Source organism: Oreochromis niloticus, linkage group LG10, assembly GCF_001858045.2.
Source record: "Oreochromis niloticus isolate F11D_XX linkage group LG10, O_niloticus_UMD_NMBU, whole genome shotgun sequence".
Lineage (NCBI taxonomy): Eukaryota > Metazoa > Chordata > Actinopteri > Cichliformes > Cichlidae > Oreochromis > Oreochromis niloticus.
The window spans coordinates 15,669,201-15,739,142 of record NC_031975.2 but is presented as its reverse complement, the minus strand read 5'-3'; the positions used below and the strand labels follow the sequence as shown (position 1 = coordinate 15,739,142).

General features: G+C 39.2%; 7 protein-coding genes across 14 annotated transcripts; 6 read left to right on the top strand and 1 right to left on the bottom strand.

The window, feature by feature from the left end:
• Positions 1-40: 40 nt before the first annotated feature.
• Positions 41-7,397, top strand: LOC109203871 (uncharacterized). The gene is made up of 7 exons (XM_019363773.2): positions 41-72; positions 296-399; positions 475-527; positions 631-709; positions 5,986-6,458; positions 6,660-6,853; positions 6,962-7,397. The coding sequence occupies exons 4-7, from the start codon at positions 664-666 to the stop codon at positions 7,104-7,106; spliced, it is 858 nt and encodes a 285-aa protein (XP_019219318.2). The 5' UTR covers positions 41-72; positions 296-399; positions 475-527; positions 631-663; the 3' UTR covers positions 7,107-7,397.
• Positions 7,398-19,268: 11,871 nt separating this feature from the next.
• LOC109203870 (UDP-glucuronosyltransferase 2C1) lies at positions 19,269-22,770 on the top strand. The gene is made up of 4 exons (XM_019363770.1): positions 19,269-19,489; positions 19,687-19,985; positions 20,081-20,794; positions 21,571-22,770. Exons 2-4 carry the CDS (start codon positions 19,692-19,694, stop codon positions 22,153-22,155), a joined length of 1,593 nt encoding a protein of 530 aa, XP_019219315.1. The 5' UTR covers positions 19,269-19,489; positions 19,687-19,691; the 3' UTR covers positions 22,156-22,770.
• Positions 22,771-23,144: 374 nt separating this feature from the next.
• LOC109203873 (uncharacterized) lies at positions 23,145-33,047 on the top strand. 4 transcript variants are annotated; one of them, XM_019363778.2, is made up of 14 exons: positions 23,145-24,413; positions 25,170-25,466; positions 25,557-26,255; positions 28,802-28,827; positions 29,137-29,222; positions 29,389-29,421; positions 29,516-29,605; positions 30,018-30,286; positions 30,399-30,501; positions 30,762-30,864; positions 30,944-30,996; positions 31,094-31,172; positions 32,065-32,258; positions 32,367-33,047. In XM_019363778.2, exons 3-13 carry the CDS (start codon positions 26,188-26,190, stop codon positions 32,070-32,072), a joined length of 918 nt encoding a protein of 305 aa, XP_019219323.1. In that variant the 5' UTR covers positions 23,145-24,413; positions 25,170-25,466; positions 25,557-26,187; the 3' UTR covers positions 32,073-32,258; positions 32,367-33,047. The 4 variants fall into 4 exon arrangements, with proteins under 4 accessions (XP_019219323.1, XP_019219326.1, XP_019219322.1 ...); XM_019363781.2 differs by lacking the exons at positions 32,065-32,258; positions 32,367-33,047 and having other exon boundaries at positions 30,018-30,089; positions 30,198-30,286; positions 31,094-32,000; XM_019363777.2 differs by lacking the exons at positions 32,065-32,258; positions 32,367-33,047 and having other exon boundaries at positions 31,094-32,001.
• A 4,839-nt stretch (positions 33,048-37,886) lies between these two features.
• On the bottom strand, positions 37,887-40,733 carry LOC112848076 (uncharacterized). Its single transcript, XM_025911071.1, has 6 exons — positions 40,308-40,733; positions 39,943-40,039; positions 39,456-39,566; positions 38,841-39,007; positions 38,055-38,504; positions 37,887-37,914 (listed from the first exon to the last, which is right to left on the bottom strand). The coding sequence occupies exons 1-6, from the start codon at positions 40,661-40,663 to the stop codon at positions 37,887-37,889; spliced, it is 1,209 nt and encodes a 402-aa protein (XP_025766856.1). The 5' UTR covers positions 40,664-40,733.
• Positions 40,734-44,968: 4,235 nt separating this feature from the next.
• On the top strand, positions 44,969-48,424 carry LOC100694509 (UDP-glucuronosyltransferase 2C1). The gene is given in 5 exon segments (XM_019363766.2): positions 44,969-45,604; positions 45,802-46,100; positions 46,196-46,258; positions 46,260-46,910; positions 47,694-48,424. Coding segments are annotated over 4 exon segments (1,593 nt in total). The 5' UTR covers positions 44,969-45,604; positions 45,802-45,806; the 3' UTR covers positions 48,279-48,424.
• Positions 48,425-50,703: 2,279 nt separating this feature from the next.
• Positions 50,704-60,182, top strand: LOC100694776 (UDP-glucuronosyltransferase 2C1). 4 transcript variants are annotated; one of them, XM_019363762.2, is made up of 5 exons: positions 50,704-50,798; positions 51,112-51,163; positions 57,105-57,403; positions 57,490-58,200; positions 58,363-60,182. In XM_019363762.2, the coding sequence occupies exons 3-5, from the start codon at positions 57,110-57,112 to the stop codon at positions 58,945-58,947; spliced, it is 1,590 nt and encodes a 529-aa protein (XP_019219307.1). In that variant the 5' UTR covers positions 50,704-50,798; positions 51,112-51,163; positions 57,105-57,109; the 3' UTR covers positions 58,948-60,182. The 4 variants fall into 4 exon arrangements, with proteins under 4 accessions (XP_019219307.1, XP_019219308.1, XP_019219305.1 ...); XM_019363763.2 differs by lacking the exon at positions 50,704-50,798 and adding an exon at positions 50,805-51,002 and having other exon boundaries at positions 51,115-51,163; XM_019363760.2 differs by lacking the exon at positions 50,704-50,798 and adding an exon at positions 50,805-51,002.
• Positions 60,183-63,767: 3,585 nt separating this feature from the next.
• Positions 63,768-68,850, top strand: ugt5d1 (UDP glucuronosyltransferase 5 family, polypeptide D1). Of its 2 annotated transcripts, none has more exons than XM_019363764.2 (4): positions 63,768-63,921; positions 65,129-65,427; positions 66,025-66,738; positions 67,349-68,850. In XM_019363764.2, exons 1-4 carry the CDS (start codon positions 63,876-63,878, stop codon positions 67,931-67,933), a joined length of 1,644 nt encoding a protein of 547 aa, XP_019219309.1. In that variant the 5' UTR covers positions 63,768-63,875; the 3' UTR covers positions 67,934-68,850. The 2 variants fall into 2 exon arrangements, with proteins under 2 accessions (XP_019219309.1, XP_019219310.1); XM_019363765.2 differs by lacking the exon at positions 63,768-63,921 and adding an exon at positions 64,826-64,951.
• The last annotated feature ends 1,092 nt before the right edge of the window (positions 68,851-69,942 follow it).

Genomic DNA, 69,942 nt, shown 5'->3' with positions numbered 1-69,942 from the left:
TTGGAGCATCGTTATCTCGCTGTCTAGCTGGTGAAACTAAGAGACTCAGGGCGAGGACAGCATACTATATAAGTAATGTTTACATTTTTGCCTATTCAGTTTTTAAAGCTTTAGAGGCAGGATGGTAAAATCTCAATTTTTTTTGTAGATTGAACCATTTCAGCAGCAATGCTTTGCTTTGGTTGCTCTGTTTTTTTTTTTTTTCTCGGGGGGGGGGGGGTTAAAAAACCCCCCATTAATTTGTTAATCGAATTCTTTTTCTTCTTTTTTTTTTTTCTTCTTCGTCAATTATTAGTTTGCCCAATCTCTCATTGAGAGAGAGTGGGCATGTGGAGGAGTACAACACTGAAATCCCAAAGCTCAGGTCCCGACTTTGCCACTACTTATTTTCCTCAATAGGTAAATATAAAATTAGCCGCCTTCTTTTTCTCTAACATTGGAAAATGTAACTTGTACTTAAATTATATTTTGCAGATCGAACTAGGAAGTGCAGTCAGTGCTGGTGTGTGATTGCAGCCAAAGACCGGGTACGCTATGACATGTCCTTAGCCATATAGATTGTTTATATAATGGACTTTGTTCATTTGTTTTTTGTTTGTTTGTTTCTTTTTCTTTTTTTTTAATTCACAGGTGCAGTGCCAGAAATGTGGTGCATACAAGCACATGCGTTGTTCAAAGTCTGTTTGTGGCATCTGTATCTTCTGTGAGAGTAACGGTGTGTTCACACCGAACGCGATAGAGGCGGCCAGAGCGTCAGGTTTACATGTAAAGTCAATGGAAAGAGCGCGATGACACGCGATTGCGCGTCCAGCGAAAATTCGGAGGCAGATTTGCGTCGCGAAAACGCCAAAACGCCTGAAACGCGCGTCAGTGTAGCGCGTGGGGCGCGTTTGACTCGCGAAAAAAACCACGCGCGTGAATTTTTGTGTTGCATTTTGTGCATACGCGTGTTTCGCCTCTACCGCTCGAGTTGGAAAATCTGAACTCCAGCGTCAAATCGCGCCGCGACAACCAATCAGGAGCCTGGTGACGTGGCTGTGACCTAGGTCAAAGGGGCAGATCCAGCCAAAGCCCTTCATTCTTTAATGGAGGGAAGGCTAATCAACACCGTAGCAAACAACCCGGAGCTCTACGACACCAGCTGCTTTGTGTACCGAGACAGGAATATAAAGGACCGAGCTTGGAGGAAGAAATGTGAAGAGATCGGGCAACCTGGTAAGTTCATTCATTTCTCTTTTTACATTTTTCACTGACCCGGGGAAGCCGCACAAAAGCTAGCAAGCCACCGCTATTTTCCCACTGATGTACAAATACCGTTCTGCTTTTATGCATGTTGTCATATAGGAATATATTTTGTTTATTAATAAACAGCACACAGTGGTCCCGCTCATCCGTCACTGCCTCGCTTTTTCGCTGATTTCTCTTTTTTTTTTTTTTTTTTTTGCACAGTGTACAGCATTGCATTCTGCAGCTTGATTGACAAATCTCCTCCGTGCTGTGTCTCCTGCGCTTGTCAAATTTATCATGTTTTGTTTTGATAACCATCACATCCAATAGATAAAACAGCACAAAAACACCCATAACTATGACCCTCATTCGGAAATAGACACCTGCACCGTGAGGGGAAAAAGGCGCACGAAAGTGGCAGGCAGATGAAGACAAAACACGGCATAATAATACTTTTACGTTTTGCAATCTACAAAGGTTTGCACTTTGAGAAACAACTTGTGAGAACTGTGACTAATGTTCATGTGTGTGGGGGGGAAAAGTGTATAAAGTGCATGGCGAGGGGCTAGTTATTCTGACAACCCCTGCTGCAATAAATGAGGGACCACTGTATATACTTTCTCTATGATTATTGTATTCAACCTGTTAACATTTAATATTGTCTTGATAGAACCAACTGATTCTGCAGCAGAGCATCCCCTGTTGCTTCTCCTTGCTCCCCAGTCCCTGAGCTCCTGCTGCTGCACCCACAGGTATCCAATTGTACCATCAGATGTACAGCAGCACTGATAGCTTTTTACTCGGTGGGATTCCCTTGTGATCACCTTTACTAAATATCTACAACCAATCTGATTATATCCTGTTTTTTTTTTCAATGTTGAAATTAAAATCTAGTAGCAGCCTTCTCATTTCTTTGTGTTTTGTGCCGTTTTACAGGCCCAGAGAGGAGGACAGCTCCGAGGCAGATGAGGGATGGGTCCCAGGACGGTCCATCGGTGGTGGAGCTGGCCATCCTGGTGTCCCTGAAGAGGCCACGCCAGTCTCCAATGGCGCATTTCCTCCTCAGCCTTGTTCCTGCTCTGGAGAGCAGCTGGGTCCTTTTTATTCCTGTCTCTCTGTAAATACTTATATTTTATATATTTATGTTTAATGTTTTTCTGTTTGAGAATTTTAATATTATTTCAAATAAATTTTTATAATGACTAATGTCTCAGTTCTACTACACAGCAAATGTTGGCACACGACTTGACACATGTAGAATTTATTTCATATTATACTAATGACAGAATATACTAATACAGTGGGATGCAAAAGTTTGGGCAACCTTGTTAATAGCCATTATTTTCCTGTATAAATCGTTGGTTGTTACAATAAAAAATGTCAGTTAAATATATCATACAGGAGACACACACAGTGAGATTTGTGTTAAATGTGATAAATCAAGCAGGTGCATAAATTTGGGCACCACAAAAAAAGAAATGGAATAAATATTTAGGAGACACACACACATTGATATACACTATGTGATATATGGGGTGCCTTTGTCTGGACGTGCTTCCCATCCAGAGCTCCACAGCAGAGAGGGAAGTTCCAGCGCTCCTGGAATCCCTCTGTGATGGACCGCCAGTCTCCAGGTGAAGGCACAGCCATGAAGTCGTCCACTAGACAGTCCCAGATGGCCGTCGCTACCTGGGGGTGATCTGGCACACCGTGGACACACCGACTCTGAAACTGAACGCAATGGTCCTGAAGGAGTCCCCGGTGGCAAGGGACCTGGACAAAATTGTTCAAAATTAGTATTATGTGTACTGCAGTTACAAAATACATTATTCAAATTCCAAAATACTTTTGTGATGTCAGATTTAAATTACAAAACATAAATCTTACATAAAACATTTTGTAATTATAAGGATAATTACATAACATATATTAGATATAATATAAAACAGTCAGTTGTGTTTTGTTTTAACTTTAACATATCATAATTTGATTGGTAGCAACTTTTACCACTACAGTGTGCCAATCACTCATAATTCCTAGACATGTCAATCAGGTAGGAATAAAGTAAGACATTAATAGAAATAAAGAGTTGTATGTTGACATGTAGCCCTTTCCTTGCTTAAATCATTGTTAATATTTTTGAAAAATTAACCTGTGATAAGACGGCTTATCAAGATAGAATATGCTAGATAGAACCATATAACTAAAGATGAACCAAACTGTTCACAATTTTATCTAGCTCTCAGTTTTAAGAAAGGCTGCTGACCCCTGTTATAGAGTCTGACAGCTGCGGGGATTATATACTAATATTCAACTATACCAGAATTAAACCAGGTCTAAATAAAAAAAAAAAGGAGTGAGTATCACTACAAAGATTAACCCACAGTGGTCCTCATACCACAGTTTGATATCAGTAAACACCGACGGCATTCACTGTTAGCATACCACAGCCATGTTAGCAGTGTATAAACGATAGTTTAGCATATATTAGCACAGGTATCAATAAAGGACTACCGTATTAAACACTTTTACTAACCTCAGGCAGATGGACAGGCGCTCTGCAGGTGGGATTGAGCGCCTGTAGTTGGTGTCTAGGCGGGCGATTCTGGGACCTACACGGGACAGCAGGTCCTCAAACTGGGCGAGTGAAAGACGGTGATATCGCTGAAATCGGCCGTCATCCAGGCGCTGCTCCTCGAGCAAGTGGTGGAACTCACCAAACTGCTCACGCCTCTGGAGGACCTGATGGACCCAGGTACGGCGAGGACGTCTTTTACGCCGCTGCTCTGCTCTCCACAGTAAATAGAGAAGGGAGACTCTTCAAACGCTAGCTCGACAGCTGCCATTTAGCAAAGATACTGTCTGGCACAACTTCCTCCCACATCCTTCCCACATTTCCGGTTCACGCGCGTCAAAATATGCATTTTTGACGCGCGATGGATTTTTCTTGGACACGCGTTGAGGTGCGAATGTGCACGCGTCAAATTAGGGGCGTTTGGGGCATTTTCGCTCACGTCTATCGCGTTCGGTGTGAACACACTGTTAGTCACAATATAACTAAACAATGTCCAAAAATGTTTAAAGTGAAAGAATTTTTGTAATTTTGCCTTTGCACACCAGGACTGTGTAATTAAAGTGGACGTTTCAAGATCCAGTTTTTAAACAAAACTATTTTAGAAATAAGTGTGTCGTATTGTGGGGATTTCCCTTCACAATTAAATTGATATAGTGCTGTTTAACTGACAGACCTGGGCATCAGTTCCCTCATCTGCAAATGGTTACTGGACTTCTTGACCAACCGCCCCCAGCATGTCCGGCTGGATAACCGCTGCTCATCAACAATCACAATGAACACCGGTGTACCACAAGGCTGTGTGATGAGCCCTTTCCTCTACTCCCTCTTCACCCATGACTGCAGACCTGCTGATGGTTCCAACACCATCATTAAGTTTGCAGATGACACCACGGTGATTGGCCTCATCAGCGACAACGATGAGGCCGCCTACAGGGAGGAGGTGGATCGTCTGGCTGAGTGGTGCAACAGAAACAACCTGCTGCTTAACACTGAGAAGACCAAGGAGCTCATCGTGGACTACAGGAGGAATGCTGACCCACATCCACCCATCTACATTAAAGGGACGGCTGTGGAGCGTGTGAGCAGCTTCAAGTTCCTGGGTGTCCACATCTCCGAGGATCTCATCTGGACAACCAACTGCTCCAAGCTGGTCAAGAAGGCTCACCAGCGCCTCTTCTTCTTGAGGACTCTGAGGAAGAAACACCTGTCCTCAGACATCCTGGTGAACTTCTACCGCTGCACCATCGAGAGCATCCTGACCAACTGTATAACAGTCTGGTACGGGAACTGCTCCGCCTCGGACCGGAAGGCGTTGCAAAGGGTCGTGAAAACTGCCCAGCGCATCGCCGGAGCACCACTTCCTGCCATAAAGGACATCTACAGGAAGCGGTGTCTGAAAAGGGCTGGGAAAATCATCAGAGATCCCAGTCACCCATCACATGGACTCTTCATCCTCCTGCCCTCTGGGAGGCGCTACAGGAGCCTCCGGACTAAGACCACCAGGTACCGGAACAGCTTCTTCCCCACAGCTGTCAGACTCCTGAACTCTGCCTCCTGACATCTGACCCACATTAAACTCATGGACTGAACATACACACACCCACAACCACCTACACACACACACAATGGACAACCGTACCCTCAAACACACAATAATAACATGGACTGAACCACCACTCACAACCACTAGCACTTTATATAGCCTCTGTAGAAATTATCCACATATCTCACTTATCTTAACTGCACTACTGTATAGTTCTGTGTAAATAATCATTCTGTACATACAATAATTTTTAATCCTACAACTGTTTATAACTTGCATAGTTCACATTTCTGTATAACTGTATATCTGATATTTCTGTATAGTTTTTATTTCATATTTATATCCTGTTCATAGCCTGTACATAGCTTGTACTCACTACAGCCTGTACATACTTATAGTTATAGAATATTCATAACATACTTCATACCGTGTACATTATAACATACCATAATAGACCCATTTCTGTAATATACTTACATATCTATATTATTGCTAATATATATTGTAATATATCTATATCATGGCTAAAGCACTTCTGGATGGATGCAAACTGCATTTCGTTGCCCTGTACCTGCGACATGTGCAATGACAATAAAGTTGAATTCTATTCTATTCTATATCATTCTTCTTTATGTAACAGCACAGTGCAGCACAGCAGAGGGAAAGGAGTTGTGCAGCATAGTAGGTGGCTATACAGGAGGAGCAATAGAAGTAGCCAGCGAAGAATGTCATCAGGGAAAGCATCAGGCAGCGAATGAGAAAGGAAAAGTTCCTAAGGGAGAGGACATCTGCAGCAAACCGACAAGTAACAGTGAGATAGGAGGACTGACAGTCAGAGATGAAGGTACACAGACTGAAGACAAAGAAAAAGAAACAGAAGTATACAGCACAAGTCTGAGTACAGATAATGCTGCTGCTGATGATGTTGACAGGATCGATGCAGATACAGAATTTCAAACTGATTCAGAAGGAACTAGTACAGTTTACAGAGTGCATGGTCGCTTATCTGTACTAAGCTCAAAAAAGAAAACCTACACAATAACAGAAGACGAGATGAAGCGCAGAATCCAAGCAGAGAACATGTCAGTTCATGTTTTCAGAGGTTTGATTGGGGTAGGTATACATTTCATGATTTTGATGTCACCTGAAATAAATCCGGGTTACTCGTATCAATGAAGTGACAATGTGGCTGGAAATTGTGCATTTGCTGCAACATATACACAATTACACCATGTAAACAAAAGCATTTAACTTTGTTTGTGTGTGTGTGTGTCTCTCTCTGCTCTTTTGGTGTTTGCACTTTTTCTTTTTTAGGGCCGTAAAGCCAAACTGCCCGCAATGATTCTTGACAGGCCTAAGAAGGCCAAAACTAAAGTAACGGTGTTTAGTGTTCTGAGTGAAGAGGAGGCTGGGGAGCTAGCCCTCGGGTTTGCCGGAAGATTGGCCTGCGATGTCACAAGAGGCATGGTCTGTAAAGGCATTGACCATTCAAGTGCTGATTTGACAAAGTAAGTTAGTAGAATAATATGAAAGTTGTATCTTTTTTGGTATTATTTGTCATTTCCCCGTATTTGGGTTATTGGTGTAATATTGTTAATCTTACTTTCTAATAACAGACAGACTCTTTGCAAAATCCAACACAACCTAAAACAGGAACTGACTGATTCCTCAACTTTTAGTTTGCTGACACACACCTTTGGCCCTGCTGCACTGGATCCTGTCATTTCTTTCCTGTGTGAAAAACTGGATCTTGTCTCTTAAATAATGAAACCTTTTGTGACTTTTGTTTGTTCTGTAAATCAGAATCTTGAAAATTGTTCACTGTTGTTTTAAGTTTATATTAAGTTAACTATTTGGCAAAAATGTTTGGTTCCTAATCCAAACAGCATAATGACTGTTCTAACACATATCTTAAAAATGCTACAAAGAAAGAAAATTATCACATATGTTTCAATATGAATGTAATTGTGTCACACTCGGTTTGTAGTAGCTTTCCTGTTTTATTTTGTGAGTTTTGGTATGTTTACACTGTTTGTCATTTTTATTTCCCTTGTGTTCGCCTTCCCTTATTAGTTTTACTGTATTTAATTAGTCTGATTTAATAACTTATAATTATTTACTTTCCAGTGTGTATATATGCTCCTCGTTTGGATTATTGTTTGTTTGAGTTCTGCCTGTCTTTTCTATTAAAGATTTGGACTTTTGGACCTCGTAGGTTTTTATTCTGTGGAATTGGTAATTGACTGGGTTTAATTTAGTGGCCTGGAAAACAGGCCCCAGGGATCTGGTCATTTTAACCCCCTAAGACCCGAAATCTTCCATGGCATGCATTTTTAATTTCTCTTTGATATTTGGGCCGATTGGGACCCGATGAATGTAAAAACAAAGAATTACCAGATTTTATTTTATTTTTTTTTACCTAATTTTTGTTTCTGAGAAAAATGAGAGCCAAATATCAGGACATTCATTTGAAATTTCGATAGAACAGTTGCAGTATAATGTCCTCGTAACTGTATATCAGGCACTTGTTGATCAAGATTTAGTATTTTGGTCTAAATAACCCAAAATGTGATGTCCAGATATGTGGACGCCAGGTCCTAGGAGGTTAAAGGCTGGAGTAAAGTGTTAGAGCTATTTATACCTATGTAAACTTTTATACACTGGTTTTTACCTGTCTTGTTTCAGAAAGGTTTAAAAGGGTAATGTCCACAGTTTATAATTTTTGAATTCAACATATTTTATTAAAGTAATTGAGCTTGAACACAGAAAAAACTGAATCAAATAATCATAAAATCAAATCGCTTGCACTATACTGAAGTCTAACCTACTCTGAGCTAATGCCGGTTTCCAACACTAATGATTGGGTGAAGGAGAGAGATGAGGGTGTGCACGGCCACTGGTGCTCTTATCCCCGTTCTGTGTGATACAATCCAACAGGAAAAGCAGTCAAACCCTTGGACATTAGCCAAGTTAACGTTCACAAATATATACACACAGAGGAACTCTGAGCCCCAATGTCAGCATTAGCACAAACATGCCACTTCATACCAAATCTCAGTGTGAGGTCAGGTATTAGTCTCATTCCATTACTCTGGCTATATTTTCTTACTCATCATTACTATTAAACTTATACTTAGTCATACTCTAAATTACAATTAAGGATGATTAACTATTAACAAAATCACACCCCGATAACTCTGTTATTACACTTTGTATTTAATCATAAAAAGGCTGGATGTTGAAACCTTTTACTTCTATTTTGTATGAGCCAGGGGTCCTCAACAGCTGATACTCTATGTCCAAAAAGTGACAGGTACCGTTTTATGGAGCAAAAAACTTAAGAGCGCATATTTTATAAATAATACCAACTATTACAAATGCAGACTTTTACTAGTAATAAGTAATCCTTTATTTATAATACATAGCAATATAAAAATAGTATTACAATGGGCACAGATGAATTTGTATCAAAAACAGCAACCAAGCCAAAGTAATGAATAACACACATAAATAACAACTGCTTGAGAGAGACCAAACAATTTCTTTTCATCTGTTCCTTGGCAGAAAGTTAAGACAGCTATTCAGCTTTAGGTTTCAATAAACAGAAGTAATGGATGCAGTCCCTTTGAAATGTCTACACAAAAGTCTACTTGTGCATATACTTAGCTTTAACTCTTCTCTTTTTTGTTTTGTATTCCAAAAGGTTTTCATTTTCTCCAGAGGATGTCTCCCTTTCAGTGGTTATCGATTGTTCACATTCATTTTCACAGACTGTTGGAATGTCGATGCTGGCCGAACGTTTCTTGCTAGAATGCAATGGCCTAATTTTGCGTGCATTATCTGTCGTCTTTATTTCGTACTGACATATACCTTTGCCTACTTCTTGTTTTATTTTTAAGACATTTGTATGCAGTTCATCTATCATTGCAGTAATGCCCTCTGGAATGAATGCCCACTGTTTAACTGTGTCTAAAACAGCATTTAGTTTTCCAACCGCATCTTCTGTGTATTTTTTGTCTGTGCTTTCAACTACAGGAGTGTCATTCAAAGTTGATAAAGGACTTTTCTGAGAGTTTTTCATTTGTTTAAAATGGCTACAAGCCACCTTCAGGCAAGCACATGTGTTATAGTGAGAGAACGTACAACAAGTGCACTGAAGTGTTTCAGCCGATGCAAAAAAACAGATTTCCAAACAAACTTGGCATTTTTATCACTTTCAAGTCCTCACAGTGTACAAAGTAATGCCTTTCTTTCACTGCAATTCTTGCCAAGATAGAAATGTCTGTTTCCATGTTTGGATAGATGTCATTGTCAACCTCTGCTAATTTTGCAAGTAACACTAGATGCTTGCAAAGAAGTCCTCGTAAGCCATATGTACAATTGCAGTAGGACTCAACAGGGCAGACATCATACACTATGTCTTCTCTTGACTCAGATGGGACTTGATATGCATTAACTCCATGGATGTTCTTGACTGTAATTTTAAGAGCCCAACCACTTTTCATCAGTCTTGAAGCAGAGTCTGAAACTTGAGACAAGGTGTCAGCAAACCTGTTTTTCATGCGGCCCACATCTTGCAGGGTTTTTATGACTGAGAAGTAGTCGTCGGCCTTCCCTAGGAGCACTTCAATTAGATCATCCAGACGCCTATTCCTGTAGCCAGATAAAAACTGGTATTTCAGGCGGTGGAAAAATCTGAAAAAAAGTTATTTGAAATGATTAGTAACTGTAATTGAAGGAATTTAAAGTTTAAATCAAGAGTGTATTATTTAAAAAAAAATTGGAATACCTATTGCACACGTCTTTTATAAAGGGATGCTCTGTGCCGGTTTAGCTGGTTTAGGCAAATCCACCTACTCTGTTTTTTCTTGTGATAACATAAAAAACACTGCTAGAATTTAAAGGATTCGCCTAAAAGCTGTTCTGGCAATGACATGAAGAACCTACCTACTTAGTTTAGCCTCTTGGATTAATGCATAACATCTTTTTTTCAGCAATAAAATTGAATGAGGTCAAAATAATAAAGCATACCTTTCAATCACATTGTTTGTTTCAGAACGAGCGTGACTGAAGCGACGGCCGTAGTCGCACCACATGTGGCCAATGCCTTCCCAGTGCTTCTGAAAATACTGGCACACCAAAGGGTATTGCTTAAATGTCTGGCAAAACTCTGCTGATATGGCTTTAAAGTCTTCCTCCTAAGAGAATTGGATGCAACAGAATATATTTCAATCCATTTAACAGACCTATTGAAATCTTTAATTTTATGTATTGAAGCCCTTTTCCTTTTATTGAATAACATTAAGAATTTTAAGTTATTAATAATATTTCGTGTTTTTGTATTAAGAAGCAATTATTTCTTCCCTTACAATGGCTAAGAAGGAATACTAAACCTATAAGCATATTTGGTTTCAGCATCTGTCTGTGAAAGAATCCCACTCACAAGTTCTACTGCACTGTGGGCGACACAATGATGGTCTGCACAGCTTAAGTACTTGTTTTGATAAGCAAGATAAGAAGCCAGTTTTAGAAATCATTTCAAAAATCTATTTTGTATCTCTCTGTAACTTTTTTTAGCAACTGAAAGTTATTATGCTCTTAGTGTAATCAAGAAATCAAAATGTGAAATAGACAAATTACACTTACAGATGTGCAAGCTTTCAGCTTACCAAAGAAAGAAATCAAAGGAGTTTGCAAAGAAAAGCGTCTGGACTTCTTTAAGTTGCTTGAAGACGTTTCACCTCACATCCGAGAAGCTTCTTCAGTTCTAAGGTCAAATGGCCGAGAGTCCCCGATTTAAACCCAGTGGGAGTATCCCCCCAAGGAGGGACAAAGGACCCCCTGGTGATCCTCTAATCACATGCGCCCAGGTGTGAAAGCGGGTGTGGGACCTAACCAGTCTTACTTGTTATCATCTATCGTCCACCTGGGCCTTACACAGAGTTTCTCTCTGATTTCTCAGACTTTTTATCTGATTTAGTGCTCAGCTCAGATAAAATAATTATTGTGGGTGATTTTAACATCCATGTAGATGCTAAAAATGACAGCCTCAACATCGCATTTAATCTGTTGTTAGACTCAATTGGCTTCTCTCAAAATGTAAAAGAACCCACCCACCACTTTAATCACACTCTAGATCTTGTTTTAACATATGGCATAGAAACTGAACATTTAACTGTGTTTCCTGAAAACCCTCTGCTGTCTGATCATTTCCTGATAACATTTACATTTACAATAATTGATTACACAGCAGTGGAGAGTAGACTTTATCAAAGTAGATGTCTTTCTGAAAGTGCTGTAACTAAGTTTAAGAATATAATCCACCCACTGTTATCATCTTCAATGCCCTGTACCAACATAGAGCAGAGCAGCTATCTGAACGCTACTCCAACAGAGGTCGATTATCTTGTTAATAATTTTACCTCCTCACTACGTACGACTCTGGATACTGTAGCTCCTGTGAAAACTAAGGCCTCAAATCCAAAGTCCCTGACTCCGTGGTATAATTCTCAAACACGTAGCCTAAAGCAGATAACTCGTAAGCTGGAGAGGAAATGGCGTGTCACAAATTTAGAGGATCATCATTTAGCCTGGAGAAATAGTTTGCTGCTTTATAAGAAAGCCCTCCGCAAAGCCAGAACATCTTACTATTCGTCACTGATTGAAGAAAATAAGAACAACCCCAGGTTTCTCTTCAGCACTGTAGCCAGGCTGACAAAAAGTCAGAGCTCTACTGAGCCAACCATCCCTTTAACGTTAACTAGTAATGACTTCATGAACTTCTTCACAAATAAAATTTTTATCATTAGAGAAAAAATTACCAATAATCATCCCACAGATGTAATATTATCTACAGCTACTCTTAGTGCCATCAATGTTAAGTTAGACTCTTTTTCTCCAATTGATCTTTCTGAGTTAACTTCAATAATTACTTCCTCCAAACCATCAACGTGTCTTTTAGACCCCATTCCTACAAAACTGCTCAAAGAAGTCCTGCCATTAATTAATTCTTCGATCTTAAATATGATCAACCTATCTCTAATAATCGGCTATGTACCACAGGCCTTCAAGGTGGCTGTAGTTAAACCTTTACTTAAAAAGCCATCTCTAGACCCAGCTGTCTTAGCTAATTATAGGCCAATCTCCAACCTTCCTTTCATATCAAAAATCCTTGAAAGAGTAGTTGTCAAACAGCTAACTGATCATCTGCAGAGGAATGGCTTATTTGAAGCGTTTCAGTCAGGTTTCAGAGCTCAGCACAGCACAGAAACAGCTTTAGTGAAGGTTACAAATGATCTTCTTATGGCTTCTGACAGTGGACTCATCTCTGTGCTTGTCCTGCTAGACCTCAGTGCTGCATTCGATACTGTTGACCATAATATCCTATTAGAGCGATTAGAACATGCTGTAGGTATTACAGGTACTGCACTGCAGTGGTTTGTATCATATCTATCTAATAGACTCCAATTTGTACATGTAAATGGAGAGTCCTCTTCAGACACTAAGGTCAATTATGGTGTTCCACAGGGTTCAGTGCTAGGACCAATTCTATTTACATTATACATGCTTCCCCTAGGCAACATCATTAGAAGACATAGCATAAATTTTCACTGCTATGCAGATGACACGCAGCTCTATCTATCCATGAAGCCAGGTAACACACACCAATTAGTTAAACTGCAGGAATGTCTTAAAGACATAAAGACCTGGATGGCCGCTAACTTTCTGCTTCTTAATTCAGATAAAACTGAGGTTATTGTACTCGGCCCTGAAAATCTTAGAAATATGGTATCTAAGCAGATTCTTACTCTGGATGGCATTACCTTGGCCTCCAGTAACACTGTGAGAAACCTTGGAGTCATTTTTGACCAGGACATGTCCTTCAACGCACATATTAAACAAATATGTAAGACTGCTTTCTTCCATTTGCATTCCATTTCTTCCATTTTCTCTAAAATTAGAAATATCCTGTCTCAGAGTGATGCTGAAAAACTAGTTCATGCATTTATTACTTCCAGGCTGGACTACTGTAATTCACTATTATCAGGAAGTCCTAAAAACTCGCTGAAAAGCCTTCAGCTAATCCAAAATGCTGCAGCAAGAGTACTGACAGGGACTAGAAAGAGAGAGCATATTTCTCCTGTTTTGGCTTCCCTTCATTGGCTTCCTGTTAAATCCAGAATTGAATTCAAAATCCTGCTCCTCACATACAAGGTCTTAAATAATCAGGCCCCATCTTATCTTAATGACCTTGTAGTACCATATCACCCTATTAGAGCACTTTGCTCTTGCACTGCAGGCCTACTTGTTGTTCCTAGAGTATTTAAAAGTAGAATGGGAGGCAGAGCCTTCAGTTTTCAGGCCCCTCTTCTGTGGAACCAACTTCCAGTTTGGATTCGGGAGACAGACACTATCTCTACTTTCAAGATTAGGCTTAAAACTTTCCTTTTTGCTAAAGCATATAGTTAGGGCTGGACCAGGTGACCCTGAATCCTCCCTTAGTTATGCTGCAATAGACGTAGGCTGCCGGGGATTCCCATGATGCATTGAGTTTTTCCCTTCCAGTCACCTTTCTCACTCACTATGTGCTAATAGACCTCTCTGCATCGAATCATATCTGTTATTAATCTCTGTCTCTCTTCCACAGCATGTCTTTCATCCTGTTTTCCTTCTTTCACCCCAACCGGTCGCAGCAGATGGCCGCCCCTCCCTGAGCCTGGTTCTGCCGGAGGTTTCTTCCTGTTAAAAGGGAGTTTTTCCTTCCCACTGTCGCCAAAGTGCTTGCTCATCGGGGGTCATATGATTGTTGGGTTTTTCTCTGTATTTATTATTGTGCTATCTACTGTACAATATAAAGCGCCTTGAGGCGACTTTTGTTGTGATTTGGCGCTATATAAATAAAATTGAATTGAATTGAATTAATCAGCCAGGGTTTCGGGTGAGCCCATTGTGAAACCTGGCCCCACCTTGTCATGTGAATTCCTGAGGTCAGATGGCCCAGGATGTGAGTGGGCGTTAAGGCATCTGGGGAGGGAACTCAAAACTGGATTATAGATGGCAGACAGTTGGTGTCGTAAACCACCGCCTCTGTTCAAAGATGGTCGCTCACAGTGGACATAGATGGCCTCTTTCACTCCTCTTTCAAACCATCTGTCCTCTCTGTCCAAAATGTGAACATTGGCATCCTCGAAAGAGTGTCCTTTATCCTTAAGATGCAGATGGACTGCTGAGTCTTGTCCTGTGGAGGTGGCTCTTCTATGTTGTGCCATGCGCTTGTGAAGTGGCTGTTTGGTCTCGCCAATGTAGAGGTCTGGGCATTCCTCGCTGCACTGTACAGCATACACCACGTTGTTAAGTCTGTGTTTTGGAGTTTTGTCTTTCGGGTGTCTTTTCGGGTTTTGTCCCTCCTTGGGGGGATACTCCCACTGGGTTTAAATCTGGGACTCTCGGCCATTTGACCTTAGAACTGAAGAAGCTTCTCGGATGAGAGGTGAAACGTCTTCAAGCAACTTAAAGAAGTCCAGACGCTTTTCTTTGCAAACTCCTTTGACAACGATGACCTGGATGACTGAGAACCTTCACAGACACAAAGAAAGAAATGATTTCATTTCTTTTTTGGGTGTTAGAAAGCCCATGGACCCCGGACTCTGATTTTGAAAGCCATCGATTAACAGCCTGTTAATGTAAGAGAAAAAAAGTTAATCTGGAGAGAGAGACAGAGGAGCAGCTGTACAAAAAGCATAAAAGAAAGCTGACGTCCAAAAATAACTTTGTCACTCACTGGACAAGAGGACCTGTGCATTACAGAAATCAACCAGGCAAACATATTTTTAAATGTCAAAAAGAGCTTTGGGAAGCAGCCACCAGAAGATGAGTGCACTGTGGTCTTAAATGGATGGACATAGTCACTCAACATTTTATCCCTTTATATTCATTAACCTGAGTAGGTGAATATCACAATGAGGCAAATCATAACAACAGGACCCTGTTGTAAAAATGTGTTTCAGGTGCATCTTAGACAACGTGAAAAGAAAACAATGTGGTTTACCTGCAAGACATGGTACCAGCATAGAAGGATAGCTGACTCTGGAAAAACCTTCTGCAAAGCATTTATTTCCGCAAAGTCTTTGTCAACCATAAATGCTCTACAGAAAACAAGAAAACACTAAATGAGATTAAACAGTATGAAAATGTTTTTGCTATCTCAAAGCACCACTTCAATGCCAAATTAAACATTTCAACTCACAAGTAGATATATAAAATACTGCATACAGCCTATAGGAATAACTTTAACAACTGGAAAGGAAAGTTTTTTGCAGCCCATGCTGCAGCTATAGCATTAGATTCTGGCATGTTATAACTTTTTTGAAAAGGAATTATTTCAAAATTAATAGCTGTCAATGTATTATTTACCTCGGGGAAGTTGGGAAATGCTCACAAACTATTCCAAGAACAGTTTCCAGGGTTTTCTGACTTTCGTTGCTGACAATAGCATAGGCCACAAGGACTCCACGCCCATGATCATCTCTTACAACAAGTGTGAATAAGGGAAATGAATACTGGTTAACACAGTGCGTGGTGTCAACAAATACTAACTGTTTTGCATAGTTCTCCATGTTTGATTTCATTACAGGTGTCTGCACAACAATCATTAGTTCTTGGTCAGATGTGTATGGTTGATAGAAGAGAACATGTTCTTGATGTTTTCCATTAAGTAAGGTATGTACACTTTGACTGTCTCCACAGTTAAAGTGCTTCTTCCTCATCATGCAGGTTCTAACACTGTCAATGTCACGTGGTGTGACAAAATGCTCTCTGTTGTGAAGATCTCTGTGTCCATGTTCTTTGGCCCATTTATGACATTCGGTTAGTATGATGGCTGGCTTAGTTCCAAGGGAAAGCAGTTCCTCAATCTTCCTCATCAAACCACTGGAAATATTGTTGAAATGTGCGTCTTTTGGGTCCGAAGGATCATGCCCATCATGCTTATCATATGTACGCTGCACGATAACTGTGTGGTCTTTCCAACATTTGAGTACTTTAAATGAAACAAAGGCCTTACAGCCCACTGCTCTGTAGCTGTTTCGACCTTTTTTTCCAGCTCTGATGCAGTTGAATTTGTAATAGTCTCTTTTCCTGTCTTTACCTGAGGCCACATTTAAACATTTATAATGTCCATGAAGGGTTAATGACTTCAATTTTTCTAACACAACACTGAATGGGTCCTCCTGGCATTGTGACACATGCACACAAAGTTGTGTATCTTTTCCAGTTCTTTTTTTTTTCGTCATTCAGGACACTTCTTCTAATTATATCATCCATTTCTGGTGGAAAAATAACAAAGGTTTAATTAGTCAATATTCATTAATTCATTTTAACTTGTTTTGGGGTTTTTTGCAATACAATGTAAATATTAAATATAATATTAAAACAATATATATATAATATAAAACAAACAGGGGCTAAAAGAGGCTAAACTTTCATATGGTATGTCTCTGGCAACTTTAACACGATGTCCCAGGGACAACTTTAACACGATGTCCCAGGGACAACTTTAACACGATGTCCCAGGGACAACATTAACACGATGTCCCAGGGACAACATTTACACGATGTCCCAGGGACAACATTAACACGCACCTGAGCGGCACCCGCAATCACGCCTCGCCGCCTTAAAGTCTGTGCTCTCTCTGCTGTTGTTGGTGGTGGTGTGTGTGTGGTGTTTTTCTTTTCTTTTCTTTTCTTTTAAATAAACACCAAAAATGTTTCACTCTGTCATTGTCATGGCTAAAATAAATGTGCCACATGTATAAATTTAAGTTCTTTCTTTTGCAAACCCAATAAAGAAATTGCTATAGGGGAGGTTCTGAAACACTGACCTCCATCAAGAAAGAAGGAATTCATTTTTGGAAGGAGTTTTTCTCATTGTTTCAGCCTTTAACAGATGACTTACAAGCAAGTTCTTCATTTTAGTAAGCTGTGCTGAAACTGATTTTCTATGGGGACTTGAAAAAGCCTCTAAGTCTCTAGAATAAAAAGGCACGGGGGAAAGAATGATATCAAATTTCACATCTGTGCCAGTTGTCTCTGTAAGTGCCCTATCAAACTTTGCACGCTATTGGTGACGAGCTTTTGGCCTGGTTATCTTAGCTGTGTTTATAATTGTGTGTGTTATGCAAGCGGAAAAGTCACATCAGACATGTTCCCATTAATGCTTGACAGCTAACTCAAGTGCTGATGTTCAGAAAAAAAAACACCTCCCAGCCAGCCAGTGAAACAAAATATCATTCAGTACCAACATAATAAGAAGTGCTTTTGAGTTACTGGACATACCAACCTGCCTTCTGGACATCTATTGCATTTTATTTGAAGATATTTAAAAAATATATTTTCCAACAGTCCGACTTCAACAGACTAAACAGTCATCTAAGGGCTTAATTTTTCCATCTGGATACAGATAAGTTTTTAGTAATAGTAATAGTCTGGGTCCTCTATATCTGAGATGTCAGATTCTGAGTCAATGCCTCTGACGGGCTCTTCATCCCATCCGTCCTGGATCATTTGTAGGGCAAGGTCCACAGGGATCCTAGCTGGCCTCATAGCAGCCATGTTACTTTAAATATTTTTTTAAAAAAAAAAACATCAGAAAGGACAATGTTTGAAATGCACAGGAAACTATAAACAGGGCTGCACATAAATGGTCCACAGGTGCGCATTCGCTGTCAAAATAAAAGACGCGTACCAGATAAGAAGTTGGAATGCTCGTTTGCGTACATTAGATGTTCTGGAGGAGGACAGACATTTGTTCAGAACTCTTGAAGATGTCAAAGAAGCAAGCTCCATAAGCAATTACTTTGGTGTTCCTCCACCGCAAAAGAAGCGCGTATTCTCTGAATTTCCGGGAATACTTTTATTTTGACAGCGAATGCACACCTACGGACCACTTATGTGCAGCCCTGACTATAAATCACGTATGTTACTGTGTAAAAATTAATTCCTGATCCATTAGAAGTGTAAGTGGGACAGTCAGAGTTGCTAAGAATGAAAGTTTCATAGAAGATTCCATAGGAACTGATTGGGGTCATTTTTGACCCCACTTGTGGAAGAGTGGGGTAGTGATACAAAAATTGCATTTTTTAAAAATTAATGAAAAAATAAATAAAAATGCAAATGGCCTCATGTTACAAACATATTTTATGAGGAATACCTGGAATATGAATATATTACAACTTTGCAATTTAAAGATTTTGAAGAAAAACCACCCGTGGGGTCATTTTTGACCCCACGTGTGCATCTAAGGGTTAAAATGGAATACAATCTGCAAAATTTCATGCTGAAATTTGTTCACAGGTTGAAATTCAGTTATTAAATGCTGGCAACATTTTGTAAGGTACAGTGTGTGAAAGAGAATGAATTCACTGGAAAATAACTTAAATCAGTCGCAGTGGATCTGAAGGTGTTATAGAATCCACAATAGATCAGCAAACCGTGTCCACTTGAACGGCAAGACCAAAAATAAATAAGGATCACAGATTTAGCCCCTCCTTTCATAATGGCTTATTAAGTGGGCAGGAGGTCAATAATATTTACAACTACCAACACTGAAGCCGCCTGTTTACACATGAACCAAAATCAAGGCTTATAAAACATGTATGGTACATGGAGCTGAGAGATACACTTTATTATTAACTTAACTGATCTCTGTAAAATGGTAAATGGTAAATGGTAAATGGCCTGTATTTGTATAGCGCTTTTACCAACTTTTACTAACGCTTTTACTAAAATAACTATAATAACTAATTGGATGATTGAAAAACCCCCCCCAAAAGGAAGTCAATTAGGGAGAAGATGATTATAAAATAAAACAGGAAAAGAATGAATTTAAATAGGAAACAAATAAAAACATAACAAATAACATAAAGTCATAAAATTATGAAAAAATGAGAAAAATTTAATGAACATCCATAGCACCTCTATTATGTTATGTAAAATTATTCGTGATGGATGTAACTCATTTACAAGTGAAAGAATCTCTGAATCTGGAGTTTGAACTCCAGATTCAGAGAGTTAGGCAAACTAGACTAGATTTGAAGAACAGTCTTTCTGTGGGCAGGATAGACAGCAGTTGGATCTCTCAACCCAAGGTAAGGAATTTCCTAAAACACTGTCCTTTAATTTTGGTGTCTATTTGGGTAAAAGAATCATGTAAATATTCCAGTGCTTGCAAGTAATGTATAGCTCTAAATATTTGGCTGAAGAGCAAATATTTTTTCTTTATATTGTGGATACTTGATATCATTTATGAGATCACTGAGGTGATTATTTCTGTCTGATATTATAGGAGCCATGGCATCCCATCATGTCTGTGGGATGCTTGCTTTCCTCAGTTTATTCCTCATTTCATTTACACCACATTGCGATGGAGGAAACATTCTGGTGTTTCCTTTAGATGGCAGCCACTGGATCAATATGAAAATCTTGCTTGAAGAACTTCATGCTAGGGGACACAATCTGACTGTGATCAGGCCCTCCATGAGCTGGTACATCCCTGAAAAGTCTGATCTATACACATCCATTACAGTTGAAATGGCTGTAAATTTTGAGCACTTTTTTGGTGGGCATCTAGAGGAGCAGGTGAAGGTATGTGATTAGTGTATGTGATGACTCAGAATATAAATACTCTGTTATTTATGAGACATGTTTCTCTTTTTCACTTTTTCTCATCCATTTTTTAGGTGCAAAGAGAGGGCGCATCAGTGATGACTTCCATCAAACTCACCAAGAATTTTTTTTCTTTAATTTCTTATGTACATTCACTGTGGTATGATGCTTTGAAATATATTTTTGATGATCAAAATATGATCAAAAGATTAAGAGATTCCCAGTATGATCTGGTTCTAACTGATCCAGCTTTGGCCCCAGGGCTTATTCTAGCCAAATATCTCAAGCTTCCCTTAGTGCTTTATGTACGCTGGATCACCAGTGGAGAAGGCCACTTTGTGTTAGCTCCCTCACCACTCTCTTACATCCCGGTGCCAGGATACGGCTTAACAGAGAAAATGAATTTCATCCAGAGGATCAAGAACATTTTTTTCTATGGCATCATACTGTTCCAGCAGAAATTTCTGGTGGACCTAGTATATAATGACATATGTGATAAGTATATTGAGGGTGGATGTGACGTCATCTCACTACTTCAGGAAGCAGACATTTGGCTGTTCAGGTCAGATTTTGTGTTTGAATTCCCTCGCCCCACTATGCCAAATGTTGTCTATATAGGAGGATTTCAGTGCAAACCAGCTCAGCCTCTGCCAGCAGAGCTGGAGGAGTTTGTTCAGAGCGCCGGGCAACATGGAGTGATCATCATGACTCTGGGAACTTATGTCAATGCTTTGCCCAAAGATGTTACAGAGGAAATCGCCGGTGTCTTTGCCAAGATGCCCCAGAAGGTAACAAAAAGTTAAAGATTCATATTTCCACTGCTGCGTTTTGGATTGTTAACCTGTCGTATTTTAATTTGTCCATATCAGCCAATAGATACACTGTGAAAGATGCCATTGTTTGTGCATTGCCATTCAGAAACCACAGTTTAGCATTTGCGGTGCATTTTGGAGCCAGAAGTGTCTGTAAATTTATGAGAGGATAGAGTGGTATGTTATTAGTCAGGAAGGCTAAATTTATAGTCTTTAAGAGTCTAGACAAAAAAGACAGTATATTTAATGCTGGCATAGGTTACCAATAAAATAAAATTACAGTTACACTTAAAAAAAAATAACGCAAGGAAAATTTAGGACAGATACCTTGGTTAGACTGTAAATACAAATAACGAAACAGAGAGTCACACTTAGCATAAAATGCTCCAAAAGGCAAAAATAGAATAAACACTATAAAGAAGTTCTTTTCTGTAACTTGAATTAGGTAAGGTGTCCCTCCCATAGAGTTCCTTTGATGTATATTGTTTTTGCATTAGGTTGTAAACATGCTTGCTTTTGATGGCTTGACATTTTAACCACTGTAAACAGCCTCAACATTGAAAGGAACAGCAAATTATGACACTTCAGTGATCCCTTAAATCATATAACCCCCGGAAAAGTTACTTAAAACTCATTAACATTTAAGATTTTAGTCTGAATTTGCATCTAGGTTAATTCTGTGTAGGTCTGTTAAGTGTTTTTTAAAATCTCAGGGCTAATGGGGAAATCTTTTTTTTGTTTTTCCTTATCAGGTTATCTGGAGGCATAAAGGAGACCGTCCCTCTACACTGGGAAACAACACTCTAATAGTCGACTGGATGCCACAGAAAGATCTTCTGGGTCATCCACAGACCAAAGTCTTTGTAGCTCATGGAGGAACTAATGGTGTCCAGGAGACCATTTACTATGGGGTCCCTGTGCTCGGCATACCCTTGTTCTTTGACCAGTATGACAACCTTCTACGACTGCAGGAGAGAGGAGCTGCAAAGATCATTCAGCTAGTTGATGTTAATGGCCACAGTTTTGAGCAAGGCCTTAAGGAAGTGATCCATCAAGAGAGCTACAGGCAGAACATTCAACGAATGTCACGTTTGCACAGAGATCAGCCAATAACACCCATGGAGCAGGCCGTCTTCTGGGTAGAGTATGTGATGCACCACAAAGGGGCTCGTCACCTGCGTACAGAGGCTTATAAGATGCCCTGGTACTCTTACTACTCTTTAGATGTAGTGCTCATATTGCTGTCTGCAGTCACTGTGCTGCTCCTCTCTGTTGTAGCTGTTTTCAGATTTCTGTGCTGCCGAAGACAAAGAAAGATAAAAACTAAACAAAGTTAAAATAATTTCCATTTGTAAGATGACATACTATGTCTATTACTTACTGTGGTTTAGTTTTAATGTAAAGAGTTACTTGTAGCACAGTTGTAAATGATTAACCCTCTTCTACATAGCCAACAAGTTTGCTGGACCAACATTACAACAATACAAACTGTTCAATGAAACTGTTCCACGTAATAACTTTTTAGTTATATTCAAAGGCAATAAAGTTAAAATAACAAACACTTAAACCTTTAGAAAGTCTATTTGTTGATTCTGTTATTGCTTGGTTTCCTTAAAGCACAGCTGGGATTGTTTTTCTGGCTTTTCGCTTGGTGCATCACATGTTAAAAAATCAGATCATAATTTTTACAGTATTGGCAAAAATGTTGTTGCTATTGGAGGGTTTATGTACACCTAACCATCACATTTAATTGACAAAACCCACTGTATAATGATATGTTATGTACAACCTGAAGAAATCTTACATTGTATTTGTACAACTTTGGTCGTGTATATGAAACGTGTATAAATGGTTTCCTATAGACTTCCTGTCTGTGGTGTGTACAATGTCATTATTTATTGTGAGCACAAAATCACTACATACTTAAAAGAATATTAAAATATGCAATGAAACCCTTTTATTTATCTTGAGTTGCTATACTATATTAAATCAAATGAAGCTTTACTGTCAGTTTGCTCTGCATACAACCATAGTGCAGGCAAAACGAAAGGGTGTTTCTCCAACACATACACACAAAAGAACATCATACAAAAACGCTGCCCCCTACATATAAACACACATACATCCCAAGACACAAAGCTGTACAACAGTCTCTCACTTCAGTCTCCATATACAGCAACCAGTGGTTAAAGTGCAAGTGACAGTAATAATAAATAATTAAAACTAAGACACTGCCAGACAGTCTTAGGTGCAGTTCTGTACATATCCTAATCAGCAATTCAGCATTCTAACAGTTTGTGAGTAGAATGTGTTACTATTTTAATATTAATATATTTCATTATTCATAGGCTTTTTATGTGTAATACTTTAATGAAAGAGAAAAGCTCAAAATGTTGCAATACATGCTCTCAAGCCTTGTCACAGTACGTCCCATCGCTATTTTTTTTACTACTCCACTACATTTTAAGTCCTCTACATGTTGAAACAGTATATTATGTACTATTACTGAATTAAAGTGCCAGAGGTAGTTCATTTGTTGGGGATTACCTGTATAACAGCTGCCAAACACCTTGCAGCTGAGGCTCTGTATACATGTGTCAGCAGTACATGTGTTGAACATGTTCCAATTGGACTCAGTTTCCTCGGAATCCTTTCAAAGTTTTCAAAAAGATCTCCCAGGAGATCTTCATTATACATTTGAGCATGCCCAGCCCATCCAGGGCTCAGGGCTAGGTAGTGGTGAGTTGGACCAGGTGAAAAATTTAATGGGGACCACTGATCTGTGATCTAACATGTCCTGGGCCGCATGCATGTATCACCATGCTTATCGTAAATGGACTGGTTCTTGTGTAGTGGTTTTCTACCCTACCTGAGTATTCAAACTGGTTTATAGAGCACTTACCCATTTATACAAGTGCTGATTGGAGCTTTGTTCAAACTGTATTTCTGAAAGAGATCAGAAATTTCTGGAAACTTCAAATTCAAACAAATTTTCTTCTTTTATATAAATGTCCATTTCTTTTGGCATAAAAAACAATTATGAAATGGTTGATTAGATTCTGTCATGGTGTAGTGTATTTGACCATGGTTTCTGAGTTTGTTTGGACTTTTTCTTCCTTTGAAATTATGAGATGTTGATGTTTAGTTGTTGAGCCTCTGAGTTTTAGTTACTCATGTTTCTAGGTTGTGGTTGTTGTTTGCTTTTGTGTCTGTTCCTTTTGTGTGTCCAGTCAGTGTTCCGTCTTCAGCATCTCCTGTTGTCTCTCTAAAATATGTTTTAGAGAGATGTTTTGTCTCCCCAGTCTGTCAGGTGTCTCCACGTCTGTTTATCACCTGTTCTAGTGTCATGCTAATGTGTCTTTGTCTGAGTCTCAGTGTGCACATTACTTCTTGTTTTATGTTGACAGTCCTTCGTCTCGTGTTTTGTGTTCAGTTTTACTTCCCCTCTTGCTCGTTAATTGACTCAGTTCACCTGCACCTTTATTTCCCAGCTGTGTCTTATTCCCTGATTACCTCATATGTATTTAAGCCCTACGTTTTCCTTAGTTCTTTGTTGTCTTCAGCTACCTGGATTTGCTCCCTGATCAGAATAAAGGTTTGTTTGTGTTTATTCAAACCTATTTTGGGTCCAAATTCCCCTAAACCCTGACAAGCTAGTACCTTGAACATGCAAAGTTAAATATAACAGCTGTGCTGAAACTGAGAAACTGACTAAATGTATTTTATTTTTGCTCTTACTCATTAATGTGCATGTCAGTGAATGTAAAGCTCCTCTCTTCCTCTCACTGAACTGGCAGCTACAAACACTGAAACTGCCCGTTTACTCATGAACCAAAATTAAGGGTTATAAATAATGATACTTGTATTATGTTGAACTGAAAGACTAATTGGGTAGGAAAAAACCCCCCAAATCCCCCAAAAGGAGTCTATTTGGAATAAGGTAAGTGATTACAAACTAAAACATGAAATTAATTCAATTATGAAACAAAAGGCTGAAAAATGGCATATAAAGCAATAAAAATATGAAAAAGAATAAATAAATATTCATACCACCATGTCACCATTATGTTATATGTGATGGATGTAACTGCTTTACGCGTAAAAGAACAGTCTATGGGCAAGCGAGACAGCTGTTGTCTCTTTCGACCATTTAAGGAATTTCCTAAAACATTGTCCTTTAATTTTGGTGACTATTTGGTTAACAGGCTAATGTAAATCTTCCAGTGCTTGCAAGTATATAATGTGCAGTTCTACATGTTTGGTTAAAGAGCAAAATCTGCTTCTTTATATTGTGATTACTTGATATCATTTGAGGTCACTGGGGTGATTATTTCTTTCTCTGATATTATAGGAGCCATGACATCCCATCATGCCTCTGGGATGCTCATTTTGCTCAGTGTATTCCTGATTTTATATACACCACAATGCAATGGAGGAAGTATTCTTGTGGTTCTTTTAGATGGCAGTCACTGGATCAATATGAAAATCTTGCTCAAAGAACTTCATGCTAGGGGACACAATCTGACTGTGATCAGGCCCTCCACGAGCTGGTACATCCCTGAAAAGTCTGATCTATACACATCCATTACAGTTGAAATGGCTGTAAATTTTGAGCAGTTATTATGTGTTCCTACAGGAGCAGATAAAGGTATATAATTATTATATATATTTTAATCCCTACTGATTCATGAGATAAGATAAGTTCTTTACAACTTTTTGTCATGCATTTGTTTTTTAGGTGCAAAGAGAGGGAGGACCACTGACCACCTTCAAACTCACCAAGGGTTTAATATCTTTGCTTTGCACATTCACTGTGGTATGATGCTATCAAACATATTTTTGATGATCAAAATATGATCAAGAGATTCCGAGTATGATCTGGCTCTAGCTGATCCAGCCTTGGCCCCAGGGCTTATTCTAGCCAAATATCTCAAGCTTCCCTTAGTGCTCAACGTATGCTGGATCACCAGTGGAGAAGGCCGCTTTGTGTTAGCTCCCTCACCACTCTCTTATATCCCAGTGCCAGGATACGGCTTAACAGACAAAATGAATTTCATCCAGAGGATCAAGAACATTTTTTTTCCGCACCATTTTATTATTTCAGCAGAAATTTTTGGTGGATCCAGTCTATGACGCCATGTGTGAGAAATATATTGAAGGTGGATGTGACATCATCTCACTTCTTCAGGAAGCAGACATTTGGCTGTTCAGGTCAGATTTTGTGTTTGAATTCCCTCGCCCCACTATGCCAAATGTTGTCTATATAGGAGGATTTCAGTGCAAACCAGCTCAGCCTCTGCCAGCAGAGCTGGAGGAGTTTGTTCAGAGCACCGGGCAACATGGAGTGATCATCATGACTCTGGGAACTCATGTCAATGCTTTGCCCAAAGATGTTACAGAGGAAATCGCCGGTGTCTTTGCCAAGATGCCCCAGAAGGTAACAAAAAGTTATGAGGGGCCGTACAAGCCAAAATTCATTATGAGGGGCCGTACAAGCCAAAATTCATTCTTTCACTCTCACACACATACATTCTTCTCTCACACACATATATTTTCACTCTCACATACATATATTTTCATTCTTTCACTCTCACACACATACATTCTTCTTTCACACACATATATTTTCACTCTCACACACATACATTCTTCTTTCACACACATATATTTTCACTCTCACATACATATATTTTCACTCTCACATACATATATTTTCACTCTCACATACATATATTTTCACTCTCGCACACATACATTCTTCTTTCACACACATATATATTTTCACTCTCACATACATACATTTTCACTCTCACATACATACATTCTTCTTTCACACACATATATATTTTCACTCTCACATACATATATTTTCACTCTCACATACATATATTTTCACTCTCACATACATATATTTTCACTCTCGCACACATACATTCTTCTTTCACACACATATATATTTTCACTCTCACATACATACATTTTCATTTATGCATTCCTACATTTTGCTCTCATTTACATGCATTCAATATGCATTTAATCTCACAAATAATATATGTATGTAAGAAGAGAATGCATACATGTCAGAAGAAAATATATGTATGTGAATGAAAGAGTATAGTGGAAACGGAAGGAGTTTAATGGAAACGGAAGGCTGGGTGTCTGTACCGCTGTGATTGGCTGAGAAGCACGCGCGGGTCACTTTCAAGTGTCTGACAGCATGGAGGGGGGAGAAGAAACTCGAGTTCTTCAGCAAGCTATCGGGGTGTTAAGAAATATTTTATCATCTCCTGAAACGGTCACATCGTTGTCCTCGTCACTTGATCGAGATGGGACGGGCTCAACTTTTTTTTTACGTGCGCTCAGAATAGTGGCACAAAAATAACGCCACAGTAACCCAGAAAGAGTAATATTTCAAACTCTGCCACTCTGTGCTTCTCTGCCACTGCCTCGTTTGAGTTTTGGACGAAATGGATTCTGAGATATTGCATTTCGTCATTTCGAGCTGATTGGAGACCAGAACAGCCAATCAGATATTTTTGCATCCAAGTCTGTGATTGGCTGGTTTTGTGGCACAAAAATAACGCCATAGGTCACAAAATAAACTTTTAAGATATTTTCATGCGAGAATGGTGCTGTGTAAACTTCAAATATCTGCTTGATTCATCAAGACATCACATATTTCCATAAGTGCTCTAACATTTTCGGAGATGCCTGTTACCTATGGCCTTATTTTTGTCCCACTATTCTGAGCGCACGTAAAAAAAATTTGAGCGCACGTAAAAAAAAAAGTTGAGCCCGTCCCATCTCGATCAAGTGACGAGGACAACGATGTGACCGTTTCAGGAGATGATAAAATATTTCTTAAAACCCCGATAGCTTGCTGAAGAACTCGAGTTTCTTCTCCCCCCTCCATACTGTCAGACACTTGAAAGTGACCCGCGCGTGCTTCTCAGCCAATCACAGCGGTACAGACACCCAGCCTTCCGTTTCCATTAAACTCCTTCCGTTTCCACTATACTCTTTCATTCACATACATATATTTTCTTCTGACATGTATGCATTCTCTTCTTACATACATATATTATTTGTGAGATTAAATGCATATTGAATGCATGTAAATGAGAGCAAAATGTAGGAATGCATAAATGAAAATGTATGTATGTGAGAGTGAAAATATATGTGTGTGAAAGAAGAATGTATGTGTGTGAGAGTGAAAATATATGTATGTGAGAGTGAAAATATATGTATGTGAGAGTGAAAATATATGTGTGTGAAAGAAGAATGTATGTGTGTGAGAGTGAAAATGTATGTGTGTGAGAGTGAAAATGTATGTGTGTGAGAGTGAAAATGTATGTGTGTGAGAGTGAAAATGTATGTGTGTGAGAGTGAAAATGTATGTGTGTGAGAGTGAAAATGTATGTGTGTGAGAGTGAAAATATATGTGTGTGAGAGTGAAAATATATGTGTGTGAAAGAAGAATGTATGTGTGTGAGAGTGAAAATATATGTATGTGAGAGTGAAAATATATGTATGTGAGAGTGAAAATATATGTATGTGAGAGTGAAAATATATGTGTGTGAAAGAAGAATGTATGTGTGTGAGAGTGAAAGAATGAATTTTGGCTTGTACGGCCCCTCATACAATGGCTTCCTTAATTTTCATTTTGAAACCAATTTTAGCATTATGGTGTTTTTTTTTGAGCCAGAAGTTTCTTAAAACAGGAGAGAAATGGGAGCACACACACTTTGGACAGGCTTTAGTACAAATAACCAAATAGCAAGTCACACCTTTCAACAGACAATTGATTAAAAATGCACCAAAAGACAAACATAGAATAAATTCTACAAAGTTATTTTCTGTAATTTGAGTAAGGTGTGCCTGTGAAGGAGTATTATTAATAATGGAATGAAAATTATTGATTGTTATTAACTTGTGAAAAAGAAGTGTAACCAATCCACATGTTATGTCCTTACATCCTTACAGAAACTGCGACTCCTTCACAATGTCAGGTAAATGTCAACTCATGTTGAATAATCAACCAGTCAAGCCTTTTATTATCACATGCAATGTTACACGTACAACTGCAATGAAAATTTCACCCCCTTCTGACTATACATATATTGCTTAAACATCACATTGGGAAGACAGGTCGGAAACAGTTAGGAAGGTCAGAAAACAATTTAACTAATAGATGAGGGGAGAGGAGGAGAAGAAAGAACTACAACCAGACAAAGCTCCTAGAAGACTGAAATGGATGATGGTTGCAGCATGTAAAAAGAAAACAATATTTGTTGACTACAGCATATGCTTTCTCACAGATTACCTTGTGGGAGTAGTTGGACCAAACTCTATTGGTATTTCAAGTTTGAAATCCCTGTTTGACCAGACAAACATTTCAGATGAGGTACCTCTTGACATAAAAATCCTTTTATGTTGTCATAACTTTGTACCCAAGTGGTTAACTAATGTTAAATTCTGCTTTAAATACACTTTATTGTACAATTTACTTAATGAATCGTATTCCTTAGTTCTGTTTTTATTTATATGTATTTATTTATTTGTTTTATAAGGTAATAGATGGCCTAATCTATTTGCAGTGTGAGGTATGTTGAAAAGCTGGTTTGATCATAATGACATAGCATATTTACGTTTTTTGTAATGTATTTGAAAACAGGTGTATTTATGTTATTTTTATAGAATTTCCCTCACATTTATCCAATACCAAGCCAAATCACTGGAAAAATTTTGGATGGGTCCATAAGAGCACAAAGTGCATACTTTTTGAAGGTATGACTTGGACTGTGGTAACTATGTTCTTATCACAAAGGGTTTATAAGTTGCCACTATAAACAAACAGCATTTTCCAAAATTGAAGCCTTGTCAGAAGAACCTGAAAAATACCTTTCTGAAACCTTTTCTGTGTAAAGATTTGCTCAAAAGCAATGCACACAGATTAAAACATTTCTGTCTTGGCCATCTGATAAAGAAAACCAAAAATTGAGTGGTGCGTGTTGAGTCTGTGGTCTTGATTTGTTTCGTACACACTATAGAACTTAATTAATGTAAACAAAAAAATGACACTTTCTATAGGTTTGTGTATCTGCAGAATTAATTACAAGTCTCACCTGACAAGCTTTCGCAATTTTGCAGTGTCATTCTTGACAGAAAAACATACTTGTCACATTCTTTTTATTTCCAGAAAAACATCTTTCAGATGTATGAGAAATTGATTGGAGCCTGTCTGGAAAACGGCAGCCACTGGACCTTGTTTGTAAGTTGCACAGATTTTGCACTCTCTCTAGTGCATGATACTTTTCAGTGTCCCTCATTAGGAAGGCTCAAGGCCCAAGCCTACCATATCCATCTTTTTACAAAACAGTTTTGTGACATACCCAAGAGGACCATAGTCTATATGAATTCATTTGGAGAGTCGGAGGTCAGAAAAAGTGCGGTGTTGAAAAACTGGAGGTAATTAATCAACATATTTAACATAACATATTTAATTTAATTGAAATCATTACCAAACATGGTTATTGATTTCTCTATATGCTTTTTATTTGTAATAACTGCGATCTCTCAGCTCATTTGCTTCAGCAAGAGGCTGCACTGGAGAGTGGACTTTGTCACATGTGAGCCACCCACATCAACAGGATGGGAACTCATGTGGAGTGCATGTCATAATGGTACTGAAAACTATAGCTTTAACCTATATAAGTAATGTTTACATTTTTGCCTATTCAGTTTTTAAAGCTTTAGAGGCAGGATGGTAAAATCTCAATTTTTTTGGTAGATTGAACCATTTCAGCAGCAATGCTTTGCTTTGGTTGCTCTGTTTTTTTTGTTGTTTTTTTTCTCCTCGGGGGGGGTTAAAAAAAAAAAACCAACCATTTCTTTGTTAATCGAATTTTTTTTCTTCTTTTTTTTCTTCTTCGTCAATTATTAGTTTGCCCAATCTCTCATTGAGGGTAAAACACATGTGGAGGAGTACAACACTGAAATCCCAAAGCTCAGGTCCCGACTTTGCCACTACTTATTTTCCTCAATAGGTAAATATAAAATTAGCCGCCTTCTTTTTCTCTAACATTGGAAAATGTAACTTGTACTTAAACAAATTATATTTTGCAGATCGAACTAGGAAGTGCAGTCAGTGCTGGTGTGTGATTGCAGCCAAAGACCGGGTACGCTATGACATGTCCTTAGCCATATAGATTGTTTATATAATGGACTTTGTTCATTTGTTTTTTGTTTGTTTCTTTTTTTTTTTTAAATTCACAGGTGCAGTGCCAGAAATGTGGTGCATACAAGCACATGCGTTGTTCAAAGTCTGTTTGTGGCATCTGTATCTTCTGTGAGAGTAAGTCACAATATAACTAAACAATGTCCAAAAATGTTTAAAGTGAAAGAATTTTTGTAATTTTGCCTTTGCACACCAGGACTGTGTAATTAAAGTGGACGTTTCAAGATCCAGTTTTTACACAAAACTATTTTAGACATAACTGTGTCGTATTGTGGGGATTTCCCTTCACAATTAAATTGATATAGTGCTGTTTATATCATCACAGCAGAGGGAAAGGAGTTGTGCAGCATAGTAGGTGGCTATACAGGAGGAGCAATAGAAGTAGCCAGCGAAGAATGTCATCAGGGAAAGCATCAGGCAGCGAATGAGAAAGGAAAAGTTCCTAAGGGAGAGGACATCTGCAGCAAACCGACAAGTAACAGTGAGATAGGAGGACTGACAGTCAGAGATGAAGGTAAACAGACTGAAGACAAAGAAAAAGAAACAGAAGTATACAGCACAAGTCTGAGTACAGATAATGCTGCTGCTGATGATGTTGACAGGATCGATGCAGATACAGAATTTCAAACTGATTCAGAAGGAACTAGTACAGTTTACAGAGTGCATGGTCGCTTATCTGTACTAAGCTCAAAAAAAGAAAACCTACACAATAACAGAAGACGAGATCAAGCGCAGAATCCAAGCAGAGAACATGTCAGTTCATGTTTTCAGAGGTTTGATTGGGGTAGGTATACATTTCATGATTTTGATGTCACCTGAAATAAATCCGGGTTACTCGTATCAATGAAGTGACAATGTGGCTGGAAATTGTGCATTTGCTGCAACATATACACAATTACACCATGTAAACAAAAGCATTTGTGTGTGTGTGTGTGTGTGTGTGTGTGTGTGTCTCTCTCTCTCTCTCTCTCTCTCTGCTCTTTTGGTGTTTGCACTTTTTCTTTTTTAGGGCCATAAAGCCAAACTGCCCGCAATGATTCTTGACAGGCCTAAGAAGGCCAAAACTAAAGTAATGGTGTTTAGTGTTCTGAGTGAAGAGGAGGCTGGGGAGCTAGCCCTCAGGTTTGCCAGAAGATTGGCCTGCGATGTCACAAGAGGCATGGTCTGTAAAGGCATCGACCATTCAAGTGCTGATATGACAAAGTAAGTTAGTAGAATAATATGAAAGTTGTATCTTTTTTGGTATTATTTGTCATTTCCCCGTGTTTGGGTTATTGGTGTAATATTGTTAATCTTACTTTCTAATAACAGACAGACTCTTCGCAAAATCCAACACAACCTAAAACAGGAACTGACTGATTCCTCAACTTTTAGTTTGCTGACACACACCTTTGGCCCTGCTGCACTGGATCCTGTCATTTCTTTCCTGTGTGAAAAACTGGATCTTGTCTCTTAAATAATGAAACCTTTTGTGACTTTTGTTTGTTCTGTAAATCAGAATCTTGAAAATTGTTCACTGTTGTTTTAAGTTTGTATTAAGTTAACTATTTGGCAAAAATGTTTGGCTCCTAATCCAAACAGCATAATGACTGTTCTAACACATATCTTAAAAATGCTACAAAGAAAGAAAATTATCACATATGTTTCAATATGAATGTAATTGTGTCACACTCGGTTTGTAGTAGCTTTCCTGTTTTATTTTGTGAGTTTTGGTATGTTTACACTGTTGTCATTTTTATTTCCCTTGTGTTCGTCTTCCCTTATTAGTTTTACTGTATTTAATTAGTCTGATTTAATAACTTATACACACTGGAAAGTAAATAATTATATATGCTCCTCGTTTGGATTATTGTTTGAGTTCTGCCTGTCTTTTCTATTAAAGATTTGGACTTTTGGACCTCGTAGGTTTTTATTCTGTGCAATTGGTAATTGACTGGGTTTAATTTAGTGGCCTGGAAAACAGGCCCCAGGGATCTGGTCATTTTAACTCCCTAAGACCCGAAATCTTCCATGGCATGCATTTTTAATTTCTCTTTGATATTTGGGCCGATTGGGACCCGATGAATGTAAAAACAAAGAATTACCAGATTTTATTTTTTTTTTTACTTAATTTTTGTTTCTGAGAAAAATGAGAGCCACATATGAGGACATCCATCCATCTTCATCCGCTTTATCCGAGGCCGGGTCGCGGGGGCAGCAGCCTAAGCAGAGAAGCCCAGACCTCCCTCTCCCCAGCCACCTCCTCCAGCTTATCCGGGGGAACACCAAGGCGTTCCCAGGCCAGCCGAGAGATATAATCTCTCCAGCGTGTCCTGGGTCTGCCCCGGAGCCTCCTCCCGGTGGGACATGCCCGGAACACCTCACCCAGGAGGCGCCCAGGAGGCATCCTTGTCAGATGCCCGAAACACCTCAACTGGCTCCTTTCGATGTGGAGGAGCAGCGGCTCTACTCTGAGCCCCTCCCGGATGGCCGAACTTCTCACCCTATCTCTAAGGGAGAGGCCAGCCACCCTTCGGAGGAAGCTCATTTCTGCCGCTTGTATCCGCGATCTTGTTCTTTCGGTCACTACCCACAGCTTGTGGCCATAGGTGAGGGTAGGGACGTAGATTGACCAGTAAATTGAGAGCTTCGCTTTTACACTCAGCTCCCTCTTCACCACAACGGACCGGTGCAGCATCCGCATCACTGCAGCCGCAGCACCAATCCGTCTGTCGATCTCCGGCTCCCTTCTCCCATCACTCGCGAACAAGACCCCGACATACTTGAACTCCTCCACTTGGGGCAGGAACTCATCTCCGACCTTGATAAGAGAATTTTTAGGATTTTGGGATTTTTATTATGTTATGCTTAAAAGTACGTTTCATTATCTAAATGTTTGCTCTTTTCAGTATTCAGCTTAAACTCTGCAACTCTGTGCAGACTCCTAAATGGGGAAGTTACACAGGAAGCCTGCAGTTCTATTTTCTCTCTTCCTGTATGTGCTCTCTGAATAAAGACTTTCTTTTTATTGCACAGTGCGAGTCTCCCTGAGTCTCGACCGTGTACACGTTAAACCTGTCTGAGCGTTTTATTCCGACCTGAGTTGCAATACAGGAAAACTCCTGACAGACCTGAAGTGGGCACTCCACCCTTTTGCGGCTGAGAACCATGGCCTCAGATTTGGAGGTGCTGATCCTCATTCCCGCTGCTTCACACTCGGCTGCAAACCGTTCCAGTGCGAGCTGGAGGCCTTCACCTGATGAAGCCAACAGAACCACATCATCCGCAAAAAGCAGAGATGAGATTCTGAGGCCACTGAAGCGAAAGCCCTCCGCCACTTGGCTGCGCCTAGAAATCCTGTCCATAAAAATTATGAACAGAACCGGTGACAAAGGGCAGCCCTGGCGGAGCCCATCACCCACCGGGAACGAGTCCGACTTATTGCCGGCAATGCGAACCAAACTCTTGCAACGTTTGTATAGGGATCGAATGGCCCGTAGCAATGGGCCAGACACCCCATACTCCGGCAACACCTCCCACAGGACACCCCGAGGGACACGGTCGAATGCCTTCTCCAAGTCCACAAAACACATGTAGACTGGTTGGGCAAACTCCCATGCACCCTCAAGTATCCTTGAGAGGATAAAGAGCTGGTCCAGTGTTCCGCGACCAGGACGAAAACCGCATTGTTCCTCCTGTATCCGAGGTTCAACTAACGGAGAGACTCTCCTTTCCAGCACCCTGGCATAGACTTTCCCAGGGAGGCTGAGGAGTGTGATCCCCCTGTAGTTGGAACACACCCTCCGGTCTCCCCTCTTAAAGATGGGGACCACCACCCCGGTCTGCCAATCCAGGGGTACTGCCCCTGATCTCCACGCAACATTGTAGAGGCGTGTCAACCAGGACAGCTCTACAACGTCCAGAGCCTTCAGGAACTCGGGGCGGACCTCATCAACACCAGGGGCTCTGCCACCAAGGAGTTGTTTAACTGCCTCAGTGACCTCGCCCCCGGAAATTGGCGGGTCATTCCCCTCATCCCCAGACTCTGCTTCCTCCTCGGAAGACGTGTCAGTGGGATTAAGGAGGTCCTCGAAGTATTCCTTCCACCGCCTGACAATTTTCTCAGTCGACGTCAGCAGCGCTCCGCCAGCACTATACACAGTGCAGGTAGAGCACCGCTTTCCCCTCCTGAGACGCCTGACGGTTTGCCAGAATCTCTTCGAGGCAGTCCGAAAGTCTTTTTCCATGGCCTCTCCGAACTCCTCCCACACCCGAGTTTTTGCTTCAGCCACTGCCCGAGCCGCATTCCGCTTGGCCTGTCGATACCTGTCGGCTGCCTCCGGAGTCCCACAGGCTAACCAAGCCCGATAGGACTCCTTCTTCTGCCTGGTGGCTCCCTTCACCTCTGGTGTCCATCATTTGGTTCGGGGATTACCACCACGGCAGGCACCAACCACCTTGCGGCCGCAGCTCAATGCAGCAGCTTCGGCGATGGAGACGCTGAACATGGTCCATTCGGACTCAATGTCCCCAGTCTCCCTCGGAATGCTGTTGAAGCTCTGCCGGAGGTGTGCGTTGAAGATCTCGCGGACTGGGGCCTCTGCTAGACGTTCCCAGCATACCCTCACTACGCGTTTAGGTGCACCGGGTCTGTCCAGCGTCCTCCCCCGCCACCTGATCCAACTCACCACCAGGTGGTGATCAGTTGACAGCTCAGCCCCTCTCTTTACCCGAGTGTCCAGAACATATGGTCGCAGGTCTGGTGATACGATTACAAAATCGATCATCGACCTGCGGCCTAGAGCGTCCTGGTGCCACGTGCACTTATGGACACTCTTATGTTCGAACAAGGTGTTCGTTATGGCCAAACTGTGATTTGCACAGAAGTCCAATAACAAAACACCGCTCGGGTTCAGATCAGGGAGGCCGTTCCTCCCAATCACGCCCCTCCAGGTCTCGCTGTTGTTACCCACGTGAGCATTGAAGTCTCCCAGCAGGACAACAGAGTCTCCAGATGGGGCACCTTCCACCACCCCCCCAGGGACTCTAAGAAGGCTGGGTACTCTGAACTGCCACTCGGCGCATAAGCGCAGATGACAGTCAGGACCCGTTCCCCGACCCTAAGGCGCAGGGAACAAACCCTCTCATCCACCGGGAAAAACCCCAACGTACCGGCAGCAAGCCGAGGGATATTAGAATACCCACCCCAGCCCGCCGCCTCTCACCAGGGGCAATATGAGGACATTCATTTGAAATTTCGATAGAAGAGTTGCAGTATAATGTCCTCGTAACTGTATATCAGGCACTTGTTGATCAAGATTTAGTATTTTGGTCTAAATAACCCAAAATGTGATGTCCAGATATGTGGACGCCAGGTCCTAGGAGGTTAAAGGCTGGAGTAAAGTGTTAGAGCTATTTATACCTATGTAAACTTTTATACACTGGTTTTTACCTGTCTTGTTTCAGAAAGGTTTAAAAGGGTAATGTCCACAGTTTATAATTTTTGAATTCAACATATTTTATTAAAGTAATTGAGCTTGAACACAGAAAAAACTGAATCAAATAATCATAAAATCAAATCGCTTGCACTATACTGAAGTCTAACCTACTCTGAGCTAATGCCGGTTTCCAACACTAATGATTGGGTGAAGGAGAGAGATGAGGGTGTGCACGGCCACTGGTGCTCTTATCCCCGTTCTGTGTGATACAATCCAACAGGAAAGCAGTCAAACCCCTGGACATTAGCCAAGTTAACGTTCACAAATATATACACACAGAGGAACTCTGAGCCCCAATGTCAGCATTAGCACAAACATGCCACTTCATACCAAATCTCAGTGTGAGGTCAGGTATTAGTCTCATTCCATTACTCTGGCTATATTTTCTTACTCATCATTACTATTAAACTTATACTTAGTCATACTCTAAATTACAATTAAGGATGATTAACTATTAACAAAATCACACCCCGATAACTCTGTTATTACACTTTGTATTTAATCATAAAAAGGCTGGATGTTGAAACCTTTTACTTCTATTTTGTATGAGCCAGGGGTCCTCAACAGCTGATACTCTATGTCCAAAAAGTGACAGGTACCGTTTTATGGAGCAAAAAACTTAAGAGCGCATATTTTATAAATAATACCAACTATTACAAATGCAGACTTTTACTAGTAATAAGTAATCCTTTATTTATAATACATAGCAATATAAAAATAGTATTACAATGGGCACAGATGAATTTGTATCAAAAACAGCAACCAAGCCAAAGTAATGAATAACACACATAAATAACAACTGCTTGAGAGAGACCAAACAATTTCTTTTCATCTGTTCCTTGGCAGAAAGTTAAGACAGCTATTCAGCTTTAGGTTTCAATAAACAGAAGTAATGGATGCAGTCCCTTTGAAATGTCTACACAAAAGTCTACTTGTGCATATACTTAGCTTTAACTCTTCTCTTTTTTGTTTTGTATTCCAAAAGGTTTTCATTTTCTCCAGAGGATGTCTCCCTTTCAGTGGTTATCGATTGTTCACATTCATTTTCACAGACTGTTGGAATGTCGATGCTGGCCGAACGTTTCTTGCTAGAATGCAATGGCCTAATTTTGCGTGCATTATCTGTCGTCTTTATTTCGTACTGACATATACCTTTGCCTACTTCTTGTTTTATTTTTAAGACATTTGTATGCAGTTCATCTATCATTGCAGTAATGCCCTCTGGAATGAATGCCCACTGTTTAACTGTGTCTAAAACAGCATTTAGTTTTCCAACCGCATCTTCTGTGCATTTTTTGTCTGTGCTTTCAACTACAGGAGTGTCAAGTTGATAAAGGACTTTTCTGAGAGTTTTTCATTTGTTTAAAATGGCTACAAGCCACCTTCAGGCAAGCACATGTGTTATAGTGAGAGAACGTATAACAAGTGCACTGAAGTGTTTCAGCCGATGCAAAAAAACAGATTTCCAAACAAACTTGGCATTTTTATCACTTTCAAGTCCTCACAGTGTACAAAGTAATACCTTTCTTTCACTGCAATTCTTGCCAAGGTAGAAATGTCTGTTTCCATGTTTGGATAGATGTCATTGTCAACCTCTGCTAATTTTGCAAGTAACACTAGATGCTTGCAAAGAAGTCCTCGTAAGCCATATGTACAATTGCAGTAGGACTCAACAGGGCAGACATCATACACTATGGCTTCTCTTGACTCAGATGGGACTTGATATGCATTAACTCCATGGCTGTTCTTGACTGTAATTTTAAGAGCCCAACCACTTTTCATCAGTCTTGAAGTAGAGTCTGAAACTTGAGACAAGGTGTCAGCAAACCTGTTTTTCATGCGGCCCACATCTTGCAGGGTTTTTATGACTGAGAAGTAGTTGTCGGCCTTCCCTAGGAGCACTTCAATTAGATCAACCAGACGCCTATTGTTGTAGCCAGATAAAAACTGGTATTTCAGGCGGTGGAAAAATCTGAAAAAAAGTTATTTGAAATGATTAGTAACTGTAATTGAAGGAATTTAAAGTTTAAATCAAGAGTGTATTATTTAAAAAAAAATTGGAATACCTATTGCACACGTCTTTTATAAAGGGATGCTCTGTGCCGGTTTAGCTGGTTTAGGCAAATCCACCTACTCTGTTTTTTCTTGTGATAACATAAAAAACACTGCTAGAATTTAAAGGATTCGCCTAAAAGCTGTTCTGGCAATGACATGAAGAACCTACCTACTTAGTTTAGCCTCTTGGATTAATGCATAACATCTTTTTTTCAGCAATAAAATTGAATGAGGTCAAAATAATAAAGCATACCTTTCAATCACATTGTTTGTTTCAGAACGAGCGTGACTGAAGCGACGGCCGTAGTCACACCACATGTGGCCAATGCCTTCCCAGTGCTTCTGAAAATACTGGCACACCAAAGGGTATTGCTTAAATGTCTGGCAAAACTCTGCTGATGTGGCTTTAAAGTCTTCCTCCTAAGAGAATTGGATGCAACAGAATATATTTCAATCCATTTAACAGACCTATTGAAATCTTTAATATTATGTATTGAAGCCCTTTTCCTTTTATTGAATAACATTAAGAATTTTAAGTTATTAATAATATGTCGTGTTTTTGTATTAAGAAGCAATTATTTCTTCCCTTACAATGGCTAAGAAGGAACACTAAACCTATAATCATATTTGGTTTCAGCATCTGTCTGTGAAAGAATCCCACTCACAAGTTCTACTGCACTGTGGGCGACACAATGATGGTCTGCACAGCTTAAGTACTTGTTTTGATAAACAAGATAAGAAGCCAGTTTTAGAAATCATTTCAAAAATCTATTTTGTATCTCTCTGTAACTCTTTTTAGCAACTGAAAGTTATTATGCTCTTAGTGTAATCAAGAAATCAAAATGTGAAATAGACAAATTACACTTACAGATGTGCAAGCTTTCAGCTTACCAAACAAAGAAATGATTTCATTTCTCTTTTGGGTGTTAGAAAGCCCATGGACCCCGGACTCTGATTTTGAAAGCCATCGATTAACAGCCTGTTAATGTAAGAGAAAAAAAAGTTAATCTTGCTAGAGAGAGACAGAGGAGCAGCTGTACCAAAAGCATAAAAGAAAGCTGACGTCCAAAAATAACTTTGTCACTCACTGGACAAGAGGACCTATGCATTACAGAAATCAACCAGGCAAACATATTTTTAAATGTCAAAAAGAGCTTTGGGAAGCAGCCACCAGAAGATGAGTGCACTGTGGTCTTAAATGGATGGACATAGTCACTCAACATTTTATCCCTTTATATTCATTAACCTGAGTAGGTGAATATCACAATGAGGCAAATCATAACAACAGGACCCTGTTGTAAAAATGTGTTTCAGGTGCATCTTAGACAACGTGAAAAGAAAACAATGTGGTTTACCTGCAAGACATGGTACCAGCATAGAAGGATAGCTGACTCTGGAAAAACCTTCTGCAAAGCATTTATTTCCGCAAAGTCTTTGTCAACCATAAATGCTCTACAGAAAACAAGAAAACAATAAATGAGATTAAACAGTATGAAAATGTTTTTGCTATCTCAAAGCACCACTTCAATGCCAAATTAAACATTTCAACTCACAAGTAGATATATAAAATACTGCATACAGCCTATAGGAATAACTTTAACAACTGGAAAGGAAAGTTTTTTGCAGCCCATGCTGCAGCTATAGCATTAGATTCTGGCATGTTATAACTTTTTTGAAAAGGAATTATTTCAAAATTAATAGCTGTCAATGTATTATTTACCTCGGGGAAGTTGGGAAATGCTCACAAACTATTCCAAGAACAGTTTCCAGGGTTTTCTGACTTTCGTTGCTGACAATAGCATAGGCCACAAGGACTCCACGCCCATGATCATCTCTTACAACAAGTGTGAATAAGGGAAATGAATACTGGTTAACACAGTGCGTGGTGTCAACAAATACTAACTGTTTTGCATAGTTCTCCATGTTTGGTTTCATTACAGGTGTCTGCACAACAATCATTAGTTCTTGGTCAGATGTGTATGGTTGATAGAAGAGAACATGTTCTTGACGTTTTCCATTAAGTAAGGTATGTACACTTTGACTGTCTCCACAGTTAAAGTGCTTCTTCCTCATCATGCAGGTTCTAACACTGTCAATGTCACGTGGTGTGACAAAATGCTCTCTGTTGTGAAGATCTCTGTGTCCATGTTCTCTGGCCCATTTATGACATTCAGTTAGTATGATGGCTGGCTTAGTTCCAAGGGAAAGCAGTTCCTCAATCTTCCTCCTCAAACCACTGGAAATATTGTTGAAATGTGCGTCTTTTGGGTCCGAATAATCATGCCCATCATGCTTATCATATGTACGCTGCACGATGACTGTGTGGTCTTTCCAACATTTGAGTACTTTAAATTAAACAAAGGCCTTACAGCCCACTGCTCTGTAGCTGTTTCGACCTTTTTTTCCAGCTCTGATGCAGTTGAATTTGTAATAGTCTCTTTTCCTGTCTTTACCTGAGGCCACATTTAAACATTTATAATGTCCATGAAGGGTTAATGACTTCAATTTTTCTAACACAACACTGAATGGGTCCTCCTGGCATTGTGACACATGCACACAAAGTTGTGTATCTTTTCCAGTTCTTTTTTTTTTCGTCATTCAGGACACTTCTTCTAATTATATCATCCATTTCTGGTGGAAAAATAACAAAGGTTTAATTAGTCAATATTCATTAATTCATTTTAACTTGTTTTGGGTTTTTTTGCAATACAATGTAAATATTAAATATAATATTAAAACAATATATATATATATATATATACATATATACATATATATACACACATATATATATATATATATATATATGTATATATATATATATATATATATATATATATATATATATATATATATGTATATATATGTATATATATATGTATATATATATGTATGTATATATGTATGTGTATATATGTATGTATGTATATATATATATATATATATGTATATATGTATATATATATATATATATATATGTATATATGTATATATATGTATATATATATAATATAAAACAAACAGGGGTTAAAAGAGGCTAAACTTTCATATGGTATGTCTCTGGCAACTTTAACACGATGTCCCAGGGACAACATTAACACGATGTCCCAGGGACAACATTAACACGATGTCCCAGGGACAACTTTAACACGATGTCCCAGGGACAACATTAACACGATGTCCCAGGGACAACTTTAACACGATGTCCCAGGGACAACTTTAACACGATGTCCCAGGGACAACATTAACACGATGTCCCAGGGACAACTTTAACACGATGTCCCAGGGACAACATTAACACGATGTCCCAGGGACAACTTTAACACGATGTCCCAGGGACAACTTTAACACGATGTCCCAGGGACAACATTAACACGCACCTGAGCGGCACCCGCAATCACGCCTCGCCGCCTTAAAGTCTGTGCTCTCTCTGCTGTTGTTGGTGGTGGTGTGTGTGTGGTGTTTTTCTTTTCTTTTCTTTTCTTTTCTTTTAAATAAACACCAAAAATGTTTCACTCTGTCATTGTCATGGCTAAAATAAATGTGCCACATGTATAAATTTAAGTTCTTTCTTTTGCAAACCCAATAAAGAAATTGCTATAGGGGAGGTTCTGAAACACTGACCTCCATCAAGAAAGAAGGAATTCATTTTTGGAAGGAGTTTTTCTCATTGTTTCAGCCTTTAACAGATGACTTACAAGCAAGTTCTTCATTTTAGTAAGCTGTGCTGAAACTGATTTTCTATGGGGACTTGAAAAAGCCTCTAAGTCTCTAGAATAAAAAGGCACGGGGGAAAGAATGATATCAAATTTCACATCTGTGCCAGTTGTCTCTGTAAGTGCCCTATCAAACTTTGCACGCTATGGGTGACGAGCTTTTGGCCTGGTTATCTTAGCTGTGTTTATAATTGTGTGTGTTATGCAAGTGGAAAAGTCACATCAGACATGTTCCCATTAATGTTTGACAGCTAACTCAAGTGCTGATGTTCAGAAAAAAAACACCTCCCAGCCAGCCAGTGAAACAAAATATCATTCAGTACCAACATAATAAGAAGTGCTTTTGAGTTACTGGACATACCAACCTGCCTTCTGGACATCTATTGCATTTTATTTGAAGATATTTAAAAAATATATTTTCCAACAGTCCGACTTCAACAGACTAAACAGTCATCTAAGGGCTTAATTTTTCCATCTGGATACAGATAAGTTTTTAATCAGGGCCCTGTACTACAACATACCCTGGCTGTCTTTCCATTATCTGCATTCACTCACTCTAATATTGCGATTAGTGTAAATGGTCATGCACAGAGCAGTAAAATAAACATTCTAATCATTTTTAAGGTGACAGCTGCACATTAGAGCTCTGACACTTTAAAGTGGATCCATTAAAACATACTATAACACAGCCTAATAAAGGAGAAGTGGAAAATGTGCTGCCCCTGTGACCTGATTTCAGATGGAAGTAGAAGAAAATCGCTGGATTTATGGTTTTATCATTTGAGATTTTTATCGAGATGATTGTCATGAATTGTAGAACAATCTGCCTTATTCATAGTGCACATTCCAGTCTCAGTTTATTTGTTTTTTACATGTTAATTTGTCATATTATAGTAATATGTGAACATCTTTCATAGTAACATGTTTTGCCTATGATATTTAACACTGATTTATTTGTTGTGGTTGAATTCTTTCATTATCTGTTTGAAGTACAAAATGCAATGTTCATAATGCACCTGGATAAGCCAAAATCTTGCTTTGCAGTATAGGCCTCAGGCTGTAAAGTTTTATTATTAATGTCTTTCCCATCAAAATACATTGAAATCTCAGAAATCTTTCAAGCTTTGTGCTGGGGCTCACTGTGTGCCTGTTGATATTCTAGCTCTTTCCCCTTTACCTCAATATGCATCCTGTTTGAAATCCACGAGGCATCACAGAAGGACAGAAGACAGGATCCACCTGTTTATAAAGCATGAAGCTACAGTGCTTCATTTATCACATTAGTGCTGTGCAGGATCAATTCAACAGCTTCTCGATTCTAAAGAGCACGTCTGTGTTCAGTGGGTTATAGAAATATATTCTTTGTAAACCGTTTGATTATGAAGACTGCACAGGTTTACTTCACAACATTAGATTTCACTGTTTTGAGTTTTTGGACTTTCAAATGTTTTATTATTAATTATTTTTGTTTGATTCTTAATTTGTTTACATTTTCATCCTTCGCTGGTCGTTAGTTCTTAGTTCCAGTGGGCAGTTCACTCTATTCCAGGAAGCAGGTTTAGCTAACAACTCTGAGTTTGTTATTCCTGAGATTAGGGAAGCTCTGGGTTTCTGTCATTAATCGTTAATCTAGAAATATAGAAATATGAAGACAGTGATTTATAAATCAGCTCATAATAAAATCTATAATGTCCAGTAATGCAGCCAGTTTCTTAGCACTGCAAACATTTACCGTAATGACTGTAGGAATCACTGTTTAAATAAAAATGATCTGTATAAAGCTTTAGAACACACTGGTGACTGATGATCATCCAATACAACATCACAGTCATGTGTTATTCAGTCACAGTGAAGGAAAAATGCACCGCTGGATCATATGAACATTTGAGTGAAGATAAGTGTCATGATCCTGCGTCCGTTTGACCCAGCGTTTTGTGTTTTTCTATTTAGTGTGATTTTGGTTCTGTTCTTCCTCTGTTTAGTGTTTACACTGTTCGGCCCGTGTGTGTCCTTGTATGTGTAGTTCCTGTTTTATTGTGAAGGTCTGTGTCTTATGTCAGTGTGTTCTGTTTACGTTTTCCCCTGCCTCGTCAGTTGTGATGTCTTCCAGGTGTGTTCCCCTCCTGTTTCCCTTCCCCTGATTCCTGGCGTGTGTATTTATAGTGTGTGTTACCTCGTCCTCGTTGCTGGTTCGTCTGTGTTGCTCCCCGTCATGTTCTGGTGTATTCTCCCTGCATCTACGTTTCTCACCTCAAGGTTTCAGGTTAGTTTTTGTGTAGCTTTTCCCAGTTTAGTTTATTGTTAGGGTTTGGTTTCCTTCCTCCTCGTCCTTGTTGGTTTTCCCTTTTGTTAGTAAAGCTCGCTCACAACTGAAGCAGTCTGCATTTTGGGTCCATTTATATTCACACACGGCCTGACTCGGCACCCCGTGACAATAAGGCTGGAAATGGCTGATTTGAGCTATTTTAAAATGGAATACAATCTGCAACATTTCATGCTGAAATTTGTTCACAGGTTGAAATTCAGTTATTAAATGCTGGCAACATTTTGTAAGGTACAGTGTGTGAAAGAGAATGAATTCACTGGAAAATAACCTAAATCAGTCGCAGTGGATCTGAAGGTGTTATAGGATCCATAATAGATCAGCAAACCGTGTCCACTTGAACGGCAAGACCAAAAATAAATAAGGATCACAGATTTAGCCCCTCCTTTCATAATGGCTTATTAAGTGGGCAGGAGGTCAATAATATTTACAACTACCAACACTGAAGCCGCCTGTTTACACATGAACCAAAATCAAGGCTTATAAAACATGTATGGTACATGGAGCTGAGAGATACACTTTATCATTAACTTAACTGATCTCTGTAAAATGGTAAATGGCCTGTATTTGTATAGCGCTTTTACCAACTTTTACTAACGCTTTTACTAAAATAACTATAATAACTAATTGGATGATTGAGAAGAGAAAAAAAAAAAAAAACCCCAAAAGGAAGTCAATTAGGGAGAAGATGATTACGAAATAAAACAGGAAAAGAATCTAATTAGGAAACAAATAAAAACATGACAAATAACATAAAGTCATAAAATTATAAAAAAATGAGAAATTTAATGAACATCCATAGCACCTCTATTATGTTATGTAAAATTATTCGTGATGGATGTAACTCATTTACAAGTGAAAGAATCTCTGAATCTGGAGTTTGAACTCCAGATTCAGAGAGTTAGGCAAACTAGACTAGATTTGAAGAACAGTCTTTCTGTGGGCAGGATAGACAGCAGTTGGATCTCTCAACCCAAGGTAAGGAATTTCCTAAAACACTGTCCTTTAATTTTGGTGTCTATTTGGGTAAAAGAATCATGTAAATATTCCAGTGCTTGCAAGTAATGTATAGCTCTAAATATTTGGCTGAAGAGCAAATATTTTTTCTTTATATTGTGGATACTTGATATCATTTATGAGATCACTGAGGTGATTATTTCTGTCTGATATTATAGGAGCCATGGCATCCCATCATGTCTGTGGGATGCTTGCTTTCCTCAGTTTATTCCTCATTTCATTTACACCACATTGCGATGGAGGAAACATTCTGGTGTTTCCTTTAGATGGCAGCCACTGGATCAATATGAAAATCTTGCTTGAAGAACTTCATGCTAGGGGACACAATCTGACTGTGATCAGGCCCTCCATGAGCTGGTACATCCCTGAAAAGTCTGATCTATACACATCCATTACAGTTGAAATGGCTGTAAATATTGAGCACTTTTTTGGTGGGCGTCTAGAGGAGCAGGTGAAGGTATGTGATTAGTGTATGTGATGACTCAGAATATAAATACTCTGTTATTTATGAGACATGTTTCTCTTTTTCACTTTTTCTCATCCATTTTTTAGTTGCAAAGAGAGGCCGCATCAGTGATGACTTCCATCAAACTCACCAAGAATTTTTTTTTCTTTAATTTCTTATGCACATTCACTGTGGTATGATGCTTTGAAATATATTTTTGATGATCAAAATATGATCAAAAGATTAAGAGATTCCCAGTATGATCTGGTTCTAACTGATCCAGCTTTGGCCCCAGGGCTTATTCTAGCCAAATATCTCAAGCTTCCCTTAGTGCTTTATGTACGCTGGATCACCAGTGGAGAAGGGCACTTTGTGTTAGCTCCCTCACCACTCTCTTACATCCCGGTGCCAGGATACGGCTTAACAGAGAAAATGAATTTCATCCAGAGGATCAAGAACATTTTTTTCTATGGCATCATACTGTTCCAGCAGAAATTTCTGGTGGACCCAGTATATAATGACATATGTGATAAGTATATTGAGGGTGGATGTGACGTCATCTCACTACTTCAGGAAGCAGACATTTGGCTGTTCAGGTCAGATTTTGTGTTTGAATTCCCTCGCCCCACTATGCCAAATGTTGTCTATATAGGAGGATTTCAGTGCAAACCAGCTCAGCCTCTGCCAGCAGAGCTGGAGGAGTTTGTTCAGAGCGCCGGGCAACATGGAGTGATCATCATGACTCTGGGAACTCATGTCAATGCTTTGCCCAAAGATGTTACAGAGGAAGTCGCCGGTGTCTTTGCCAAGATGCCCCAGAAGGTAACAAAAAGTTAAAGATTCATATTTCCACTGCTGCGTTTTGGATTGTTAACCTGTCGTATTTTAATTTGTCCATATCAGCCAATAGATACACTGTGAAAGATGCCATTGTTTGTGCATTGCCATTCAGAAACCACAGTTTAGCATTTGCGGTGCATTTTGGAGCCAGAAGTGTCTGTAAATTTATGAGAGGATAGAGTGGTATGTTATTAGTCAGGAAGGCTAAATTTATAGTCTTTAAGAGTCTAGACAAAAAAGACAGTATATTTAATGCTGGCATAGGTTACCAATAAAATAAAATTACAGTTACACTTAAAAAAAAAAATAACGCAAGGAAAAATTTAGGACAGATACCTTGGTTAGACTGTTAATACAAATAACGAAACAGAGAGTCACACTTAGCATAAAAATGCTCCAAAAGGCAAAAATAGAATTAACACTATAAAGAAGTTCTTTTCTGTAACTTGAATTAGGTAAGGTGTCCCTCCCATAGAGTTCCTTTGACGTATATTGTTTTTGCATTAGGTTGTAAACATGCTTGCTTTTGATGGCTTGACATTTTAACCACTGTAAACAGCCTCAACATTGAAAGGAACAGCAAATTATGACACTTCAGTGATCCCTTAAATCATATAACCCCTGGAAAAGTTACTTAAAACTCATTAACATTTAAGATTTTAGTCTGAATTTGCATCTAGGTTAATTCTGTGTAGGTCTGTTAAGTGTTTTTTAAAGTCTTAGGGCTAATGGGGAAATCTTTTTTTTTTGTTTTTTTCTTATCAGGTTATCTGGAAGCATAAAGGAGACCGTCCCTCTACACTGGGAAACAACACTCTAATAGTCGACTGGATGCCACAGAAAGATCTTCTGGGTCATCCACAGACCAAAGTCTTTGTAGCTCATGGAGGAACTAATGGTGTCCAGGAGGCCATTTACTATGGGGTCCCTGTGCTCGGCATACCCTTGTTCTTCGACCAGTATGACAACCTTCTACGACTGCAGGAGAGAGGAGCTGCAAAGATCATTCAGCTAGTTGATGTTAATGGCCACAGTTTTGAGCAAGGTCTTAAGGAAGTGATCCATCAAGAGAGCTACAGGCAGAACATTCAAAGACTGTCACGTTTGCACAGAGATCAGCCAATAACACCCATGGAGCAGGCCGTCTTCTGGGTGGAATATGTGATGCACCACAAAGGGGCTCGTCACCTACGTACAGAGGCTTATAAGATGCCCTGGTACTCTTACTACTCTTTAGATGTAGTGCTCATATTGCTGTCTGTGGTCACTGCTCTGCTTCTCTCTGTTGTGGCTGTTTTCAGATTTCTGTGCTGCCGAAGACAAAGAAAGATAAAAACTAAACAAAGTTAAAATAATTTCCATTTGGAAGATGACATACTATGTCTATTACTTACTGTGGTTTAGTTTTAATGCAAAGATTTACTTGTAACACACTTGTAAATTATTAAACCTCTACAATAAACTGTAGATTGCTCCCAGTCTAGATATGGTTATTGCCACAGGCTAAAGAAGGAAATTATACCAAATTTCACCAGATGGCTGGACAGGTTGCACACTTAGATGTGTTTGACAGCTCTGAAAGGGGGGGTGTGGGGGTAGGGGGTGGGGAGGTGGTTCCCTTATAGCCAACAGTTTAGCTAGTTTGCACAGCGATCAGCCAATAACACCCATGGAGAAAGCCATCTTCTGGGTAGAGTATATTGCAGTCTGTGGTCACTGCGCTGCTCCTCTCTATTTAGGCTATTTTCACATTTCTGTGTTGCCAAAGACCAATAAAATAAAAGCTAAACAAAGCTGAGTTCTCTTTTAACAAAATGAGTTAAAATGAGTTCAATGAGATCTTTTCAATTCTAGATTAACATGTAAAAACAGGCTTTCTTTGGTTTCTATGAATTTTTAATTGGAAGATGGTGCCATGTCTGATCATTATTGTGGTCTAGTGGTGTTGCAGCACACTTACTAAAATGAGGCTAAACAAGGAAATGCCACCAGCAAGGAGGAAAAATTTCACTTCCCGATTGGCAAGGCTGCACAGTTGGGTGTATATGCAAATGCTAAAAAAAACCCAAACGTCTTGGCAAAGAAACAATTTTTAAAAAGGCTCAAATCTGCTGCTGGAAACTCTTCGATACAGAAAGCTTTTTTGGTGTGTTTGTTAGGAAGGAGAACAGCGATGCCTAATACAGCCTGGCAAAAAGAAGAAAGTCACTCATTTGGACATATTCATCCATTTTGACTGGTACTCCATGAATCAATGAAACACCAGAATTAGTAATATTGTGGTTTGATATTCTTGGTTCTTCTGTTTTTAATGTAAAGTATGTTTGCGCTTTGGGCTTTAACATTTATGAAAATTATAATATTCTAATGTTGGTCTGCTTGTACATACACATGAACTTTACCATTCACGGCACGACACGAAAGATCACGAAAGATGATCTGGGTCACCTACACACCAAAGGCCATTTACCACAGGCTCAGCATAACCTTGTTCTTTGACCAATATGTCAACCTTATAGGTTTGTAGGGGAAAGAAGCTGGAAAGGTCATACTCTGGGTTGATTTTGAAGGACATAGTTTGGAGCAAGGTCTTCAGGAAGTGCTCCATCAATAGGAGAACTCATAAAAATGTTTTGAGTTCACATCTATTAACATGCAAACACAGATTTTATTTATAGAAGTCCAGAATTTATAGAATTTTAATTAGAAGATAACAAATTGTCTGTTAATAATTGTGATTTAGTAGTGATACAAAGTAAACTTCTGGTAAAAGAAAAAATCAATTAGGTCTACAAAAACACTGAAAATACTAGAAATTGTTGTTTTGTTTTGTTTTTTTGATTGGGTCATTCCTGAGCTTTATGCACAACTAGAGTTCTTGTCTGGCTTTTTGCATGCTTCATCACATGTCAAAATGAAATTTCGACATTTTTCACAGCATAAGTAAAAATTCTGTTGATATTGGAGTTTCTATGTTAGTTCTGGGGTTAGTGTGAGGGTTATCTTTTTTTTTCTATAAATTTTTAATTAGAAGATGATAAACTGTAAATTATTGTGGTTTAGTAGCGATGCAAAGGGTTACTTGTAGCACACTTATAAATGATTCAATTTCAAGTAAAAAATCCATTATGTCTACAAAAACCTGTCTATTGCCTCAGTCTGGACAGGAGGAACAGTCTAGACTAAGGAAGGAAATGCCGCCAGCAAAGCGGGCAAATTTCACTAGCGGACTTGCAGGGTTGCACCCTTAGGTGTGTGTGACAGCTCTGAAAGGGGGCTTACCCTCAGAGGTCTGCAGGACCAAGATTTAGGGCAAAATGTTTTAGATTAGAAAGTCTGTTTTGTTTTTAATAACATCATTGCTTGACTGGAGGGCTTATGTACACCTAACCATCAAATTTAATTGACAAAACCCATTTTAAAAAGATATTTTAATGTCATGTACTTGCATTTCTGTAACTACAATGTGAGAAAGTCCAAGAATATTAAAATATGCAAAAAAAGCGTATACTAAAGATACTTTATGTGAATCGTTAGTCACTACTCGCAGTTTAGTGTTAAATGCATCGGTGCAATTATTTACTAAATGTTTGCTCTGAGGATGTGTTCAGAACAAATTCATGTCAAATCAGACTGAGGGCCCCACTTTCATCTTGTTCTTCTGGATGATATTTATGGTCATTTATTTCCTGTTTTACTTTGACAGTTTCCTTTTGAGTCTTGCACTGAGCATAGTTTCCTCCCTGTGTGATTGTCTTGATTGTCTGTGTCTTGTTTTCCCTCAGCTGTCCTCACTTCCCTAATCATCATCTGTTTATAAAGAATCCTGTCTCCCATTTACCTGCTTGTTGGATGACTGTGTGGGCGCGGGTGAGTAATGTCAGCAGTTGGGTGTGACCTTTCAATTATTGTCTGGTCTTACTGGTGTAATGGGAAAGGCTTTAGGACCCAGGGGACCTGTCATTTGCACTGATGAGCGGCTGTGAACAATGGTTGTGTGAGTAGGTGAAGAGCCTGAGAAGTTTTGTCTTCTACACAAACGGTTGTTTTAAATCTCTACAGCAGAGGTTCGAGGTACAGGCTGTTTTTCTTTTTAGTGTGTGTTGTGTGTGGTTTTTTTTTTTTTTTTTTTTTTTAAATTCGTTGAAATGTATTTGATGTTTATTGTATTTTATGTTTTTAGTAGTGATTTTAGAAGACAAGCCAGGTGTGCAGCAAACAGTTGTCTGCTGGAGGTATGTTAACTTACTTTTTTTTTTAATGTCAAATATATTATATTTATGCACTACAATCTAATTTATATTGTATTGCCTCCTACAGGACAGGCTGCACGTGTGAATTTGTCACTGTTTTTCCTCCTCCTTTTTGTTGCGTTTTTCTCCCAAGTTGGTTTTAGAGTAGGGTCACCTTTTAAAACTGTTTTTTATGCCGGGTTTGTTTTTATTTCTACTGGGCTGGTGCAATATTAGTCAGGCAATGTGCAATCCCTGAGCTGGGCTCTTACCTTAGGGGAATTAGGTCTTTTAGAGGTGCTCCGTGTGGATTTGCAGTGAATAAGTTTTAGTAAGAGTGATTTTAGTGCCACCGATTACTGCCTGAACTAAAACACCTAGTGAATGCGATAAGTGTTCTGTTGGGCTCGTATTTATTTGGGGTGGATTTGTTTCTTTTAAAGCAATGAGCATCTGGGACCACCGGGGTAGAGCAAGTCCTCAGGTGATAATTGCATTGCTGACAGGTTGCACCAATAAGACTATATTGTGGTCGTTAGTGACCTTTTCCATTTTGATGTTTTAGGCCTTTTGCAAACCCTTTGTTTTCTTTTCTTTTAAAATAATAAATTTTAACGTATCTGACTGATATCGACCCTCTTGTCCCGTTTATTCTGGGCTCGTTCCTGTAAGAGCTCTGGGCCTGAAAGTTTGCACGAGTAGTATAGAGGCCCTTGGTGGCTTTTACTCGCTACGCTGGTTTTTGCTGCTTTTTGCTGCTTTTTGGATTAAGGATTTTGGCTTTGGGTAATGGTCACCAGGAATTGTTAAAGAACTTTGGCAGGGGTATAGGTCTGGAGCAAAGGCCTTGGCTTTTTCTGGGAATTTCTAAAAAGGCACTGGTAGTAACTGTTTTTTGGGGGGTTTTTTTGTTTGTTTTGTTTTGTTTGCAGTCTGCAGCTGGATGGGGGGGGGGGGAAGTGCATGAGTTTTACTGCCTGCTGAAAATTGCAATGAAAGAACTGGTCAAGGTACATCATGATGATGATGATGATGATGATGATGATGATGAAAAAGGCTGACAAGAAGATGCAGGTAGATGTGATTTGACATAGCTTGGCAGTTCAGACTGACTGAGACACTTAAGCAATGTGTAGTTGATTTCAAACATGCATCAGTGTGCAAAGATCTTAATCCAATTCTCGTTTTGTAAAGATGAATTCCAAAATGACCAAAGAAATCAGGACATGAAAAACAAAAGAGGGCAAACAAGAGCCTGCTCAGACTATTCCAGTCCACTCTGAGAGATTCCAGAGGCTCTATACTCTGGGTTTGAGGTATCTCCTAAAACCACTAAGATGCAATAACTTAGAGGTTTGGTCATGTTGCAATTCTCTGTAGGCCGAATTTTTTTCTTTTTTTTTGAGTATACCACCAAATCACAATAGACATCTTGATTTGCTTTATATTGTAATTTAAATCCTACAATAATAGAACCTCAACAACTAAATGACTCCTTATGAGCAAGGACTTGGCAACAGTGGGAAGGAAAAATGCCCTTTCAACAGGAAGAAAGCAGCATAGGCTATTGCAGTGTAACTATGGGAAGTTTCAGGGTCACCTCATCCAGCCCTAACTATTTGCTATGTCAAAAAGGAACATTTTAGGCCTAAGTAGAGGGTGTGTCTCTTGAATCAAAGCTGGGAGCTGGTTCCACAGAAGAGGATCTTTAAAGCTGAAGGCTCTGCCTCCAATTTTACTTTAAAATATTCTAGGAACAACAGGGACGTGAGGTGGGCAAATGAACTGAATCATTTCTTTAACAGGGTTGATTAATCCAGGATGCAGTCTTCAACATCGGCTATAGACTCACCCACCCCCACTGCTGCTGTTCCACCTCTGACACCTCAGACACTTCACACCTCCTCCACTCATACTGCTCACTACTCCCAACCAAAGCATCCAGTTCACATCAACACATGGCTCCAGCCTGTCTCAACCTGTCACATCTTCAACCTGAGGCTGAGGCTGGGGAGAGTTCCACAGCTCTGGAAAACCTCTTGTGTCGTACCAGTGCCAAAGACTCCACGTCCCAAGGACCTCAACAGCTACATGCTGGTGGCTCTGACATCCCACTTGATGAAGACCCTGGAGCGGTTGTTCCTGGCTCAGCTTCGGCCCCTGGTGAGCTCATGACTGGACCCACTTCAGTTTGCCTACCAGCCTGGTACTGGAGTGGATGATGCATTCATTCATCTCCTACATTGTTCCCTCTGTCACCTGGAGACCGCTGGGAGCACTGTGAGAATCATGTTCTTTGATTTCTCACAGTGCCTTTAACACCATTCTTCCCACAGTACTGAAGGATAAGCTGGAGAACTCAGGAGTGGACCATCACCTCACAACATGGATACTGGGCTACCTCACCGACCGACCACCGTATGTGAGAACTCAGGGCTGTGTGTCGGACAGGGCCGTCTGCAGTACGGGGGCCCCACAGGAAATGGTTCTGGCTGCTTTCCTCTTCACAATCTACACTGTAGAGGTCTCTCCCAACTCCACCCAGTTGCAATTCAGATGCACTCTACAGAAGAGGGCAGAGCACTGAACCTGCTGCGAAGGCTGTCTTTTGGGATGAAGGGCCCACTCCTGAAGACTTTCTATGACTCTGTGGTGTCTTCAGCCATCTTTTATGGTGTGGTCTGATGGGGCGGCAGCATCTCTGCTGGGGACAGGAAGAGACTGAACAAGCTGATCAAAAGGGCCAGCTCTGTTCTAGGATGCCCTCTGGACCCAGTGGAGGTGGTGAGTGACAGGAGAATGGTGGCTAAGCTGTCATCCCTGTTGGACAACATCTCCCACCCCATGCATGAGACTCTGACAGCACTGAGCAGCTCCTTCAGTGGCAGGCTGCGGCACCCACGATGTGGGATGGAGAGATTTCACAGGTCTTTCCTTGCTGTCACACTCTACCACATGGTCTCTGCAGGTGAACACACACATGCATACAGACACATCCCAGTGCCAAGTGCAATCTACCAATATAACAGTATAATTAGTACTTCAAAATACTATATACAATAGATTATTCTTTTAAAAAAAAAAAAATCTTTGTTTTTTTTTCTCCTTATTTTTACTGGTCTTAACTTGTACTTTTTGCCATAACCAAAATATTTTTCACGTGTGGGACTAATAAAGGTTTGTCTCATCTTATAACTTATGACATTAAATCACAATAGTCTAGCCTATAGGTAATATGTGATCTAAATTTTCTGCATCACTCTGAGACAGGATGCTTCTACATTTAGAGATGTGCAAATGCAAGAAAGCAGTCTTACATATTTGTTTAATATGCACATATGTAACCTTTACTGAAACCTGAGTGAAACTTTTTAAATGAACCATTCCTCTGCAGATGATCAGTTTGCCATTTTAAAACTACTTTGAAGAATATTTGAAATGAAAGGAAGGTTTGAGAAAGTTAGCAAGGTCAAGTGATGGCTTAAGTAATAGTTTTATTGCAGCCATCTTTAAGACCTGTTGTATGTAGTCCACATGCCAGGAAGAAAATATGTGCTCAGTTAGGGGTGGGGGCAGGGAATTCATCCCAATACTGTAGCTGGAGGATAACAATGTTGCAAATAGTGGTTGTGTAGTTTTAAAGAGGGAAGCTCAAGTACAGAAACTTACAACTGAAAACAGATTAACACATGTAAAAAAGCATGGATGCTCATGAGGATAAGAGTGAATAAAATAAGGAATGAGAACTTGACAAACACAGATGCTAAGAAGCTGGTGTGATCAATTGTACATGTGAACTGAGGCACGCAACAGAACAACTCCAGATGATTGTGAAAGCACCTGCCACGCATGTGGGAATGACCGCACTGATATAAGATGTGAGAGATCCACTGAGTACTACAGTGGAACAGTTAAGTCAGATATATATAATCCTGGTTTTCATAATCTTTCCTACTACTGCTATGGTATGAATTGGCATACAGACATCTGGGCAAGACTTTAAACATAGTGGTGGTACAGGTGGCTTAAGGATGCCTTTTTTTGGTATGTAAGTGCATGATGGTCAGACACAAGGGATGCTTTGCTGCTAGTGGTGGGTATGCAATATTTAAGTAAAATATAACTTACTAAGTGGGGGAAAAAGATGAACTAGAATACTCTGCAATACAAATATGGCTAGGGAAGTGTCTTGTTCAAATTTTTTCAGAAGGAAGTACAGGAAAAATGTGTCGTTTAAAATATTTTATTTGCTTCGGCAGTTGAAATTACAAGTTACAGCGCTGGACCTCTGTGAGTGCAGCCATCTGTGTTCACTGAAACAATGACCCTCATCGGGCTGTACAGTTTTTGTACTGGTCAGTAACAAATGATTATTGTGCCTGTCGTCTTCTGAAACCCATCCTGATGTCTCCATTCAATGTCCTCTCCGTCTGCTCTTCGTCGACCTCCTATCTGCTCCTTTTTCCTGGAATCACAAAGACGGACACAAAAACACCTCACTGCCTAGCCTTGATCATTTCAATATTAGGGATTCTAATATCTAGTCAGGACATTCTGTTCGGACTCCCTTTGACTCAGAGAATATCCTTATAACCATTATCAAGTGTGATGTGTAAGCATGCTGCAAAACCCTCTGCGCTACTACGTCAACTCCTCAATATTTCAGCCCAGTCACACCACTGGACGAAGCTTTTGACCCTCAAACACAGAACGCCAACTTGATTATGCGCACACTGCACTGTGTATATAAAAATAATAAAACAGCTTTTAATCATTTTCAGCGCTAACAGAAGGAGGCATTATGATCATCTATAATCCTTGCTTTTAAAAAAGGGTCCTTACTCTTATAACTGCATGACATGTCAAGATGGTGAAAAATGACATGTGGGGATTTCATTGCTCTTAGCACACGCTAGGAAGGAGAAAGAACTGATGGAAATGGTGAGGTAATGGAAGAACTAATAGATGAGAAGGAATTTGGATGTTCGAATGATGGACAAGGAACAAACATTAATATCAACTCGGGAAAAGTCTGCGCTGGATTTAACTCTAGTGTCAAGATATGCAGCTGGAATTTGCAATTGGGATGTATAGGGGGTAAGGAGGTATGTTACCCTTCTGCTGGAAAGGGATGATAATCCTGGAAAAGGATAACTTGTATAAAGACTATGTAGACTTGCTGATCTCATGGTATGGAAATGGATTATATAGGAATTTTACTGGCAATACTAAAGTGTTCTGGCCCATTTAAGATATAAATGGGCTGTATGTAACCCATATCAATGGTAGCATGACAACACCTTGGAGTGTTTTTAAGTAGGCAAAAGGGGCTCAGGGACAAAATTGGGGCATTCTAAAACTTCTGACCGGATGTATGTATGTCTGACTGATCCACTCACTCCCTGCCTCCATCCAGGCCATGCGACATATGGTCATCTGCTCAACCACAGAGCTAACCCAGCACTCTAGACTGCCAATTCTTGTGTTCGCTGAATACGTGTCTGTGGTCCAGTGTGCTGTTTTATGCAGCTTTGTATTTCTAAGGTATTCTTGGTTTGAGAAATGATCAGCTTTTATATTACCTTTTGTTGGGTAATTGAAATCCTAGTCTGCTTTACAGAAATGTGTTTCTTAAATTAGTGACTTACCACAAATACTTTTTTTTTTTTTTTTTTTTTTTTCCCCCCCATCTGGGGTGAGCGGAGAAAGACATCAGGTAACTCATTTACATTATATAGAGAGCAAGGATTCCTTTAGTTAAACTGTTGATGATAGGTAAGGAAACGTGTATGGAATCTTGCTGCAGTATGTATATTGTCGTCTGTCACACAAGTATGTGAAATCATTCCAAGTTTGAAAATATAAGATGACCTGTACTTGAATGTCAGGCAGCGAGAAGTGTATTATGAGTAAGTGCATCATTATTTGCTTTGCTCTGTTACAGAAGCGATGGCGTCATTTTGTGCCTGTGGGATGCTCGTTTTCCTCGGTCTTTTCCTGATTTCATTTACACCACATTGCAATGGAGGAAACATTCTTGTGGTTCCTGTAGATGGCAGCCACTGGGTCAATCTGAAAATCCTGCTCGAAGAACTTCATGCCAGGGGACACAACCTCACTGTAATCAGGCCGTCTACCAGCTGGTACATCTCTGAAAAGTCTGATCTATACACATCCATTACAGCTGAAAAAGATGAAGATCTTGAGCATTTTTTAGAGGGGCCCGTAGAGGAATGGATCAGGGTATGTGATATCTTTGGCTCCATTTGGTGGGAAATTGAGTAATTTGTGTATGATAAACATGTTTTAAATACCCTTTCCATTTTTAGATACAAAGAGGACGAGCTTCACTGCTGAATTCCTTGAAACTTGTAAAAAATTTCCTTTCTGTGATTTTTCAACTCCATTCACTGTGGTCTGAGGTCATAAACCAAATCCTTGATGATCAAAATATGGTGAAAAGATTAGCTTCCCAGTATGATCTGGTTCTAATTGATCCAGCCATGCCATCAGGGGCTGTTCTAGCCAAATATCTCAAGCTTCCCTTAGTGCTTTATGTACGCTGGATCCCTAGAGGGGAAGGCCACTTTGTGTTGGCCCCTTCACCACTTTCTTATATCCCGGTGCCAGGATCTGGCTTGACAGACAAAATGAGCTTTATCCAGAGGATCAAAAATATATTTTTCTATATCTTTACATTGTTCCAGCAGAAATTCTTGGTGGGCCCAGTCTATGATGACATGTGTGATAAGTATATTGAGGGTGGATGTGACATCATCTCATTACTACAGGAAGCAGACATTTGGCTGTTCAGGTCAGATTTTGTGTTTGAATTCCCTCGCCCCACTATGCCAAATGTTGTCTATATAGGAGGATTTCAGTGCAAACCAGCTCAGCCTCTGCCAGCAGAGCTGGAGGAGTTTGTTCAGAGTGCCGGGCAGCATGGAGTGATCATCATGACTCTGGGAACTTATGTCAATGCTTTGCCCAAAGAGATTGCAAATGAAATCGCCAGCGTCTTTGCTGAGATGCCCCAGAAGGTAACAAATGCTGCAGTCTTTGCTTTGTCTCTTAATTGGACAGGTTAACATTATGCTAGTTTAATAGAATGTTCTTCTTGTCTCTCCATGTTGCCTCTCCATGAAGAAAGATAAGTGCTCTTATTCAACATTGTGAGCTGAAAAAGTTATTTTTCTGTTCAGGTGATCTGGAGGCATAAAGGAGACCGTCCCTCTACACTGGGAAACAACACTCTATTAGTCGACTGGATGCCACAGAAAGATCTTCTGGGTCATCCACAGACCAAAGTCTTTGTAGCTCATGGAGGAACTAATGGTGTCCAGGAGGCCATTTACTATGGGGTCCCTGTGCTCGGCATACCCTTGTTCTTCGACCAGTATGACAACCTTCTACGACTGCAGGAGAGAGGAGCTGCAAAGATCATTCAGCTAGTTGATGTTAATGGCCACAGTTTTGAGCAAGGTCTTAAGGAAGTGATCCATCAAGAGAGCTACAGGCAGAACATTCAAAGACTGTCACGTCTGCACAGAGATCAGCCAATAACACCCATGGAGCAGGCCGTCTTCTGGGTAGAGTATGTGATGCGCCACAAAGGGGCTCGTCACCTACGTACAGAGGCTTATAAGATGCCCTGGTACTCTTACTACTGTTTAGATGTACTGTTCATATTGCTGTCTGTGGTCACTGCTCTGCTCCTCTCTGTTCTGTCTATTTTTAGATTTCTGTGTTGCAAAAGAGTAAGAAAGATAAAAGCTAAACAAAGCTGAATGAGCTGGGACATTGCAATCGTGTCCCTAGTTTTGTAGTTTCACTGCAAAACATGCTAATTATGACTTGGTATTTTTTTTCTTAAGTAAAGTGATAATAAAAAAACCTCTAGAACCCTATTTTTGGAAAGAAGTTGCTATTAAATAAGAACAGAATCTAATGATTTGAAGAGAAGAAATGCATTAAATGTTTAAACTCTAATTTCTACTGCATGGAAAAATATTTTTTGGCTTTGATGGCAAACTTAAAACAAATTGGAATGTATTTAAAAACAGGCATGATTTTTGTCATGGAAGACACTGCATAGACCTGGGAACACTTTGGGAAATCACTGACTGTTGTGGCATTTCAACCAGTAACCCTTAATACAGGAAGCTCTGGGACAGGCTCTCTGCTTGAAAAGGAACCGGGGAGGAGACTTGGCCAGCTCTAACTGCTTCTTAACCCTCAGGATGTTGATCCTGCTCTCTCTGAACGTGTGCCCGCAGGGCCCACTACTTAAGCGCTCCTCTCAGGCACACCTGTTATTAGCAGCTCTCCTTTAAATCTGTGCACTTGATAACTAACTAGATTTCAATAGTGGTCTGGAAAAGTAGGCCCCAAGGATCTGTTCATTTTTAAGGCTAGAATAACCTGCAAGAGCTCTCAGTGATGTTATAGTAATATGGTGGTTTTTACCTTTACTCTTTCACAAAAGGTAAAAAACCAAATGTCTACAATTTTAGACGTTCTGAATGCAGAATTGCTTAACGCAATTTAGCAGGAGCAAAGCTGAAACCAAATCAAACAATCATATACTCAAGTGACTTTAATTATACTTACCTAATTAACCTACTCTGATCTAATGCTGATTTGTGATACTGATCTTGGACCAGAAACAGGAGGTTGGGCACATTCAGAATGAAGATGCCCCTAAAGTCCAACAGGGAAACGGCATGCCTTGGAAATTCAATCCCCAAGTATGCAGTGAAAATCCAAATCTTAAAGTTCTTATCCACAGGAAAACCATTAAAATCTTGGAAGCTGTAATTCAGCAGGAAAACAAAAGAAATCCAAATCCTCTTGAATTTATAATCAACACAGCAAAAATAAGCAGAGAAAAAGCTGAAAAATACATAACCAAGTTGATTGCTCTGGCATCTCTACTAAAACGTTGAACTCTTAGGTTGATTCTTCTGTACTGCTCATATCACAGGAGGCTAAGCGATGAATAAATGATCTCTTCTGCACAAAACTTTTATACCTGGTCCTCCTTTCTCCCTCCTCTTTCTTTCTGGACGTCACATCTAGTGAGATGACGTCTCACCTGTTGTGATATCTAATCACTCGATGTTAGCAACTTCATCACATATAAATATAATTTTCTTAATGCTTCATTTAGTTTTTACTAATTTACTTCAACAGGATTTTTCATCAGCTCGGTCTAACATCAGTATCATTACTCTTTATGATTCCAACATTCTCTTTTTAACTCTTCAAAACTTCAAAACTCGTTAGTCACAATATACTCAAAGGTTTCTTTTTCAAATTATAAATGTTAAAGTCAGAGATCCTCTTAGATTAGCGCCGCCTCGGTGTCTCTGTAACTCCCCCCTACTTTTCTTCTCTAACACAAACACACACACTCGCGCGCACACATCTTTGCACAACCAAGCCACTCCATATGGAATCTCAGTGAGAGGCCTGTAATTAGAATCATTGTCATATTTTCCTATTTGTTGTATTGGTTACATGTATAACATAAACTATCAGCAAAATCACAGAAATTATGATTCCATGTTTAACAGTTACACATACCATTTCTCTTATTTAAATCATGCATAATCATGAGCTGGTGACACATTTACATGGACGTTGTGTTATCTGGACTAAAAAGAAGAGGGACCATCCAGCTTGTCTTCAGCTCTCACTTTAAAGCCTGCATTTCTGATGGTATATTGGAATTCGCTCACACATCTTGAATGGCATCATCAATCATGGAAGGTTTAACAGACTTTACAGCAACAAATGAGTAGAATCACTAACTAACGTAACAAGCATAATTTTAGATTGTGGGAGGAGTGTCTTGGGAGAATCCGCACACTCCAGAGAGACAGGCCTAAACTGGGAAGTAATGTACTGGGATGTAAACCCAAGACCTTCATGCTGTGTGACAGCAATGCTAACCACCTCACCACCATGCTCACACGGTGACAGCACCCTCCTGCAAGTGAGACTTCAGTAGTGTTTCATTAAATATTAAATACTAAATACTAATAAGTTACTCTTAATACTTTGAAATACTGTGGGTTGAACTGATTTATCTGCATCCAAGACTAACATCAAAATTTTATTGAATAATACACATTAAACCTTATTAAAAAATATTAATAGTATATGGATTGTCTGCTCAACCCAGAGAGCTAAACCAGTGACAACCTTTTACGACTGCAGAAGAAAGGAGCTGGAAAGATCATTCAGTTGGTTGATTGGTACTCTTACGACTCTTTAGATGTAATGTTCCTAATGGTGTCTGCAGTCACTGCTCTGCTCCTCTCTGTTCTGGTTATTTTCAAATTTCTGTGTTGTAGAAAAGTAAGAAAGAAAAAAAAGCAAACAAAGCTAAATAAGACCCATTTTAAAACGAGAAAAAAGGATTTAAAGGTTCATTATAAGATCAAAAAAGTGTTCTTTGAGTACTCCTATCACTCCCAACCTGCTGCAGCAGATGGCTGTCTCTCCCTGAGTCTGGCTTCTTCTTGTTGAAAGGATGTTTTTCCTTCCCACTGGTACCAGGTGCTTGCTCCAAAGTAATTTACAAATTTACAAATACATATAAAAATACATTTTCTTAAGAATGTGATACTTTGATTTTGCTACAAAAACAAAAAACAAAAAAACAAAGAAAAGTCAATTGGACCTACTTTTTAAGAAAAATGCTAAGTAAAATTTTGACATGTTCAAAGCATTGACAAAAAAATCTAATAATCTTTAAGGGTCTATGCATACCTATCCATCATATTTGATCAGGAATACCTTTTAAAATTATATTGAATGACTTATACTCATGTAAACACTCTACTGGAAGTTTTTTTTTTTTACATTTTTATTAATGTATTAAATCTTTATTCAACATCAAAACTCATAAAACAAAATGAAACAAATCAGATTATTAATACAAAAATCCAACTTATTGCGCTCTTCACGTACAGAAGTCTTAATGAGAGCTCTGGATTCTCCCATAAAGACAAAAGCATTCAGCTATAGTGTGTTCTGTAGTTTCAAAATAAGGTGCAAAATAAGAGAATGCTGTTTTGAGACAACTGCAAAGTATAGCAGATGTTAAGAGTTTATGCAAATAAAAAGGAAATTTACCCAATATTGCTTTTTCTATTAAAATGAAAATAAAAGAGGTACCATCACTGAGTCTTGGGGCAAGAAACAGGAAGAAATCCAAAGACAAGTAGCAGGCCTGTGCCCAAAGCTAGGAAATGCAGCAGGACAGCTGAACAGCTCCGTATCAGGAGAGTTATGTTGGGGAGGGCCTGCCAGAAAGAACATTCACAGACTACATGGATAAGCTGAAAATTCACTCTGTCCCGTCATAGACAGGTTGTTAATGGTTGTAAAATGGTACTTTTCAACACAGGAAAATTCTATACTGAGCGATACGTCAGTTGATGCCCTTCCTGGTACAACCCAAAAGGGGATTTTTGTCTCATCCTGGAAACATGAGTCATTTGATTGTTAGGCAAACGTGTAAAACAAAACACTATAAAGTCACAAATCTTATCAATGAATACAAAGAAATAGATTTCAAATTTAAATTAAAAAAATGTAAAAATAAGGTAATTTTTTAGAATATACTACAATATATCTGCTACTGTATTTTGTGAAAATACACTACCTCCTGCACAACATTATCCATGAAACCCTTTTTTCTCCTGTTTAATAAAGTTACAGCGACCTTATTCTTTAGTTTATCATTCTTTAGAAACTTTAATTTCCCATTTTCTGCAGTCATTTTTAGAATCTGTAACATCTTAAGCAATTAGATCACTGTGAACTGAAGCAAACAACATATATCAGTAGTGCACTGAGTGTATTAATGCAAGTATGTGGATGTGTATGCATAAAAAAAGGTAAATAAAGCATCCAAAACACTGAAACTAAATGATCTCCTGTTGCTGGTGAGAAAAGAAAGAAAAAAGACCAGCAAACCAAACCCTGTACAGGTGCGGCACTGCAAGACCTCTACCACTCCTTATGTGTTTTACACAAAACCAGGAAGAAAATACAGAAAACAAGTAAGCAGTATGGGAGGAGTCGTCACGTGTCAGTGTTAGTGGCTGATAAACCATAATACCTGTTCAGGCGGAAAGGGTTAACAGAAAGCAGCAGGTTTAGACATGATCTATCCAGATTTAAAGTCACCACAACTCCCAAAAGTTCCAGTAATTGTCAGTGAATTTGCTTTCTTACAAATGCCAGACATGAATGTGCATAGTTTTTTTTAAGAAGCATTTATTGGCAGAGATGTTCATGCTGTGTGTCATCTTGCCTGCTAATATGAACCAGTGCCAGGGATGTGTTAAATTCCCTTGAATTTCAAAGTAATTCTGTTGCAATAAGTCATCTTGCCTTATGTTTAAACCTCATGAGCACAAATGTCTCTCAAACAATAACTCAACATAACTAAAAAAAAAATCCAAAATAAATCTTCTGAATCTATTGATCATTCAATGTTTTAATCTACATTTAAAATATCTTAGATATGACAAACCCCTCGCACTCTTCACCTGCCAAGCATCATTTTTATTCTGTATACGTCCTGAATGAAATCCAAAAGGGACTAGAAAGCGGCAGGCATTAGGACCCAGCAGAGACATCAATAACAACTGCATTTTTTTCCTTCCTGGGGAAATTGAGATGGTTGTTTTTCTCTGGCATGTTAAAGCAAAGAAGCAGCAAGAGTGGGCTCACCAAGCGAAACGGTATTATGAAAATTATCTCACAAGTTTGCACTTTTTCTTGAAAATGTATCTGCAAAGTGTAGAGGCACTAATGATTAGCTTACACAAAGCCATGATCGGTGCAGCTATTGTGAAGTAACATTTTAAGTGCATGTCCCCCTCCTTGGATGTGTAATGAGCAGCCATTAAGAACCTGTAGCTGACACCCTACATTTTCAAAATTTACTAACTTTACTGCAATTTACAATCACAGCTCCGTGGACAGTCATGTAAGACACATACAAATACTCCTTTAGAGTGATTACTGGGCATTTATTTTCTTATAAATATTAACAATATTTAGAAGTTCTTGTGACAAATGATCCATAGGAGGCAGCTTTGATTGTTTCCCCTTTACTTCTTGGTATTTGTAATTTTTTTTTTAGAAGCCTTAATTAGTATGAAAATAAGAAAATACAGTGTACATAAAATACACATTAAAATCTAATAATATTCTTGATGGTTACACAACTCTTGTGGGGGCATTTTTATGCATGAAGTACTTTTACTGTACTATCCCTGGTTATACTTTTCAAAGTAGTGTAGCTTGAAACGTCATGGTTTTAGTAAAGGTTCTAAATTCTTCCTTCGACTGATCCTAAGTGGATCGTAAGAGGAATGTCTGAGGCCTTTCCACTAGATTTAATGTTCAAATATGGCCAAATAACCTCTAGGTCAAATCCCCGAGGAAAATAAATACATTCCATAAGAGCATGATAGCTTATGTATTTACCATCAGTTTGTCTTTTTTTTGACACATTAGTCTGGTATAAGCATTGTACTTATGTGACAGCAACAGTTACAAAGCTACTCACACTGTAACGGTATCAGTTGCCTGATATCACTAAATTAAATAATAAAACTGACTTGTCACGTGTCACTGGTAACTAATTTACCAGAGAAAGAACTGCTCTTGTATAACACTGGAGTTTGAACCCATATGTAAGGATTCCGTCTGATGCATTGGTAGTCCCTGGGCAAGCAGGACTACTGTTGCCTCTTTTTACTGTGGGTAAGGGAATTTCAGACACATTTTCCTTCTCCTGTTGACAGTTGTTGAAAGTTTCCGCTCTTTACAAATGTATAAAATAATCTTGAATTGTACAGTATATATTTAGTCAAACTTTTTAACCTTTACTTGTCATATATATGTTGACTGATATGACCCTTTCTCCTTCTGACATTATAGGAACCATGGCTTCACATCGTGGGTGGGGGCTGTTTGTTATACTCACTGTTTGCCTCATTTCATTAACACAACATTGCAATGGAGGAAACGTCCTAGTTTTCCCTGTAGATGGCAGCCACTGGATCAATATGAAAATCCTTCTAGAAGAACTTCATGCCAGGGGACACAGCCTCACTGTGATCAGGGCCTCAACCAGCTTCTATATCCCTGAAAAGTCTGATATTTACACCTCCATTACAATTGATTTGGGTGAAGATGTAGACGACTTCTTCGAGGTGTACCTTCAAGAGCATATGAGGGTATGTGATTATGGATTTACTGTATTTATTTAGGTGTGATGCATTGTGAATCGGGCAGTGGTTAAAGGTGGAAGCTTTAGCAGTCTGATCCCAAGTTGCTCCAATCTGGTGGTAAAGCTGAGCTGAGCTTTGAATTCCCCCCAAGATTTGTAGGAAGGAGAGAAGGAAGGAGTGGAAAATTCTTTGTGTGAATAGCATAATATGCAAAACCCACTGTAAATAAACATCTACATGATCTGCACCACAGTTGTGTTTATAGTTTTATGAACGGTGAGTGATAAATATCAGAACTGAGGAACAATATTACCTCAATTCAGTGAGTTTTATGGTAAAGGAGACAATAAATAAAAGCGCTGAAGCACCTTCCCTTACTATGGCTGCCCTGCAGATACTTTGTGTGACTTAACTTAGGAACCTCCATAATGGAAAATGACCATTTGACTGGACCCTGTATCTCTTTGCTGCTGGATGAGGTGGTTGGGGAGAGGGATGTCTGTGGATTTCTGTTTAGACCGCTGCCCCAGACCTGAATAAGTGTCAGAAAATGGATCGATGTATTTATTTATGAATAACACTTTTTTTTCTAACTATTTTTAGGCACAGAGAGAAGGGGCTTCACTGCTGACTTTCCTCAAACTCACCAAGGATTTCCTTTCTATGATTCATAAGGCTCACGTGATGTTATCTGAGATGGTCAAACAAATTTTGAATGATCAAAATATGGTCAAAAGATTAAGAGATTCCCAGTATGATCTGGTTCTAACTGATCCAGCTTTGGCCCCAGGGGTTATTCTAGCCAAATATCTCAAGCTTCCCTTAGTGCTCAATGTACGCTGGATCACCAGTGGAGAAGGCCACTTTGTGTTAGCTCCCTCACCCCTCTCTTACATCCCGGTGCCAGGATCCGGCTTAACAGACAAAATGAATTTCATCCAGAGGATCAAAAACATATTATTCCATGGCATTACGTTGTTCCAGCAGAAATTCTTGGTGGGCCCAGTCTATGATGACATGTGTGATAAGTATATTGAGGGTGGATGTGACATCATCTCATTACTACAGGAAGCAGACATTTGGCTGTTCAGGTCAGATTTTGTGTTTGAATTCCCTCGCCCCACTATGCCAAATGTTGTCTATATAGGAGGATTTCAGTGCAAACCAGCTCAGCCTCTGCCAGCAGAGCTGGAGGAGTTTGTTCAGAGTGCCGGGCAACATGGAGTGATCATCATGACTCTGGGAACCTTAGTTGATGCTTTGCCCAAAGAGATTGCAGATGAAATCGCCAGCGTGTTTGCCAAGATGCCTCAGAAGGTGAGCGAGCCTCTATAATTTACAATTTTAAAGCTGATACGTTATGTTCATTATAACTGTTGCATTCATTTTCCATCAGCTAAATTATTGCAAGTACAATTTATAATTTGAAAGTTGTAGGTACTCAATAGCGTTACAAGTAACTGCCTAACTGAAGCAGAATAATTAAACAATTATAATCATATAACAATATAATTTCAGCTGTCTTTCTGTCTGACCCAGAGGTAGTGTAGATTTTTATAATTTAGGATGAACAGAAAGCCTTTAGACTGAGAGGTAAGGAGAAAGAACCAAAGGTTTGTTGAACTAAAAATCTTTTAATAACAAAAGGGGAGGAACAACTGAAAAAACATGGCAGTTGAAGAGTATATGAAGCAAGTAGGAGAGTTCATTTAAGAGTAAATCCAAATAAGCACAAAGTCTAAAAAAACAACTAAGGACAAATCCAACAGGTGAACTGTGCAGAGAGGGCAGACAAACAAAGGAGTGGAAATGACATGCAAAGCAATACTTTAAAAATAAAACAGGAAAACCACACAAAGACTACCCACAAGTCAACATTACTGTCTGTTTCATACTGATGGTCTTTATTTTTTTGTTTTCTAACCAGGTGATATGGAGGCACAAGGGAGACCGTCCCTCTACACTGGGAAACAACACTTTAATGGTGGACTGGATGCCCCAGAAAGAGCTTCTGGGTCATCCACAGACCAAAGTCTTTGTAGCTCATGGAGGAACTAATGGTGTCCAGGAGGCCATTTACTATGGGGTCCCTGTGCTCGGCATTCCCTTGTTCTTCGACCAGTATGACAACCTTCTGCGACTGCAGGAGAGAGGAGCTGGAAAGATCATCCACCTGTCTGATGTAAATGGCCACAATTTTGAGCAAGCCCTTCAGCAACTGCTCCATCAAGAGAGCTACAGGCAGAACATTCAACGAATGTCACGTTTGCACAGAGATCAGCCAGTAACACCCATGGAGCAGGCTGTCTTCTGGGTGGAATATGTGATGCGCCACAAAGGGGCTCGTCACCTGCGTACAGAGGCTTATAAGATGCCCTGGTACTCTTACTACTGTTTAGATGTAGTGCTCATATTGCTGTCTGCAGTCACTGCTTTGCTCTATTCTATTTTGGCTCTTTTTAGATTTCTGTGCTGCTGGCGAAGAAGAAAAGCAAAAACTAAACAAAGCTAATTTAGGCCATATTTGTTTAGAAATACTGTAGTCTACAGTGAGTTATGTAAAGCACTGTTTTTTTTATAGAAAAACATATATATAGCCATTCTTATCTCAAATTTTTATATGATACAAAAGACCTGACAGTTGCCTTATAATTAATGTAATGTAGTTAATTGTCAAATATACATTTGGTGATTAAATATAGATTTAGTGATACATTAAAAATCAAGATCCTGTGATTTTTAATGCCAAAGTATCAGTCTCTGACTGTTAGACGCTGACCAAATCACATTTTATTTTGTTCTTTTCTCATAAAGTGCTCTATAAATACATATTTCTAACATTTAAAAAGTAGTTTTAGTGTTTTTACTAAAAATTAATGTCTGGCAATGTCTTTGGTAATGATAATAACAATGACGATTTTATTTATATAACACTTCTCATTTGCTCTACATGGAGGATGCCTTGAAATAATCAGCAGCTGGAAAAGAAAACTCTTTTTGATAAAGCATAAACTTAGGGTTGATTTGAAAAGGTTGTCTTAGTAAAGCCAATTGCAAAGTAAATTACATTTTAATGATAATTATTTGACACACTGCTCGAGGCTTCTAAGCGTACTGATGAGGGAAATAACCCAAAGTATGAAGGGGGGAAGTTGGAATCACATCACCAGTGTAACATTCAAAAGTAATGCAAGAAAGATTGTGTGTTTATATTCATGCTGAAAATATGTGTTATGTCTTTTGTGGAGTCAGTTTTTCTTATTTGAACTGTACATTTGTAAATCAAATAAATAGAAGAAAATTACATTTACATGTTTTGCTATAGTAACATTTTTATAGTACTTTTCTACACTTTTATACTAGTTAGACAAATTAATTCACCTTTGGCATGTGACTTGTGTGTCTATCAGTGATTTAGTTTTATGACCACAGCTTTCTGAGAGTTGTAACATATTAGCCAAATAGATAAAGTTGTACCACAACTGATTATTTCAGTGAGTTACATCAACGAATAATTGACTTAACTCAAAGTCAGCTGAAGTATGAGAGAAAAGAAAGAAATAATCACAGATCTACCCAATGAAACTGTTATATAAAGGGGTAGAGGGGATTTCCACTTTTTCTGATCAAATGAAAAACAAAACACAAATTAACTAGTGATTCTTTAGGTGTGAATGTGGGTTTGTATCCCACCTCTTGTCCTATTACAGGTGGGGGCAGGCTTCGGCCAACCCTGAATTGGATTAGTGGAAGAAAGTGGATGGATGGTGATACAGGCTAAACCAATAAATACAACTAAATAAAACAGTTGCAGATTATATAGTGTGCAACAATGGCAAATAAAGTAAATACCATTCTAATAAAATTAAAATGTGAAATAAAATGCTAATCTAGTTTCAATTTCTCCAGCAACATATGCAGCTAGAAATTGTGGGGCCTCACTTTTCAGCTTGAAAGCCCTAGCTGAATTTCTACTGTAGATATGGTACTTTCAAACTTGGACATGGATACCGTCATTGACTTGCAGCTGTGTGTTTTGGCAGATTGTTTCTTTCACATAATAAATGCATTCTCAAGGTCAAGCCAATGCTGTTCATCCATCTACTGCTTAGGTGCTGAAATGTTAATATGTGCTTTTCAAATGGCAACCTCTGGATCTTAAGAACCAGGCCAACATGAAATGCCAAAAAAATTTTGTATTTGGACTGTTTTTGTTTTTATAACTCATCTGTCTGGATACTGGAGTTAGGAATATGATTTGATTGAAAGGTGTCCCAACTCAAGGGCCTGTAGCTGATTAATGTCTCCTAGGCCTCACCACTGTTAAACTGGAGTCACTGGAGTGAACCACTCCATCGCGTTTTTGCTGTTTGCTGTTGTAGTGAATGAAAGTCTGTTGCTTAGCATTATGTCTATGCATTGCACCTGTATTGTTCTTCTGCAAATACAGTGTCCACAATTTTCAAGATACCATGTTCAAATTTTATGCGACAGTAGATACCAATAATAACTTGAGGTGGT

Bases quoted from the DNA above. Each gene is read 5' to 3' on its own strand.
- LOC109203873 (XM_019363777.2), top strand. From the start codon at position 26,188: ATGTCAATGCTTTGCCCAAAGATGTTACAGAGGAAATCGCCGGTGTCT. The intron at 26,256-28,801 runs GTAACAAAAAGT...ACATCCTTACAG, and splicing joins TTGCCAAGATGCCCCAGAAG to AAACTGCGACTCCTTCACAA. The intron at 30,997-31,093 runs GTACGCTATGAC...TTAAATTCACAG, and splicing joins TGATTGCAGCCAAAGACCGG to GTGCAGTGCCAGAAATGTGG.
- LOC112848076 (XM_025911071.1), bottom strand. From the start codon at position 40,663: ATGATGAGGAAGAAGCACTTTAACTGTGGAGACAGTCAAAGTGTACAT. The intron at 40,040-40,307 runs GTAAATAATACA...TGTTTTCTGTAG, and splicing joins CATTTCCCAACTTCCCCGAG to AGCATTTATGGTTGACAAAG. The intron at 37,915-38,054 runs GTATTACTTTGT...GCTTGCCTGAAG, and splicing joins AGAATTGCAGTGAAAGAAAG to GTGGCTTGTAGCCATTTTAA.
- LOC100694776 (XM_019363759.2), top strand. From the start codon at position 54,005: ATGCATGAGACTCTGACAGCACTGAGCAGCTCCTTCAGTGGCAGGCTG. The intron at 54,129-57,104 runs GTGAACACACAC...GCTCTGTTACAG, and splicing joins CTACCACATGGTCTCTGCAG to AAGCGATGGCGTCATTTTGT. The intron at 57,404-57,489 runs GTATGTGATATC...TTCCATTTTTAG, and splicing joins CCGTAGAGGAATGGATCAGG to ATACAAAGAGGACGAGCTTC.
- LOC109203871 (XM_019363773.2), top strand. From the start codon at position 664: ATGCGTTGTTCAAAGTCTGTTTGTGGCATCTGTATCTTCTGTGAGA. The intron at 6,459-6,659 runs GTAGGTATACAT...TTTCTTTTTTAG, and splicing joins TTTTCAGAGGTTTGATTGGG to GGCCGTAAAGCCAAACTGCC. The intron at 6,854-6,961 runs GTAAGTTAGTAG...TTCTAATAACAG, and splicing joins TCAAGTGCTGATTTGACAAA to ACAGACTCTTTGCAAAATCC.
- LOC109203870 (XM_019363770.1), top strand. From the start codon at position 19,692: ATGGCATCCCATCATGTCTGTGGGATGCTTGCTTTCCTCAGTTTATTC. The intron at 19,986-20,080 runs GTATGTGATTAG...TCCATTTTTTAG, and splicing joins ATCTAGAGGAGCAGGTGAAG to GTGCAAAGAGAGGGCGCATC. The intron at 20,795-21,570 runs GTAACAAAAAGT...TTTCCTTATCAG, and splicing joins TTGCCAAGATGCCCCAGAAG to GTTATCTGGAGGCATAAAGG.
- ugt5d1 (XM_019363764.2), top strand. From the start codon at position 63,876: ATGTTAAAGCAAAGAAGCAGCAAGAGTGGGCTCACCAAGCGAAACG. The intron at 63,922-65,128 runs GTATTATGAAAA...CTGACATTATAG, and splicing joins TGGGCTCACCAAGCGAAACG to GAACCATGGCTTCACATCGT. The intron at 66,739-67,348 runs GTGAGCGAGCCT...TTTTCTAACCAG, and splicing joins TTGCCAAGATGCCTCAGAAG to GTGATATGGAGGCACAAGGG.